The following is a 70,541-nucleotide window of genomic DNA, read 5'->3' as shown; positions in this document are numbered from 1 at the left end:
ACAAACCCAAACCCTTCCCTATGTATCATTTTTGGGGAGGGAGGAAGAATCAGAAATTAACAGCGCAATCCTGTGCATGTCTGACCGGAGGTTGGATTGAGTTCAGTGAGACTGACTCCCAAGTAGATATCTTGAAGAATCAATAAAATAAACAAGTGGAACAAAGTTGCATATTATGTAAGAAGGATGTACTGTATTGTTTAAATGAAATGGCCATTGTTGAAATGGCTAATGGAAATATGTGGAATTTGATATTCTATTCTTTTTTCTTTTGCCAGGACCCCGTCAGAATCAAAGCTCTACATCTTGATATATAGTATCATTCCACTATTTATTCTTGTCTTACTTGCAACTGTGGTGCTGCTTGTGGCGTCAAGGAAGAAGAAAACAGGTCAGAGCGCTGCTGTATTCTTTGTGTGTTGCTGAGCACGCTTCCTTCCTACCTGAATTTTATTCCGCATAAACCTAACACACGAGCTCTGTTAAACAATTCATCTCTGAATATCACCTGTTTGCAAAACTAAGAGGCAACAATCCTCTGCACACATACTGTAGTTTTCTGTGGGTTTTTTCCCTAAAAAACAATGTCCAAAATTTGGGGGTGTCTTATACACGGATAGATCCCCCCATTTTCTTAAATCGGAGTCCCCCAAAATAGGGGGCGTCTTATACATGGAAGCGTCTTATACATGGAAAAATATGGTACTTAGGAGTAAGCTTCATTGGCATAGGAGAACTTGCTTCCAAGTAAACATGCAAAGCCTCCAACTGGGGAAAAAACAACACATGGCAGAGGGAGGTATTCAACTAATTTTCATGCTGGGGACATGGGACTCCTCTTCCACCGCTGGTCCCCTTGCACGTGCCCAAGCTGCCCCAAAATCTGTTCTGGAAGAATAGGGGGAAGCCCCAGAGCAGATTTAGGACATGTGCAGGGAGAGAATGTTCTGTTGCACAAAGATAAATACTTTTACTGACGGAGCATTCTCCTTATAGCTAGCTTAGATACAACCCATTGAGAGGGTGCAATATGGAGAAAGGAGAGACTAAAACAAATATTAAGCCCCAAGCTTATTGGAATCTTAAGAGGGGCCTGAGAAGCCGCAAGGCTGGCAGTATTGATTAGCAATATATCAGGCTCTGTGGTCTTAGGGCTGCAAATCTATGCACACTTACCTTGGAATAAGCCCACTGAACTCAATGGGAATTGCTTCTGAGTAAATAGGCCTAGGGTTATTTGTTTGTTTGTTTATTATTTATATACCACCCTTCATCCAAATATCTCAGGGAGGTTCATAAAATAAAAAAACACAAGATAAAAGCACAGAATAAATATTCAGTATTATCTCCAGTAGGAGTAATTCCAGTGTGGAATTTCAGTCAAGCAGATCTTTCTTACCACCTAACCTGTTGTTGGAGTTGCTTAGTTTGACCTACCTGATTTCCAATTGATGCATCCATTTCAGAATCACATTTTCAGAGAAATGAGGAGCTAAATCTACCAGAAAGGGTAAGGCAAAATCTCACATCACTCCATGATAAGATTTTTATTAATATTATTTATAAAATAAATATTTATATACCACTATGTAATGGGGAAATACATGAAAGTGGTTTGCCGCAAAATACAAGGCACATTAGTGCAATCACAATAAGTAGCACCAGAACAGTCTAAAATGATCATTTCTGAGAAGTGGAATAGTAGTACTGAGGAGCAATGAGGAAGATCTTCAGATGTGGTGAAAGTCAGTCTTAAAATACCACAATGTGATATCACAGCTGTGGGTTAACCAGCCTCATATACCAAACATGCTTAAGTCTACTTAATGCATGAAGGGGTTAATAGCATAGAGCAGAGCTTTCCAACCTGTGTGTCGCGTAGGCAGCAGTGTATCATGTGAATACTCCCCATGCTCCTCCCAGGGCTGGAAAGGGGTGAGTCTAACCTCCGGTTTGCTAGTGAAACTGAATTACTGTGTTGCAAAATGATGCATGTCTAAAAAGTGTGTCACCCACATGAAAAGTTTTGAAAGCTCTGTTATAGAACAAGAAAGCTGTCCTGCCAGCCTTAGCCAAGTCCCCCTCACCTTGGGAGGAACTGGAAGTCTTTGTTCCCTCCCCGGTCTACCTGAGAACCTCAATATGTGAAGAGGTTCTAAGCTGGTTGCTCCAGCTCCAACCGCATGGCTCTCACCAGCCATTCCTGATAACTTTCACCACTTTGGAACTAAACTAAATGTAGCCGGCACAACTTTTTCTGAACGCTGTATGGGTAAGCACATGAATCAGATCTTTGAACAGTTTGTAAGTAAGCAAATGTTTTAACTTACCAAACATGTGGTCTTTTCCTATGCTGGGGGAAGAGGGAACGCACAAGGGCATATTTTAAAGGTCTAACCATTTATATTTCCATGCTGCACATTTTGTGATATAAACTCTCTGCTGGCACTCAGGAATTCTCCGTTATATACCTCTTTTTCCTTGACCACCAGCAACAGTGCATCTGCTAATACAGCCAAGATTTCAGCATACATTAGGCCTCAGTCTTTAAAAGTTTGTTCTTTGTGGCATGTTTGCAATCTGGCTGGCCGGCAGAAATCTTATTGAGTACCAAGTTAGGGCCATTTCAGATGAGTACAAAGCTCCCTTTCTGTGACTTGTTTTCAAAACTGCATTTACTTGCCCTCTCACAGACGCCTACCCACAATACTGAAGATACTCATGAGAACACTATTTCTGACCAGTCCCCAGATCATAATGGAGCAGGACTCTACAGGATTGTTAAGGTCCTTCCTGAAAATGACTATGAAGAGATTCACTCCCAGGAAAAGGTAGGAAGAAAATGAATGCTGTAACCAGCATCCTTATTAGCCACTGCCATCTGTTTGCGCCAGTATGGGTCTTCGGTCTCATTCAGCAGGGCACTTATGCCATCTTACCTACAGGCTGCCTGAGGCTTGTTCTATGCTTGTTAGCATTTCAAATCTAATTCTCTTTCAGACTTCAGAGGAGCAAGATGAGGTGTCTTATGCCAGACTGGATATTTCAGATCATCATCATCATCATCACATCTACGACAACATAAATCTCTCCAGGCCAGCCCACCCAGAGACACCTGCTCAGGAGGTCTTTTATACAGAGGTGAAGCCTGACCATTAAATATATATATACTGTATATATATATCACTGCTCTGCTTCAACAAAACCAGCTGCTGGGGAACTGCAAAGTGACAGCCGATCCTACTTCTACAGTAAAAGGAAAATGATGGATCTGCATTAGCTGCAACCCACATACAGTGAAAAAGCATATCCCAGAGAGGTAAATATAATTTGAGCACGGAGGGATGTTTTAATGTACCTTAATGCATGGCTATCTGCTTTTTATTTGTAGAATACCTTCCCCAGAAAGATTTGCCTGCTGCAGCAATTTGGGCACCAGGTGCCTTTTATCCCAGGCCTTTTAATTTCAATTATATGCTTTAGTAGTGTATTTAGATCTGGCCCCAATTTGATTACTCTTTGCTGGGTGTGGTGTTGTTTTCCAGCTAGTGTTTATATTTATTCTATACTGTTTTTGGTAGTTTTATGTCAGTTTCTGAGTCATTTAACTGACCCAAATGTGTTTGTGTATTTGATTGCTTTCTGTACGCCACCCAGAGGACATGGATAGATCAGCTGTTCAGAAAACTGAGAATAAAACAATTATAATCTGTATCCTAGAACTTGAATCTGCAGCATTAATTATAGGCTCTCCCATTTAAAAAGAAACGCATTTCTGCTTCTTGTGGCTACACAGCAAAGTCTGATACGGAGAAGCTTGGAAATCAACAAAGGACCCTGGGCAGGAGTTCTGGTAGTCAAAAGGAAAATATTATAGGAAGTCCAGTTGGGTGATAGGTAACCAGATGGTCTGAAAATCTGCCATCAACTTAACTTGTGAGATGCCCGCGACTGCTGAAGAACTGCGCTCTTGTGAATAGGCCTGCTCAGATATATTCTCACACACTTTGCCACTGGAAAACCAAAGGCGATGTTTTATTCCATCTGCCTCGCCTTGATTCTGCTCCCGCAATCCGAAAAGAAAGAAGTCATCTCAGTAGATTTTGAAGGAGTGGAGCATATACTCTTTCTGGGTACTAGAGACCTTATCAAATGACTCCAAGGCTCTGGAACATTCTCTGCGGAGGAGGAGGGAGAGCCAGGGAGAAAGCAAAAGAAAAGGAAGGTGAACCAAGACTCTCTTTTGGGGGGGGACACATATTTTTGAATCCGTTAATAGGATTATCCTGCCAGTTGGTAAATTACCTACCCCCAGAGAACACTCCCCCCCCCTGCAATGTTCACTTGCCGTTGTAGCATTTTGCATGGGAAACCTGATGCTGAACTAGGAATCCCCATGTCAGAAATTCAAGTGCCCAGTTCCAGGACCCCAAGAGACATATTTTCAGCACACTCCATTTGCACCTGTGACTCCTTGTTATGTCCGCCACATCCACACATACAAATTCTCTATAAGCTAAGTCGCTTTCAAACCAGCTGTGACTCCAGCTTGCAATGGGCATTGAACTGGCAGCCTGAGGTCTACCACCAGTCAGCTCAAGCCAAAGGAGGAAACTGCAGGAAGGACCAGACAAGGAAATCTCCGTTCAGCGAGATGTACAGACAGCTAAGGATGCTTCCTGGCTTATAAGAAGCTCCCTGATCAAGCTTGCCGAAGGTTCTGAGCAACTAAGAAACCTACTCTAGCTGGTCACAGACTGCCTCTGCTTCAACTTCAGCTTTACAGGGCTGCTTCTGGGATTTTTACCCCTCACCACTTATTCCCTTGTCCCTGCCTCTTAGGAGATTGCTGCTCTGATACAGCCTTCCAACAGACCTTCTGCTCCCAGGGAGATTCATCAGACATGGCTTTACCTTATTGTGCATCCCTTAATGCGCATCGTACCTGGCGAGAATCCCTTTTGTCTGTGCTTTCTTCAGAAGGCTCTTCCGTACATACGCGTTGTCCATCCCCAGAGTGGAAAATGTCCTGACAACCTGCGAGGAGGTTGTGGGGAGACACCCAATTTACTGATCAGCGAAAGAGACACAGGCAAGCAGCACAGAAGGTTCCATCCTACACTGAAGTGCTCTGGTACCAACCTGGATGCGGACATCCTCACAGGTGTCTAGCTCCAGCATTTCCAACAGGGCAAAGAACAAATTCTTATTGCGAATGCCAAGGGCACCCTAGTAAGAGGCAGAGGAGCGAAGTGTCACTTATATAAAGCAAAACAAGATGCAGAAAGGTTCCCATTTTCAAATTGGCATTTTATTCTTTTTTAAAAAAATATTTATACTTTTCACATATATACATTTCACTGATTTTACAATCATCTTGACATTTTAAAACTTGACTTCCTTCCCCCTCTTTCTGCGGTTCCTTTAATTTATTTTTAATATGTTCTGCATATCCAAATTAACTTAACTTACTCATTTATTTATCTTCTTTAAATATATATTTTATTCTTAATGGTGTGCCACAATATTTAATCTGGCCATCATTTCATGATCAGAGAGCACTTTTCTTCTCACAATAATAGATGGACATGTATTTTTTTTTAAAAAAAAAATTATATACAGTGGTACCTCAGGTTAAGAACTTAATTCGTTCTGGAGGTCCGCTCTTAACCTGAAACTGTTCTTAACCTGAGGTACCACTTTAGCTAATGGGGCCTCCCGCCGCCACACGGTTTCTGTTCTCATCCTGAAGCAAAGTTCTTAACCCGAGGTACTATTTCTGGGTTAGCAGAGTCTGTAACCTGAAGCGTCTGTAACCTGATGCGTCTGTAACCTGAAGCATCTGTAACCCGAGGTACCACTGTACTGCCCCATACCCAGAGGTCTCAGTGCCACATGTATCTGAGGAGCTTCGTTTCCCTAAGCGAATCTACACACAAATGTAGTGTAGTGTTAAGGGTACAGGAAGTGTTAAGGGTAAACAAACAGAATTAAATATGGACAAGACAGAACTGCTATTGGTCAGGAAGCCTACCATTCCATTGGATAGGATGTCGACCTAAAAGCTTGGGAGTATTCCTGGACCAGGCCCTATTATAAGATACTTTGGCCCAATAGTGTTTTGTCCACCTTCAGCCGGTGCTCCAGTGATGCTCATTCCTAGTACAGTCAGACTGGCTGATTCTAATTGTGCAGCCTGAATTTGTTGCTATGTGACTGAATACCAAAAAGAGTGACAGTCTGGAAGTGCCTATGTGCCTTGTAAGTATTTCTGAAGGTTCTCCAGAGCTTTAGGCCCAATAATTTATTGGGAAAGGCAGAACCAGCCACATCCACTCATGCCTTGGTCATACAGCTCACTTCCAAATTAGACAACTTCAAAATGCTCTGAGTTCCTGCCCATGAAAAGTGTTCGGAAACCTCAGCTGGTGCAAAATGTAGCTGTCAAGAAGGTTGGCTGGCATCAGTTTTGCGGAGTATATCACACTCTGGTGTTATGTGAGTTGCTCCAGCTTCTCATTCGAAGTTCTGGTTATTAACAACAAAGCCCCAAATAGCTTGGGACCAGGAATCTCTGAGTTTGCACATGTTCGCCACTGGAGACCATGTTCTGCGCCCCTTTGCCTTCGGAGCAGCCTTCCCCAGCCTGGCACCTTCCAGGTTTCTGGGCTACATACGACTCCCATCAGCTCCAGCCAATAGTCAGGAGTGGTGAGAATTGCAGTGCAAACCAGTTGGATGGCACCAGGTTGGCGAAAGGTGATCCAGAGACTTGGCTGTCTGGGGCATGTGGGGCTTAGGAATGTGATGGTTATAGGCTTCCCTCCCTTGGGAAGTCCAGCCAGTTTCTTTTCCCTTGACCTTCAGGTGAAGACATTCTGGGGCTCTGGGATTATCATAACAGTTTAATCCCAAGGGCAAGCATGCAGCTTGTTTAGTGGTTTAGTCGTGTCCGACTCTTTGTGACCCTATGGACCAGAGCACGCCAGGCTCTCCCGTCTTCCACTGCCTCCTGCAGTTTGGTCAGTCTCATGTTGGTAGCTTCGAGAACACTATCCAACCATCTCGTCCTCTGTCGTCCCCTTCTCCTTGTGTCCTCCATCTTTCCCAACATCAGGGTCTTTTCCAGGGAGTCTTCTCTTCTCATGAGGTGGCCAAAGTATTGGAGCCTCAGCTTCAGGATCTGTCCTTCCAGTGAGTACTCAGGGCTGATTTCCTTAAGAATGGATAGGTTTGATCTTCTTGCAGTCCATGGGACTCTCAAGAGTCTCCTCCAGCACCATAATTCAAAAGCATCAATTCTTTGACAATCAGCCTTCTTTATGGTCCAGCTCTCACTTCCATACATCACTAGTAAGCATGCAACTTACTATGGGCAATATCTGATTTGTGTCTCTTTGCTGAAGGACGTCAGCAGAGTGGGGAGGGGGAGGTGATTTTTGGCAATTCCCCTGGAAGGTTCCAAATCCTCTGCTGCACATGGGGGATGCAATGGGGGAGAGGAGAAATTGCTGGAAACAGCCTTCCTTCTTATTCAGCTGATGGATATCTTCCATCAGCCGAGTTTCTCCAGTTGAGCACCAATCTGTGTATCCTTGCATACAGTGCTTTCCACCCTAGAAAAATAGGTGCCAGTGCTCACCATGAAGTTGTTACAATAAGTGACACACTTTTTAACAACAAAAAGAGGCGCCAGTATTGCGTACCCTTGAGTGCCCCCTGAAAAAAGCACTGCTTGCATCATCATCATCATCATCATCATCATGTCCATTTGGTGATTGCAAGCTGACAGCTCCAAGGCTATGTGATTAAACATGAAGTGCGACTTACTAATGCAATCACAGCCTTCTTTCGGATCTCATCTTTGTCATCCCTTAGCTGCCTATGGACAAAAAGGAAGCATTTACTGACATTTCAGAGGAGGAGAAGAAAAATGTTCATATCCATGAGATTCCCCCCTCCCCCTAAAAAGAGATATTGGTTCCACTGTGATATTATTTCTCAACAATCTGAAAGAACCCTTTTCAAATATGCCCTTCTCAGTTCAACCAAAGTGATATCCCCCTGATGCATATTTACAAACTGCCCATACCTGAATGAGAGATGCCAGAGAATAAGACTTATTTGGGAATGAATTAGTGAGGTTTAGTTCTCAGTAAACATGCATAGGATCAGGTTACAAGGCTGTGTACAGATGGATGTTTTTTGGGGGGTTGGGGGGGGACAACAGCAACAAGTGTCCTATTTCATGGTTTCCTTTGCACTAGCCTTGAATCAACTTAATCTCAGGGTCTTGGGTTCAAGTCCCATGTTGGGCAAAAAGATTCCCGCATTGTAGGGTGTTGGACTAGATGACCCTCATGGTCCCTTCCAGCTCTATGATTCTGATCTTGTGAACAGCAGTAGTTTACAGTGCAATGCTCGCCAAGGGCTTGTTCACACTTCTGCTTGTGTCATGCCTAGAAAGCATGGGTTCCAAGCAGTTTCCCCCTTGCCCTGCTCCTTTCCCAGGAAAACCCCACTCTTTAGCAGTAGGTGGGAACAAATGGGAATCTGGGGGAAACCCAAATTGCTGCCTGCTCCAGTTGAGTGCTAAAAAGCAGCTTCCCCTGGGGGAGGAGCAGCTGAGACACAAGAGGCAGTGTGGATAACCCACGTGCCTTCTCAGATGTAAATCCTATTGAATTCAATGTGGCTTAGTCCTAAATATGTGGGGTTAAGACTGGAACCCCAGTAACTCTCCAAATATAATGGATGGGGGCAGAGCCTTGTTGCTGGCCTAAAGAGTCCTGTTTGATCTGTTTTGTTTTTCCCCCTAATTCCTCTGGCCTAGTATATTTCAACCCCTTACAGAAAAATTGGTACTTCCCCTCCTCTATTTTTATTTTGCTTCAGGAGCACATATGTGGCAAACCACCCATCCTTTCACATAGCTTGACTATATGGCAAAATCACCCATTGCAATAAACATATTTTCTTTAAAGCATGTTTGAGCTGATAAAGCGGCCATGGGACTCCAATCCGGAATATAACTAGAGTGCGGGTTCACACCAATGTCTTGCCAAATTTCATGTGTCATGGGTTGAAAGGAAGTTGAATGTAGCCGTCAGGTTCCCCTCCATCACTTCAGTTCTGTGCAAGCAAGCCTCAGGACCAGTCCTACTTGTTTTCTGTTTAATAAATGTGCTCTAGGAGTCTGCTGTGGCGCATGGTTAACACAAGAGGTTTTCAGTCATATGAAAAGATGTATACCTGAAGGAGCGTCTCCACCCCCCTTGTTCAGCCCAGACACTGAGGTACCTTATGGTGGTTCCCTTACTGCAAGAAGCGAAGTTACATGGAACCAGGCAGGTGGCCTTCTCAGTAGTGGCACCTGCCCTGTGATACGCTCTCCCATCAGATGTCAAGAGAATAAACAACTACCTGACATTTAGAAGGCATCTGAAGGCAGCCCTGTTTAGGGAAGTTTTTAATGTTTGAAGTTTTATTCTGTTTTTAATATTCTGTTGGGAGCTGCCCAGAGTGGCTGGGGAAACCCAGCTGGATGGGCATGGTATTATTATTATTATTATTATTATTATTATTACAGAATTTTTATTATTACCACCACCAATATTCAGATCATGCTTCAGTAGGGTAGCTTTGGCTCCCCCCCCCCTAGATTAAAGCACTACAAAAAGCTGCTAAACTAGTTTGAGCAGAGACCACAGTGAGTCAAGATTATTTTTAAAATAAATAAATAAATAAGTGTGTGTGTGTGTGTGTGTGTGTGTGTGTGTGTGTGTGTGTACTGAAGAAACGATAGCTCTACAACAGGGGTCAGCAAACCTTTTCAGCAGGGGGCCGGTCCACTGTCCCTCAGACCTTGTAGGGGGCCGGACTAGAGATGCATTTTAAATAAAAGGACACATTCTACTCATGTAAAAACATGCTGATTGCCGGAACGTCCGCAGGACGGATTAAGGAGGTGATTGGGCTGCATCCGGCCCCCGGGCCTTAGTTTGGGACCCCTGTTTAAGCCACTTTGTGGCCTATTCCAGCAGCTATTCCAGCCAAGGATTTTTGTTTTCCAGAAAAGCCCAGTGGTCCTCACAACCCATGCCTCTCCTCCTCCAGGGAGATTCCTCCTCTGACTCTGAATGAGACTCAGCGTCTACCTTTCCTTCCCAAGGGCAGAGGAAGGAGGGGGTGGGGGGGCGGTCCACCCCGGGTGTCACCACTGAGGGGGGTGACAAAATGCCAGGCGGCACTCACCGCGGGGCCTGCAGCGCGCCCGAGCCACACTTCTCTCCTGGGAGTAACGCGGTGGCTTAGGTGCCCGCAGGCTCCACGCTGCCCCAAACAGTCCGCTCACCGCCTCCCCCTCAGTAGTAGGGCGGCTGAGTGGGAGGAGGCAGGCAGACTCCTCAGAGGCCCTGCAGACTGTCCTGCCCCGGCTCGGCTGGCCCCACAGCTGGCCCCTGGGCACCCCACGCACCCGTTCGGCTTGCTCCACTGCTGCTCCTTCCCACTAGGAATTGCCTTTAAAGGTGTATAAGTCCTGCAGTAACTTTCTTATAATATTTTTTTTAAAACTCTCTAATAATTATCTGTATGCAGCTTAAGACAATTTGAGATTTCATGACCCTTAAGAATGTGGATTCTAGTCCATGAAATTACGGTTCAAATGCTGGGTTCTGTAACATGTGTGGGCAGGTGAAGCCCCATAGCTCCTTTTGCACCCAGACTGCATACACATTATGCAATTAAAGCATCCACTTCCAGAATCCTGGGACTGTAGATTAGCACACGGAGAGCTACAATTTCCAGAACCCTTAACAAAAATCCAGTTCCCAGGTTTTTGGGGAGGGGGGAAATGTGCTTCTACAGGGTGTACACAGCCTCACACCAGGTGGCACTTTCTGTGGTTTGACCCCTGCAGTTGAGAAGTATGAAATTTGCACCTTTGAAGGAAAAAATGGAATATACATTGAATTGTTGCCTTATCTTGCAGCTTACTTCTCCACTATTTCCCAGACTCGCTTCTTTATGTTCAGTTCTTCAACAGTTGTGGCAACAGCCTGCCTCACAACCTGGGTGAAGGATGAGACACAAACCTGATATTGGCATCTAGGAATTCTGCTTTTATACCTATTGTTTCCTTGAACCAACACCATTAACCATAGTTTCTCAGTTTGAATTCTGTGGATAACTCAGGCTGTGTACACATTGCTGTTTACTTCTACCCCAGTGTGCTCCTGCTCCCACCACTGGCATTTGAAGCAGAGTGCACATTGTATTAGCCAAGATCCATATGTATCCTGTAGTTTCTTGAGAAATACTTGTGCGTGATGCACTTGCCCTCAAACTAGCTTCCATATGATTAAAAAACATAAGCTGCGGCTAAGCTGAGGTGTGTACATTTTTGACATCCGTTGCTTAGGCGCAGATGGCATCTGAGCTGAATAGGACATGATGGAGAACTAGAGAATTTGGGCATTTTAAAAGGCAAGGCAGAACTGTATTATAAAGCCTAGTTCGCAAAACTGAAAAACCAAAGGAACAGCTTTGAAAAGTTCAACATCACCAGAAAAGGTTCCTCGGACAACTTCTCCAGAAGCACATTGAACACCTCCTCCTCCAAGCCTTCCTCTTGGATGATTTCGAGCCCTATGGTGGCCAGCAGATTTGCAGCATCAACGCGATGCTGAGGGTAAAGAGGCAAAAAAGAGAACATGAGCTATCCATTTAACAAACATCATGTGCTTGTGGTATTTCAACAAGCTGTCCCTTCAACCTGCTCTTCATCCTGCCCCAGTAGGACTGCCACTCTTTCTTCCACTATTCACCACTCCCCATCACTTCTTTTCTAATTATGTTTTACTGATTTTCAAAGCTTACAAAAGCTGTTACAACACAAAGAAGCAGAAACTTAAAGAGGTAAACAAAAGAAACTTCATAGGATACAGGAAAAGCTAAAAGCTTTTGTCCAGAATACTGCTCCAAAGGCACGCATCGTCAAAGGCAGGCAAGATCCATGTTATTTTGTGCTCATATAAGAAATAAAAATCTGCTTTCTTATTTATTTTTTCCTTCCAACTCCAAAGACAGTTTCCCCACACCATCTCATCTTCTCAAGCTGCATCCACAACACGGACAAAACTTTTAAACTGCTGAGAACATGAACGAATGGAACAATGGAAGACGGGAAATCCAGTGGCAGGAAGTCCTTGAAAAAATAATAATACAATACTTGTATCTCAATCCCATGCATATTGTTCTAAGAAACAAACCTGATTGTTCTCAGAAACAAATCTCTAATTGAGGGTGCATAAAGATGGTGGTCTTAGCTCTTTCTGCACTTTGCATAGATCACAATTCTTGCGGAATCAAATGCAAACCCTTGATTCAGTAATGTATCTTGGGCTGTTCCCACAACATTCTAAGAAGGTGATTTCAAGTTCAGCAGGGATTCTATTAGACTAAATATGCCCCGTTGTTGTTGTTTAAAAAGGAAATCATGTTCAAGGAGTTCTTGGAGAAGCACTAGCCTAAAGATCTGGAGAATGCAAAGATGCTTGGTGCCCTGGAAAAATCCTCATGTACTAACAGCAAGTGAAGTTGCACAGATCCAATTATAACACCAGCACCAAGACTTCTAGATGTAGAACTGAACTGAGCAGTTTCTGGAAAAATAGAAGCATGGCGTTTCAGCCTAAAGCAGGGTTGAGAAATCTGTGGGGTCCCTCCAGATGTTGTTAGACTACAGCTGCCATAATCCTTGACCATTGGCCATGCTGTTGAGGTTGATGCGAGCTGAACATCTGGAGGGCCAACCGTTTCCCATCCCTGGTTTAAATCTGCCTCAGACTGACATTCTAACAGCATTGCCACTAGCGATGTTAGTATGTTGTAGCAAAAACCATAAGGTCTTGTAACTTAACTTAAAAACTAACACATGTGTTATGGATGAAGTAGACTCTAGCCCAGAAAAGCTTGTGCCATGATATATTTGTTAGCTTTGAGGGGCTACAAGTCTCCTTGTTGCTTTTGTGATAGCAGCAGCATTGCCCCTATCTCCTGACATTTCAGTAGAGATAACACACACATTTCTGAGGCCATTCCATTGAGATTATTATTTCAAATGATCCAGAACTGAGCAGGAAAAACAATCCCTGAAGCACAGACCCTTGGGAAGGGGTGCCATTGAACCCACAGGAACTTATTTCTGAGTAGATATAGATAAATAAAATCATTCTGTAAAATAGCTAAACAGAGAGAGAGAGAAGCTCAGACAAAACTATATCCTAGCAAAGGACCTATTCAGCCAAATTCATCCATGAAAAAGCATGTAGAGAGAAAATAGTAAGCAAACTTTTGGATCCATGGACGAGCAAGATAGTGGGAGAGAAATTCAGCCAAAATTGAGATACTGGCTCAATACACCACAGAAAGGGTTCTAAAGAACAAAATTTGCTCACCTTGTACAAAGGAGAACGCTGAAGCTGGTCAATAACAGTTTTGATAACTACAGGGTCCACTATGGCCATTTGCTTTACCAGCATGACCAAAGCCTAGAAGAGGAAGACATGGATGGAGAGAGTGCATGTGTTCAAAGTGGGGTAAGGTGTGGGGAGACGAAGACAATTTGGGCTTCATGCCAAGAAGTCTCGTTTAACTAGATAATATTAAAGGTAGCATTGAAATAATACAACAGTTCCTGAACCACTCCTGACAAACTGTAGGAAAGGAGATCCCAAAACGACTTTATGCAATTGCCCAACTCATCTCCCAACAGCGTATTAGGAATCTGATCTTCTTCAGTTTCAACTGAATCCTAAAGTTGTGTCTTTTTCTTCTTGCCTTTTCTTTAGAAAACAAACAAACCAGGTTTTTAAAAAATGAGCTTCTAGCCTCCATGGAGAATATGCAAATGTACAAAAAATGATAAATGGTCAATGAGGTATTAGAAAAAGCTAAGCACCCCATCGCCATAGCTCTATAGCAGTGTTTTCCAAACTTGGGTCTCCAGCTGTTTTCAGTCTACAATTCCCATCATCCCTGACCACTGGTCTTGCTTGGTAGGGATGGTGGATGGTAGTCCACAAACAATTGGAGACCCAAGTCTAGGAAACACTGCTCTACAGCCTAAATCTGATTCCCTCCTCTCGCACTGACTCCTGTGCCACAGCTGCTTTTATCTCTGTTGTTGTAGTTTAAGGAAGATCGAGCCCCGCGTCTCCCAATGCCTTGACTCGTTCAGTTTACGCAAAGGTCTTCGTCCACTATTGGGTGCAGCCACAGTACAGACCTGAGCTAAATGTTCTTGATTATGGCTATTCCTGTGCATGGCAGATTCCTCCCATCTTAGGGCCATGACTAGCTAAGGAAAAGGGAAGCAAACTGGGGAAGGTGGCTGATAAATGTGCATTTTTATATTCTCTTAAATAGGGGGAATGAGCAACAACTGCAACTTTGCCCTTTGCCCTGTGAGAAGGCAGAAAGCATAACAAGTTTTGTTTCTCCTTTCCCCTGTGAGACCTGGGGCAAATATTTCTCGGGGACTCACTTCACAGAGATATTCGGACCACAAAGCACAACTCAGATCTCTCGGTCCATTTATGTAACAGCCCCACCTGAATTTTTCTCTTACAGTCGTCCTGGGACAAGCACATAAACATAGCCTCTTGTGCGATTTGATTGTACTTGTCCAGGTACCCTAAGCAAAGGGCTGCATCAAATGATACGCTGTCCAAGGGATCTTGTAGGTTCACCAACCGTCGCAGATTTCGGATTAAACTGGACCGGGCACCTATCCAATACCACTAGGGAAAGAGAGCAGCTACATTAGGTGCAACAGTGACCTGAAAGCTGTTTAAATAGGCCCAGAAAGAGAAGAAACTGGTAGAGCACATGTCTATCAGTAATACAGCCCCCCCCCCATATTACCTCAAGTTCAGGTGTCATTGACCAAGCCTGCAGGGCTACCTTCAACGCACTCAGTGTATCTTCTCTCCGATTCAGACTCGCATCCTTTAGGTGTCTAATTAGCATTTTCACTACAGAGGTATCTAGGCAACCTGCTCCAGAGAATCAAGAGGCAGTGATCAAAGGGGAAAGCAAAACTCCTAGGAATTTTTATTTAATTACCGGCAGTATTTGCCACCCCTTAACTGAAGTTCTCTGCGGGCATACATAAACATATTCAAAATAAAATGCAAAGCAATAAAAATACAATTAGAGCAAAGATAAACAAATAAATTCAAGCACAAGAGTTCAGTGACAATGGAGGGTAAGCACATTACAAGGCAAAACAATTCTGAGGATATATTATAGACAGAATATCCCCCCCCCCTTTAAAAGCAGAAATACCAAACCGACACCTGCTTGCCAGCTTGAGAGGATGGATGTTGATCTCTTTAGCAAACAAAAAGTGAAAGTAAGCTGCTTATTATTATTACAGTATTATTATTATTGGTTATTAATACTTCAGATATTCCAGGCTGAGCTGCGGTATCCAAAAGAAGTTTGTAAGGCTGAGCCTTGGCTCAAATCTTGCTTACAGATGTGATTTCAGTCTTCAAAGGCATTCTAAAAAAGATCACTGGGCAATTTGCAGCCTGTGTGTTTATCTGAAAACAAATTCTACTAATTTCAGTTGGACTTGCTTCCAGTCCAAAGATTCTTTCCGTAATTTCACTCTGAAGTCCATCAGGAAATAGAAGTCTCCAATTCAATCAAAGTCCACGTGTGTCTAAAAAATTGGCCTGGCATTCTAAGCTATCAAAACATTCAAATTCAACAGAAAGTCATCTGAAACATCAGCTCACACAGGAATCTCAAATGGCTATACCCCTGTAACAGAGTGGACCGGAAGTCACCTTTTACAATTCTGCCACAAGCGTGATACACGAGGATTGCTATAAATGCACCAAAGAACATTCCTCTGTGAGTAATAACAGAAGATTAGCCACACCAGAAGGAAGAAGGAAGAAAAGAGCTCACTCTGGTTTGTTTTTCTGTCCAAACCGGGGCACGGTCAACGCTAACCATGGCTGTCCAAACAAGTTGGCTTCAAGCTGTGCTGAACGATCTTGTGTTGTGTAGATAATGATCAGAGGCGAAATGTCACTCACCTAGCAAAGCCAGCGACCGTGCTGCTTCATACTGCATAGGCAGGCTGTTGCATTCCTGCAACTGAGAGAATAAGTACTAATGGCAGGCCAGCTGGAAACCACTTATACATGCATGGACATCTAACCATATCACAGGTGCACAGAACCTTGGAAAGGTTCGAAAGACCAAAGCCAAGCACCCTGCCTGTCGACTCACCAGGCCACCGCTCAATCCAAGATTGTATATATACCATAAGCACAGAGGAGGCACGTGAAAAGCAAATACCTATAAATTAATTGTGAAAAGTCATATGCTGCAAATTCCCTCCAGCTCCAACAAGTTCTTAATATGGTAGGAAAATTTTCCCTAGTAATAACTATGGTGAGTCTTGCTCCAGTCTACAGTTACAAGGGGCTCTATATTTAACCTCAGAAGAGTCACACACATACCCATTTCCTTTGTGGGCTATGTCATTGCCAATGGTTAGATATGATGAATTAGCAGGGCCTAACTAGATGTTAGGGTGTAACAGGAGATGTAGGGCTGCCACTGACCCACATCTCCCCATGTGTATCCCCAGAAACAGATGCCCACATTCAAGAGTTCCCTGCTCCTACCTACATGTAGCAGTTTGTGAACTGGCATGGTGTGTGTGTGTGTCACACAATTACATTCCCATCACACCTCTCCCTCCCAGATGCTACTGAGTATGAGGGAGATTCACACCAGCACTAGCCAAATGCCCCATTTAGTATCTATGTATGTATATTCCTGTGTATAAGACTACTTTTTAACCCAGGAAAATCTTCTCAAAAGTCGGGGGTCGTCTTATATGCCGGGTCGCATTTCTTATACGGCGAGTATATCCCAAACTCTATATTTTAACTGGAAAAGTTGGGGGTCATCTTATACGCCCAGTCGTCTTATACGCCGGAATATACAGCAGTTAGAAACTGAAAAATCTGCAAATGCCCATCACAAGATGGCAACAGTCCATGGGGATTCTACTTACAGTATTAAAAAGTGCAGATTTGACAGATTCCTCAGCAATCCCAAGGTGTCCAAGGGCCTAGAAAGACAGGCAGAGAAATCAGAATAATCACTAGGGCGGCCTCTCCCAATTTCTGCCGGAAACTGCAGAGAGATTTGTTTCTGTCTTGAAAAATATAAATGCACTACAAACTACAAGACTGCTTTCTGAAGAGGCTTTGAAAAGGCACACAGCTGACCCGCACTCAATTGCTTTCTTTGGTCCACCACATCTTTGAACAAGTTGAGCTGTTCCCATCCACCTGGAACAAGTACAAGGTAAGACAAGTTGCCACTTCGACGTTTCCTGCTTTAGCTGAAAGGACTTCTGGGGAAGCACAACATGGGCAGCGAGTTGAGAGGCCAGCAAAACCTTTTCTCTGTTTCTGCTGCCTCACTTCTATAACTTAACAGAGTTTAAAGAAGCAAACACACAATTAACAGTGGCTTTACCAGATGTTACCACGCCCACATCGACGGTTGAGTGTAACACGCAAAACATGGCCAATAGATGAAGGTCCTTGCTTCCCCAATAATGGTCTTTGCCACTTCTGTATTCCTCCAAATCGGTTTTCCGAACATGGCCCAGAATTTAAAAAATAAATAAGCATCCCTAAGGTACGCAAACCTCTATATAGCAGGAAAAAGGTTAATAGGAATCTGCGTTATACTAAGTTGGACCATTGGTCCATCTAGCTCAGTATTTTCTATACTGATCAGTAGCAGTTTTCTGGGGTTTCAAAGAGGCATAGCTGCCAAGTTATCCCTTTTTTAAAGGGATTTTCCCTTATGCTGAATAGGCTTCCTCGCGAGAAAAGGGAAAACTTGGCAGCTATGCAAAGAGGAGACATTCTGAGTCTTTCCTGGAGATGAGAAGGACTGAACTTGGGAGCTTCTGCAGATTCGTTGTCAATGAGCAATGGCCCTTCCCTAGAAGGTCTATGCATTTGATAGGCACATGGATCTGAATCCTTATATGGGACCGTAGCGTCTTTCCATGGGAAATACAGTGGTACCTTGGTTTTCGAGCGTCTCAGAAGCCGAACGTTTCGGTTTTCGAATGCCGAAAACCCAGAAGTAATTGCTTCCGTTTCCAAACGAGCCTCGGAAGTCGAATAGCTTCCGCTGTGTGTTTTCCAATTTTTTCCAACTGAACTTACAACCAGCCCTTTGCACCTCGGTTTTCGAACGTTTCGGAAGTCGAACGGTCTTCCGGAATGGATTACGTTCGAGAACCGAGGTACCACTGTAATTCCTTACCTCTAATGTAAAAAGGAAGAGTCTGCTGGATCAGGCCAATAACCCATCTTGTCCAGCATCCTGTTCTCAAAGAGGCCATACACATCCTCATGATTGAGCACATGAGCAATCTCCCAGCAACTGATACTCAGAAGCATACTGTGTCTGACTGGGGAGACAAAGCACAGCCATGATAGCTAGCAGCCCTTGGTTGCCTTATCCTGCACAAATTTATCTAATTCTCTTTTAAAGTCATCCAAGCTGGTGGCCATCATCAGTGAGTTTAACCAGTAAAAGGACTTAATCTGCAATATAGTCTCTGACCTGGAATCTTGGCATGCTTTTAAAATTCTGATAATCATAGCTTTTTCCTTTTTGTTGTGCTTCTTTTAAAAGCAGATATATCTCATATATTAAAGGAAATCTGGAAGGGGAGAACAACAACAACCACAAGCCTTTTGAAAGGCTTTGCCGAGTTCAAAAGAAACAGATAAGAAGTCTTAACTTTACCTGAGCTGCATAGAGTTGCTGAAGTTCCAAAGGAGAATCTAAATAGTTTATGAGAGCCTGCAAGCACACAAAATAAAAATAATACACAAACACACACAGCTGTATTAAAAGCGTTAAAATTCCTATGATGTATTACAGCTCTCTTGTAAATGGTGCTGAAAAGCTTTTGCCAGCTTGCTTTGCCTGGCTAGCCACACTGTTAAGTCCCACTAAGGGCAGTGAGTTTAAATTTATTATCTTCTAGTGCCAATTAGGGAGATAAAGAGTGAGTGAGTACACCTCTGTCATGGATTGTGTGACATTAACCATTGCCTCTTTGCCTCAGTCCCGCACCTGTAAAATGGAAATAATAGTGACAATTCATAATGCATAGGATTGTTGCGATGGTAGAAAATAAATAAAAGGGCTGTCTTAGTGATAGGTAGTAAAGTCCCACTGACAGTAGTGAGCTCAGCTGGGGTGCCCCTGAGAGGCCGGCACCCTGACGCAACACACCACTAAGCCCTGTGGGAAAGACGGCTCTGCATGCAACAATTAATCTAAAATAATTCTTAAATCTGTTCATGGCAGATGCCATGTTGCAAATCATAACCTTTGGCTTCTGACCTTGAGCCTTTCTGGATTCAAATTTTCCTTCTCAGTGAAGCTCTCTTTCTCTTTAATCCTCGCAAACTTGATATACTTCGAGAGGGAAAAGTCAGACCTGAGCAAGAGAAAAGACACCACTGTTTAAATTTTGGTTAATGCAATTGCTGAGAGCGTTAGCACTGCAGGCATAAAAACAAGCAAAGGAATCTAGTGCAATACAAATCCACACTGTACAAGAAAGTCCTTTAATTAAGCTGGGGAGATGCAGTTTTTTCATTACTTCGATTGTACTACGAAGGCAGAAGATTCTCAAAATGTGGGATAACTCTGATGTTCTTGTCATGCAAACTGTACATGGGAAAGACATATATCCCTGGAAGAGGAAAGAGGCTGTATTAACCAGCCAGAGGGCCTTCTTGGCAGTGGCACCCTCCATGTGGAACACCCTCCCATGAGATGTCAAGGAGATAAATATCTGCACAACTTTTAGAAAACATCTGAAGGCAGCCCTGTGTTGGGGTGTTTTCAATGTTCAACATTTTATTATGTTTTTACAGTGCTTTTTCTGGGGGGTATGCAGTGTTACACATATACCCCTAAACATGTTGTGACTCTAAGTTTGGCCTCATTGAGGGGCAGTATTTCAATATGAGTAAGAAAAAGAGAGTACACCTAAACATTTCTTTTTTAAAAAAAGCACTGTGTTTTTATATGTGCTGGAAGCCACCCAGAGTGGCTAGGGAAACCCAACCAGATGGGCGGGGTATAAATAATAAAAATTATTATTATTATTTCAAAATGTAGTGAATAAATTAACAACTAAGCAAGCCCTGTTGCATTTGGTGGCAACCACTGCATGCCAGCACATGCAAACCACCACGCCAATTAGCCCTAAAGGCAAGTAGGTGCTGTAATAACTGCAGACCCTCCAAGTGTCCCTATTTTCCATTTCACCAATGAAAATAGGGACATCCTAAGTAAAAGTGGGACATTCCAGGATGAAATCAGAAACGGGGATGGCTTCTCTAAATCAGGGACGTCCCTGGAAAATAGGGACACTTGGAAGGTCTGGTATGTAGCTGTTGATTTCCCAAGCTGATGAGACATGAGAGATTGTAAAAACAAACAAAAACAAAAACACAAGTGGCTTGCAAACACCTGGGCAATACTGAACATAGGAAATTTAACTCTGAAAAACACATACAATATAGTTGTATGTGAATCACACACACACACACCGGTGTATTTGGTGCATTAAATAATAAAATTTTGGTGCATTAAATAATAAATTTTTGGTGCATTAAATAATAAAATTTTGGTGCATTAAATAATAAAATTTTGGTGCATTAAATAATAAAATTTTGGTGCATTAAATAATAAATTTTTGGTGCATTAAATAATAAAATTTTGTTCCATTGCTATTCATGTCTGAGAGGCCAGCTGAATCCAAAAGACAGATGAAATCAGTGAGGTGAGTCCCACACAGACAGTTCAATTTGCTCCGCTAAAGGGCAATATAAGCACCTAAAAAGTCTCTGATTGACTCGGTAGATCCAAAGATGAACAATCTGTGATATGCTATTACCACCTACTGGATACTGGAGGAAGCAGACAAACACGGGTGTATGTGAAACTCCCTGTCCAAAGAAGTTAAGATTATTTTCTTTTGTGGGCTTGTTCCTTTCATTATTCTATTAACTTATATTTATAAGACAAACAAGTTGGTCTAAGAGAGAACTTCCATTTTGTTTTGCCAATATATTGCAAATATATTTACTGGATATCTTTACTCAAGTATCTTTCCTGAAGACTACAAAAGGGCCAGAAAATGTGGTGGTGGTACTTTATATTGTGTATTTTGCATTGTTTCCGCATTTGCGCTCTTGCTTGAATTTGCAGTATTGTTTGATCTGCTTTGTGTTCGTTTGGACCAGGCAACCCTATATAGTCCTTGCAAGCCAGCAGGCAGTTTAACACCAGTGTTAGCACCAGCATAGAATAGCCTGAATCCTTTGCGCTCCAATCAGCAAAGCTTGGAGATTTAGCTTAAAGGAGTATTCATTTATTACTTAGAAACTCAGTGTCCTATATTTTACCTTTTCTTCAAGGCCTTTTTCTTCTGCTTTTCCAGCTTCTTCCGATACGGGCATTGCTTCTTCAAGCTAGGTGCATCAGGCTGCTCAACTATTCTGGGCTGGACAAAGGTGACCACAGGCATGAACGTTCTCCACTCTGAAGGAGAACACGGGTAAGTTACACGAGGAATCTGGGGACGAAAAATATTAAAACACTTAAGACTACCACAGGAAAGAAGCAAAGCGATTTTATTGTCAGAAACAGATTTCCCTTAATTAGACACATGTCTGGGAAACACACTTATGGGAAGAATTCAGTGTAGCCCTAAGTGGTGTATGCATGCACACATTGAGACTTCCGTCCCCCCTTCTGTTCTGGAGGTTCCCCCATCCTTTCAGAGAAGATCGAGGGGGTGTGGATGGCTTCAGTCCCATCGCACAAGCAGATCGTGTTCCCCACACACAACCACATTGGAAGCGCCTTCTTTCCCTCAAAGAATTCTGGGGTCTCTGGTCTGTTAAGGGTTGCTGAGTTTAACTCTTTGAAGGGCAAACTACAGTGCCCAGAATTCTTTGAGGGAAAGAAGGTGTTCTTTAATGTGCTTTAAAGTTATAGTGTGTACACAGCCTTAGCCTTTGCTATGGCCACACGCCTCAGAATCCTTATACCAAAGTACAAGACCACTCATTGGCATTTCCCCCCTTCTAACAAATATACAAGGGCGGACTTTGGTAATATGGCGCCCTGAGAAAAGACAAAATTTGGTGCCCCCCTAACTTTGAGTAGGTACCCGTATAAATATAGGCTTTTATTACTATTATTTTTTGTGGTCCCTTGGTTTGGCACTCTGTTCAAGGGAACTGCCTGCATGGCCCTAACTCCAGCGCTGTAAATATTTCAGAATGGTAAGCTTTTCCTTACTCGCCCTGCTTGAATCTGTGGTTCCGTAAGCTCCAAACTGGGCATTCTTCAACAGCAACACACAAATTCTTCACTGAGACCCGAGTCATTCAGTAGAGCCAGCCATACTTAAAAAATGAAAATATGCCTCTGCTATCCTTGTGCGATGTTTTGCCGCATGTTGCAGAACTCACTTCTGTTTATTTTTTTTTAGAAAGCGGCATTCATTATTTGGATGGGGAGGGTATGTGTGGAGGAAAACTGTAAATATTGCCGGTGAGTATGTCTTCCTATGTGGCACATGATTTCTGAAGAACAGCAGCGCCCAGAGTTCCTTCAAGGTTCTGGGATGGGACAAGGTGCAGCAGCAGAAAAGAGGGACAATGTATAAAGAGCATTTGTCATTTGTGTATAATTAATACGCATTCATGCGGTGACTACCATGCCTGGATATAAATACAAATCAAGCTGGTAGAAGCCAAAGAAGCTTAAAACAAAGCAGGCTGGAAACGGTACAGAATACCAACCAGTCCTCTGGTTTCTTAAAACAGGCAAGGCTTGATGCAAGCGGGGAGGCAGTAGATGGGTTAGCAAGCGTGTGCCTATCGCAGGAAAATAATTCTTGGACATGATTGCAGGCACAGCTAGAATTACTATGTATTCCATACATGCACATAGGAAGGTAGGGTATTCAGAACCAGGATTGGAACCAGGTTGCTTCCAAGTGCAATGCTTTATTCCCCGCCTCCCTCCCCAGGAGAAATTGATAGCCATCTGCTTTCATGGAGGGAAGTAAAAAGCTGCTGTGATTGTTCCAAAGCAGTCAAAATCCCTGGTGTCTAGGCTGAGGGTAAGATTTTCAGCCTGTCTACTTTGTTCAGCGCAGAACACAAGAGCCACTGAGAACAGAAGGGGGGGCTGTCTGTCTTATTTACATAGCCCCACCCCTTCATCAGCATAGCTCCACCCTTGGAGCCACTTCATGCCAAGGGTTGGAAAGGATATAACAAAATGGCTTTTACTTATAAGGATCATTGGGCTCCAGCTATGACCTGGTGGACGGAGCTTCTTGGCACCGTGGACCGGACAGGCTTCCCAGTTCCTAAAAGGAGGAAAGCAGAGGAAAGCCCGTCACTAGGCAGAGAAGGATGCTATTTTGTTGGTAGTCAACTTTTTATCTGTTTAACACCAACTTTTTATCTGTTTAACATGTTACAGGACAAAGCAAAACAAAATGAACATTAAATGGTGTTAAAAGTTACAGGACATGCACTGTTGTGTGGGCTCTGCAAAAACAATGTACCTAGAGAAGCAGATATCCTACAATAAACACCCTTCTGGCTAAGGCAGAAATCCTATGTCCACTTAGGGCCAAACTTGAATCATGTGCTTATGAAACATGTTTTTGCCAGTTCTGCTATAAGGGCAAGAGTGGGAGAGAAACTTGTACAGAGGGTGAGAGAAAATTCCATGGGGCTGGGGGGGTAACAAAACTTTCAAGCCCATGTCGATTCCATTCAGGAACTTTACAAATCTGAAAAGTTTGTGGATAACTGTTGCTTGGTATGAGTTGTGGGCAAAAATGAGCCTTACTGAACTACAGTGGCACCTCGAGCTACAAACGCCCCAGGTTGCAAACTCCGCTAACCTGGAAGAGTTACCTCGAGTTGAGAACTTTGCCCCAGGATGAGAACAGAATGCATGTGCCAGCGGCACAGCGGCAGCAGGAGGCTCCATTAGCGAAGGGACACTTCTAGTTAAGAACAGTTTCAGGTTAAGAACGGACCTCTGGAACGAATTAAGTTCGTAACTAGAGGTACCACTGTATTTACACTTCCCAGGCCATATAATTTGTAAACTCAAAGTGTTTTTTTTTAAGAATAACATCACAACTTCATTTTCCTAAAAAAATAATGCTTGTTCCACAAAAGGTTTACAAAGTTCAGCTATTGCAAAAGTTTTTCAGTGTTAATTTTATGCATTTTTTAGAATCACCATGGTATTTAACAATAACATATGTCCTTTAGAGGAGAAATATTGAATTGCAAAATTTTAAATCCCCGTCATCATCCTTGGCTTCACTCAATTTTGTTTATAACACTCTTCCATTTTCTTCTAGTCGTGAGGGTGGGTGTGGGTGGGGAGGGGCCTCACAAGTGGAGTAGCCTAGGGCCTCTCTTCATCTAAATCCAGCCCTGGAGTGCTGGCGAGGAGGAAAGGGACCCACACTTGAAGGGAAGAATCTGTCCTGAAGCCTGGATCTAGCAGCTACCAGTTCACACAATAATAAAGGATATCATCAACATCACATTATTTCCTGAAGTTCTAACTCACCGTTGTCCTGTATTATCTCAATCATGGAGCTCCATGATAACTTTCGAGGCACTTTGATGCCGCAAGTGTTCTCTGGGAGCATTTTTGTCCCACCCATTTTTGTGCCTTTTTACTGCAAGCCTGGCTTTGATCACTTCAGAAATTGATGGAAGACAGATATTTCAGCCAACACCTGGTGGTCCATGAGGACTCATTGTTCCTGAGCTCGGAGTGAGTGATGTCATAAACCACTACTATGATTAGGCCTTTGTTTTACATACCCCAAAGCATACCTCAGAAGTGAGAGTGATTCAATTCCAGGTATTTCTTCAGCCTGATACTGATCATCTCGATCTGTTTCAATATGGTTTCTGACTGGTTTGGGGATCTAAGACTGTCCTTATGGATAGTCTACCCCAGACCCTCCAAGTGTCCCTATTTTCCAAGGACAGTCCTGGATTTACAGAAGCCATATCAATTTCAGATTTGATCCTGGAATATCCCGCTTTTCCTCAGGACGTCCCTATTTTCATGGGAGAAATGTTGGCGGGTATGGAGTTATGTGATGCCCGAGCCAAAGAGATAAGTAACTATACAACCTTTAGAAGACATTAAACATTGATATTTAATGTTTTGTTGTATTTTTTATATATATGTTGGAAGCCACCCAGAGTGGCTGGAGCAACCCAGTCAGATGGGTGGTGTATAAATAATAAAATTTTGTTGTTGAATAGGATGTCCCTATTTCCATTGGAAAAATGTTGGAGGGTATCCCAGAAGCTGGACAGGAGTAGGAGCATCACTGTTGCTTCTGCTGACTCTCTTACCAACTTTCAATACCATTGGCCACTGCATGCTATGAACCTGCAGAGACAGGATTTGAAGGCATTGTTTTATAGTGGTTCCAATCCACCTCAGAGAGTAGGTTTCAGTTGGTGATGGCGGCTTACTGTTTGACACCATGGCCTTTGGCTTGGTGAGTTCCACAGAGTTTCATCTTGTCCCTCATCTTGTTTAACATCTTCATGAAACCATTGGGATGGTGTCATTGGAAGGGAAAGCCCTGCCAGCCTTCTCATGTCTTCAGGAGCTCTAGTCCTTTCCTGAGACAACATATTCATTAGCCCTTAAGGCCCACTGGAAGCTACCCAAAGTCCTCCTTTGCCTTGCCTTCCTTCAACCTGCCTTGCTTTTCTGGTTATCACTGCTGCCTCAGCAGAATGGCCGTGTCCAGACCTCTCCCCCTGGCTTCTCACAAGGGCAACCACTATTGCTTAGGCACCACTGCTGGAATTATCCAGCCTTGTCCCTCACGTCTGAACCATTCTGCATACTGCTTCAGAAGCTGGTGAAGCTAAAGAGGGGATATACATATTTCTAATAAGTGAATGATAAATTAACGTACTAGCCATCCCAGTGAAATCCCAGCAAGAACCATGATACTAGTGTAAGTGATTTAAGGAACTGGGACACCGAATCTTTCAGAGCCATTTTGTATGTGCTACAGTGGTTTGGTTGGAGGTTGTTATTTGGAGTTCTGAAAACAGTAATGTCATATTAGATTTATTTATGCCGGAACAGAATCCCCAAGTTGCTTTTGAAACATAAAGTGTGTGGCAGAAAGTACAGGGAAGGGTCTTGGAGTGAGTTATTAAAAAATAAATAGCAGTACACGAGCAAGGTAAAATAAAACTCTGACTGGACATGAGGGTGGGTGGGGGCAGAAAGTTTCTATAGAACTAGCAAAATACCAGAATGAGCAGGTAGAAAAGCTAATAGCTCTAGCTGTTATTAGAAGAACGAATAACTATATTCATTCTTAAACTTTATGAAGGGTTTTATTTAATTGATGGGGAAAACAAGAAGGCCATTTATTGGGAATGCTGTAGCTCTAGCTGAACTAGATCCTTACCAGGCCACCTTCAACTGTGTGGTTTTCTGGTTCCAGAAGAATGTGCAAGAATTGTGTGGCAAGAGTTAATAACATCCAACATCCTCTGTCACATTGCAAGGGTTCTTTGGCGTCCGCCACTCAGGTCATCCAGCCCAGCCTCATGGGATGCCACAAAAGTGTTGAGCAGCAGCCATTTTTTGTCTGCAACAAACAGAAAAACCATTGCAATCTTGCAACGCATTATAGCAATTGGTACCTTGTTAGACATTTCCCCCTGAGCACCTGGCCCTGGTTTTATTTGATTCACTGCATGGGACTCTTGAACATTCAGGTGAACCCAAAGAGGAATTTGTTCATATTAATTCCAACAAGGGAGTTCTGCAAACAAAACTGTATCTTGAATCTATATATATATACTCCTGTTTTGCTGTTTACAGGCCATTAAACTGCAAAGGGAACAATGCCAGAGGCCTTGTTGCTTTATGTAATCTTGATTATAACAGAATGGAAACCCGGTGTAAACAAACCTGAAAACCTATATAATTTTTTTGTACATTAAACCTCTGGAGGATATTCTGCTTAATGTAAGAAGCTGCCTTAGACCAAGTGATCTATCCAGCTCAGTATCTTCTTCACTGACTGGCAGTGGCTCTCCAGACTTTCAGAGACGGGGCAGCCCTATCCCTACACGGAGCTGGAGGTTGAAACCAGGACATTTTTCATGCAATGCAGGGGCTCTAACACTGAGCTACAGTGCCTCCTTTTGTGACTAGTTTGCGCAAATTGTGGAACTTGAATTAAAATGCTTTTTAAGCCCAGAACTGAAAGAGTACCTTTAAACTAACCTATACATAGGTTATATTAATGGTGAGTGAGTGTGGTAGAGGAAGCCAAAGTGGCATATTCAGCTTTGACACTGTGAGATATCACACTGCTCGGAGCCAGCTGGCATCCCTGCAGTATGATCAGACACAAGAAAAGCTGGATATAATGTATAGGTGTCTACATGGTGGGGCTGGGCAGAGCAATCCTAAGAACAACTTCTAATCTAGGGTTAAAGTCAGAGAGGCAGCGGAAAGGATGGTGGATATTGTGACCCTAGACCAGGATAGGAATTCAGAGAGTCTCCATACCTGACCTGCCAGTAAGTATATGGAAGTTCCATGTCCTACTGTCTTCCAGACCTGCTTTACCTGCTGGCCTGCAGCCAAGGTTGGTGGGCTGGTGTTAATTCCATCCTCACAAACCATCTCTAACCATTACTTGCCTATGGAGACAAGCTGCCTGGCAGAATCTGATAGCATTGGGCGCCGAGGGACCCGAGCATTAGAGCCATGCTGTGCTGCCAGTGTCACACGGAGTTTGGTACTCCTTGTGAGTCCTGACAGCCTCATGAATGGAGACATGATAGCACTCTTCAAATACCTGAAGCGACCTTACATGTTAGAGAACCAAGAGTTGTCCTCTGCTGCCCCAATGGGAAAAACTAGGGGCGCCTCCAGACTGGTGTTTTATTGTGGGTAGACTCTGCAACTTTCTCTTGACGCAACAGTGTGATAGGTAAAGGTAAAGGGACCCCTGACCATTAGGTCCAGTCGTGACCGACTCTGGGGTTGTGGCACTCATCTCGCATTATTGGCCGAGGGAGCTGGCGTACAGCTCCCAGGTCATGTGACCAGTATGACAAAGCCGCTTCCGGCGAACCATAGCAGCACACGGAAACGCCATTTACCTTCCCGCTGTAGTGTTACCTATTTATCTAATTGCACTTTGATGTGCTTTCAAACTGCTAGGTTGGCAGGAGCTGGGACCAAGCAACGGGAGCTTACCCCATCGCGGGGATTCGAACCGCCGACCTTCTGATCAGCAAGCCCTAGGCTCTGTGGTTTAACAGCGCAACCCACGTCAGAAGTGTTAGAAGTGGATTTTTTGCTGCTCTTGTTTGTTCCGCAATGCTTCCCCTTGCTCTTATTTAACAAAAACAAAACCAGAACATTTGTGGTATCTAAAAGAGTTGTGGGTTTTCAGCAGGAAGTTATGGGATATGCATCGATTGGAAACGAATCCGTATGACAGGCTCAAAGCTTCTGAAGGTGCAAATTGTACTGGAAGTAGAATCACCTTGATAGCACAGATAAGTGCAAATCATCAGGAATGCATAATACATAGGTTGTTTGGAGGGGCCCTAGGTCTAATAGGTTTTAGTTAGAGGGGGTAGATTTTGGTTGGGCCTTAAGAGAAACCTCATAATGCAAAGGGCAATTTGACAATGGAACCAATTACCGAGATAGATTGTTGTGTGCTCTTCCTTGCAAAAGAGGCCTTTTGCAAAGGCAGGGCTATACTGTACAGTACTATCTCATGGGAGTGCTCCAGACCTGGGTTTCCAGCAGGGGGCTTGGAATAGATGACCTACAAGACTTCTTCCAACTCAAGAAGAGATTAAAAATGAAAACAACACTGTGCAAAACCAGTGTTGCTGAAAGGCTGTTTTAACACAAAGCTTCAGGCAAACAAAAGTACTTGCAACCAGTGATTCATCATTATATAAAGCACTTAGTCTGAAGACAGACTGTAGATTTTAAGAGAGTGGTATGAAAGAAGAATTGCTTCCTAAGGAGTATACATAAATATTTCTTACACCTCCAGCTGCAATTCCTCTTTCATGACCCCTTCAACTCCCTGGCAATACCCCCCCCCCCAATATCTGTCCATCTCCTCCAGCCTGACTGCTGACCCTCTTAGTACATTACCTCTAATAATAGCCTTGCTACCCACTGTTCATGTGCATCTGATGCTGGGGCAGGGTGCTAGGTCAGCACTTGACAAAGAAATAATGGTCAAAAAACTCATTAACCCGCATAGGGATTTAGTGAGAGTTGCGAACAGGCCTATCAGAAATGACGGTGAGGTTGTGGGGTGGGTTTAAGCTAATTGGGAGAACCTGATTGGAGGGGCTGGCTGTCTCTGGGGAGAATGGCATGTATCCAATTTTGATTGACAAGGGAATCTTTTAGTAGTCAGCGTCCCAGGGGTCTCAGCTCCATTCCTGCTAGTGAATTTGGGGCTCCGGGGCTCTAGTCTTTACACCCCCGCACGGTGCGGGGCTGGGGGCTATACAGAGCACGAGCCTTGGGGAACATTTCTGGAGGGGGAGATTGCCTGTTGCACAGTTATCTCCTCCTCCATGCAGTGTTTACTTGACTTTCCTATTGCAGGAAGTCAGAGCTGGTCCTGTCCCACCGTGGGGCAGAAGATTAACCAAAGCCTAAGGCCAACACTCAAAAAATTAATTGTAATTTTAAATAAAGTTGTGGCCAAAATTATGCCAAAAACAAAACCTAAAATAATGTGTCCGTCTGAGTTATTGGTTGGGAATTTCTGGGGGTCTTGGCTCGCAAGTCTGCCTCTGTAAGGAATGCGGAAAAGTTGGCTTCTAAAGATATAGCAGCCAAAGGATGCGGGCCTTGCTCAAAGAGTTCTGCCTGTTTTTTCCTTGCAGGCTAAAATGACATAAACGATAACGATACAGTAATGACATTTTGCATTTGCATTGTGCTTTGGAGAGTGCTCAAACACTTCACATATATTATCTTGCAACCTTGTAAAGTAGATTCTGTGTTTTTATTCCCATATTGCAGATGGGAGACTGAGGCACCGTGCATTAAAGCAGTTTATGCTGCAATCATAATATACCTGAGAGGAATCCCTGCTGAACTCAGTGCAACTTACACCTGAGCAGAAATGCATAGGATTGCACTGAGTTCCATGCAGAGTAGATCTCTGATATCGAAGTCAGCCTGTGTCTTAGGCCACAATCCTCACTGCATCTTCTCAGAAGTAAGACATGCTTAATGGGGTTTAGTCCCAGGTATGGGTATAGGGCTGCAGCCTTAGCCCCAATGCTACACCAGCTCTCTGAACAGTGGTACCTTGGTTTAAGAACAGTCCTCTTTACGAACAATTTGGTTTACGAACTCCGCAAAACTGGAAGTAGTGTCCTGGTTTGCGAACTTTACCTCAGTCTAAGAACAGAATCCGAATGGTGGAAGGGCACCAGCGGCAGGAGGGTTCATTAGGGAAAGCACGCCTCGGTTTAAGAACAGTTTCGGATTAAGAATGGACTTCCAGAACGGATTAAGTTCATAAACCAAGGTACGACTGTAGTCTGGTTTAGTTCATTTGGAGCTCATTGCCGTAGATGTCTCACTGTCTTACCATACCTGGGTATCTTCTGTACACTAGCCTATGATTTGAAGATTTTGGTTAAGCTGTGTAGAGCCTTGGCAAACAGAACCAACACAATAGCAAGCCCAGGCTCATGGCCTGAAGTGCCATAAAAACACAGAAGCCAACACAGCATTTTTAATCTGTCGGTCAGATCTGAGCATTCATTTCCTTTGAGAGCTCTTTGGAAGGCTCCAAATCATAGCCTCTGAAAACTTCAATGAACTGTGACTGACACTGAATAATTTACTTAATTCATAATTCACAGTTCATTAATTCATAATGTGTAATCAATTAATTTTTGACTTCTCAATTCATAATGTGTCATTTGTAGGGAGCTCTCCCAGTATCCACTGTTTGATCGAACAAGTACAGTTCGAGATGTGGTTCTTTGTCTTCTGTCTACAAAAAAAAAGGAACACCCACTCCTCAGAGCTGGCCTCCTACTTTATGATCCAAGCTGTGCCATACCTGCAGCACGATCAAAATATGTTTGAGATTCTTGGCTTCATTTTTCAGTGAGGTTGTAACCCTGTGTCTGTACAGACTGCAAAGCAAGGCTTCACGTGACAGAATGTTCCTCCAGACAAAATAACCCACAACTCTTCTCATAGAAAACTATGTCGGGGGAAACATTTCTAGCTTAGTCTTCTCCCTGGCTTTCTTTATGCAGAATATATATATATACTGTGTGTGTGTGTGTGTGTGTATGTTTATTATTATTATTATTATTATTATTATGCAAGGAAAGTGACTTAAAGAAAATGCGTCATTGGGCTAACATCATCCTCAACAAAAATACACACCCGACAGGTACAATAAAAATAGAAGGCTGAGTATACTTTTAAACATAGAATAAAATAAAACCCATTACTGTGTCATGTGTGGGATGAATCTTAAAGGGGAATAATATACATTTTTGAATCAACCGAACCCACTGATAAGCAGAGAGAGGTGCAGGGTATCTTTATTATCATTATTTTGTATTGTGAGTCTTAAATCATGTGAGCCCTTGGCTGAAGCCTAACGGTCCAGATATAATTTTACAGCCTCACTGAGAATTCATTCAACTTCAGTTGCCCAACGTATATCAGGATTCCTTACTGCAGCTCAAACATAAGGTAACTTATGAGGCCTGTTCAGCAACTATTGTGCTATCACAACAATTTAGAAACCAAGAAGGAATCCAGTTCAGCCTGCTTCAGGTACAGATATACTTTTGGATTTATCCTCAGGAAAAATGGGTGAGGGATAAAAAGGTTCAGAGAGACTTCCAGATATAACTCTCCTTGATCAAGGACGGGGCAATTCTGCCTCAGCAAGGATTATTTAAATAAGCTCAAGGATAAACACAGTAAAATTGTTCACAGGAAAAGAGGAAGTGCCAGGGACATAAAACAAGAGAGCCTTAGAGATCCTGTAGCCCAGGGATCCTGTAGCCCAGGGACATAAAACAAGAGAGCTTTAGAGATCCTGTAGCCCAGGGATAGTCAACATGGTGCCCTCTAGGTGTTGTGGGGCAACACAACATTTCCCATCAGCTCCAGCCAGTACAGTCCATGGCCAGATGTCTTAAGACCTAGGAATCTAGAAGTCCCTTCTTTCCTACCATGCCTTTACTTGGTATCACAGGGGCAGCCAATGTGGTGTCCTCCAGAAATTGTTGGACAACCACTTCCATCACCCCTGACTGTTGAAAATGCTGGAGGGGGCTGAAGGGAAGTCAACAACATCGTGCATTGGCGGTCTCTGTTTTATCAGAACCTGGTTTTCATTCACAACTGAAGTACTGGTGTTAGGTTAACTGGTCCCAAGGCCTAAAAGTCTTTATACTGTATAACAAAAGGAGAATCTTGAACTTGACCCAGTAACAAATCAGGACTTGCCGCCCCCCAAGGCAGCAAAGAATCAAGACGACAGTAGAATGCTAATTGTTTACATGAAGGCTGCAATCTGAAGCAGACGTAGAAAACTTATTTCTATGAGGTGATTTTAATGGGTCTATTCTGACTTCACCAACCCATAGATCTTAATGAAGTGAAGTGCACCCTAACTGTTGGATCGTGGCCCCAAACTATAAGCTGAATAAAATGCCAAGGGAGGAAATGAGCAGAAAGGAGGGATGTGGAGGTAACCTTCCAACAAACACCATTTGAGACTGGAAATGATTAAATTGTGTGTGTATCAATCTAACCAACAGGAAATAAAACTGCTGGAAGAGGGCTGACAAACACACTTTGCACTTTTGCAACATGGAAATGGGCAACTGAAGAGGGACCCCACTCCTGCCTGCAGTATCTCTCTGGGCTGGAAAAACATATCAACACCCCACTGGTCCTTTCCATAAGCAGCACACCATTTTCATACCACATGGAAATGGCTATATCAGACTATCACCCTTGTACATATATCAGGAAGCCCATCCAGTAGTAGGCCCAACCAACCCCAACCTTTGGATGAAACTGAAAACCCCTGAGTGACCAAAACACTGAATCGATGTCTTATTTCCTGGTATCTCCCTGGAAAACCAGTGCCCTTATTCGGTCCGCCTGTTTCCACTGCTTTCCAACAACCTTCTATCCCAGGGATGGAGAATTCTGTGGCCTGCCTTTGTTGTGTTCTCCATGGGCCATGCTTCCTGAGCTGATGGGAGTTGGGAGTCCCAACAACCTCTAGGAAGCTGAGGTAATTTTAATCTGCAATTATATCTTTTGTATGTGATTTTCACCCCTTGATTCTACCTTTTATCTTTCGGAAACCCCTTTGAACTGTTTTGCTTTGTTTGTTTGTTTTACAACCAAGCAGTGTATAAATAAAAACTAATAAATAAAGGACCACACATTTCTCATCCGGGTCGTCGGTGTCGCTGAATGTGGTTTGAACTGCAGCTCCCCCCCCCCATCCTCTTAGCACAGCCAGAATGTAGGTTTTCTTCAATGCTGCGCGCGTGTTTTAAAAGTGCAAAGGGCTAGTTTGCTAAATATTGTGCCCGGAGGCGAAGAGGAGCGTTGAAAACAGGCTCTCACTTCAAAGGCAAAAGAAAGAAAGAAAAAGAAAGATTGATTCTACAACCTGAAAAAAGAGACAAGGCATGTACTTTTTGGCAAACCAAGAAAATCTTTAATTAAAATAAATAAACACACACACACAGAAACTGTGGGAGGAGAAAGAGAGAGGATCCTTTCTTAAGCTGCTCACTTGCAGCGTCCTCTGCGAGACAGGCGAGGCCCCCAGCCGGCCCGCAGCAGGCAGCCACCCCTCTTTCCCGCCCCAGACTTCTGCAACGACGCCTTAAAAAGCTCCCGGGCGCTTGTGCAGCTTCTCGCTTCTCTCCCTCTCCCCTCCTGTGCGGGTGCTCGACGCCTACCACGCCGTACGTGCTCGCTCCCGCGGTCTGCAGGGCTCTCTCGACTCGGCCGCCCTCTTTCTTTCTTTCCCTCCCTCCTCCCTCCTTCCTTCCTCCCTTCTCTCTGTCTCTCTCTGTCTCTTTCCTTCCCCTCCCCTCCCTCCCTCTCCCTCTCCCTCGGCCGCCTTGGAATGAAGATGGTGGCCAGCGTCCGGGTGCAGAAGCTGGTCCGCCGCTACAAGCTGGCGATCGCCACGGCACTGGCCATCCTGCTTATCCAGGGCCTGGTGGTGTGGAGCTTCAGCAACCTGGAGGAAGAGGACCAGGGAGAGGTAAAGGCAGGGCAGGGCAGGGCAAGGGGCCGGCCGGCGCCTGCCTCCCGCGACGGAGGGCGAGCCAAAAGGTTTGGGCAGAGCCCCCGGGGCCACGGAGAAGCCGGCTTCGGGCGGCCAGGGGGCGCCGAGGGCGGAGCGGTGCCCAGAGCCCGTCCAGGGTGGCTTCTGCTCCGGGGATGGCGGGTCGGGTCAGTCAGCCACCCGAGGGCGCGCGAGGGATTTAAGGGTGGCGGTGATGGTGCTCTTTAGAACATCAGGGTGACACGGAAGGCATGCACAGAAAGAGAGAAAGATTTATGCCGATCTATACGTTTTAAAAAATACGTACATATATATACACATATATATAATGATGGTTTCGGGAGCAAGGCGAGTAGCCCCGGGCCCGAGGTTGGTACCTCGCCATGGACGGGCTGTGCCATGGGGGGCTACGTGAAACTACTACAAAGTGGCGGCAAGGTCGGGACGGCTGCGCGCGTTTGTGGCGGTGGGTAACTCGGGTGGGGTGCGACGGCAGGGCCTGTGTACAGGTCATGTTTCGATTGGAAACCTGTCTTCGGCAGAGAGGGTGCCTCAGGAGGTAGTGGGGTGATGCATCAGGGTTTTTTGGGGTCCGCCCAGTTTGTGTGAACGTTTGCCCCGAAGTTTAGTGACTGGGTTCAGCGGCGCTCACTTCCCCAAGTTAGTTGCGGCTTCCTCTGGAAGGCATGTTGCTCGAAGCTGATACTGGGCATGAGGGGGGGTTGGGGACCTGCATGTGTAAGGGGTGTTTGCTATGGAGACATACCATATATTGTATGCCTTCAGTGTGCTCATTACTTGGTATTACTTGGCATTGCAATTTAGACTTGACGGAGTTTGGCACCTACTTTTTGCTGGGGGGGGGGGAGGACGGAGGAAGAGCCCTGCTGGATCAGATCAAGTGTCTGTCAAGTCCAGCACTTCCTATCAAAGGCCATGCATCTGCTTTCAGGGGAGACTTTATGCCACCTGAGCATCCCATTCTTTGCCATTAAGAAGTGCCCATTCCACTGTATTTGGGAGGTGTACCACAGCAGAAAATGGAGATGGTGGAATGAGAAATACCTGGGGAAGTTTGCAGACTGCTGTATCTTACTCTGTATTGGCTTACTTCACTTTGAATCGCTCAGTGAAGCAGATGCTACCACTCAGTGAGCGGTTTATGTGTAGTAGAAAATCACCATGTGAATCTGATTGTTTTCACCATGGGATGGTAAAAGCAGTTTCAACTTTAAGTCTTCACTGTTTGAATGGGCTGAGCTGCTGCATGCAAAGCGGCTCAGCACATGGTAACAGGCACTGCATGGAGCTACCGTACTTAAGATCAGCCCCTGCATAGCAGCTGTAGGATCCTGACCTTTAGAAGTGGGGATGGACAACTTAGTTTGCACCATTTCCACTTTGGAAATGGGAGGGGCAGAAATCAGTTCTCTCTTGTCTGTACAAACCTGGAGGAATGGGGAAGATGCCAGGCTTTGGTCGATAGCAAAACAAAAAGAGTGTGACACACCTATTTGTGTGACCATGCTTTCACAGTTTGAGTCAGTTGGGGTTTTCCCCTTCTCTGTCAAATCAGGTGAGAAATGTACCCATTCTCTTACTTCTCTGCTTGGTTTTATTTTTTTACCCTCTGATCTGGACACACATTGAACTGTTTCCAGAGTAGGTCTGCATTTCCACCTCAAGTTTACTGAAGAAGTAAATTTGAATGTTATAGAAATGACCACTTGGTTACGTTACAGGTAGGTAGCCGTGTTGGTCTGACGTAGTCGAAACAAAATAAAAAAAAAATCCTTCCAGTAGCACCTTAAAGACCACCTAAGTTTTTATTTTGGTATGAGCTTTTGTGTGCATGCACACTTCTTCAGATACCTGAGGTATCTGAAGGTATGAGGGAACTGAAACACCGCAAAGCTGAACCATTCTGCTGTTCCTGTGGTGTCTGACTTTAGCATAAATTCAGGGGGGAGGAGAAGGATGTGTTTTCATTTATTGCAGGGCTAGGCAATCAGTGGTCTTGTATTTGTTGTAGGATTCCGATTTCAATTTTCATCAGCCCCAACCAGCATGGCCAGTGGTCAGGGATGATGGGAATGAGAAGGCTCACAGTTTCCTCACACACACACACACACACACACACACACACACACACACACACACCGGTCTAATGCTTGTAAATACTTTTGAACACCTAAAGAAGTTGAGTTGCTTCAGGCTAAGATAGTGAACCTTTTAGTTACTCATACAAATTTGCATAGTTTGAAGTGCTTTTTCTGACGTTCTTGATCATCTTTAGGGAGGCTTTTCAAAGTCCCACTGGAATTTTCAGCTCCCTAAGTCTGTTGGCGCAGAACATCTGCTTTATATCTTGAGCTAGATTTGCTGCTTTTATGTAAGAAACAGCTTACTGTGGCAGACGCGGTCTGTCTGGATTAGATAGACTAGATCCCTCCTGTCTCTACCACACACATCTGGCATAGTGCATGCAATGGGAGATCTATTTTCACTCCCTGGTTTGGGAAATCGGATGTTATAGGCATCTTAATAATATGTTCTCTAAAAACAGAAAGAGAAAGATCTTTGGAAACTCTCCACCCTTGTCCATATATAGTCTGTAGTTGGCTGCCTGATCTCATGCTGTTTCCCTCCAATTCTGCGAAAAAGGGGGAAAATATAATTGACATTTTTGTACAGAGGACAGGGCATCCACCCAATGCATTGTGTGAGAACATGAGCCCATTAACAAGTTTAGTGAAGCTGAGTGCAGCATCTTTTAAAATATGTGCATGCTGCTTCCTGGCTGATTGCAACTGGACAAGCCATAATGCCGAGACATAAATAAATGGTGGAAGACTTTGCACAAGAATCTCCTGTTACGATGTCTGCCTGATTCTTCAAGTCCTTGGTCTTCTACAGTGAGAGATCAGGTGTTGAGTAAGGTAGACTCACACTTTATGGCCACTGAATTGTTACCTTGAGGAGATGGAGGTGGGTGGCTTTTGCTTGACCATGTAGGCAGCAGTGTAGCTTTGGGACCAGTTTACATGTTCAAGAAGAATCACATAGTAGAGCTTTCTTGGGGGTGCCGCTTCAGAAAGGTAGCCAATAAGTTTTCTCCATGCCACATTTTTTGTGGCTGGGGAGTTCTTGACATAGAGGAGCTTTCGGTCACATCATGATCCCCACCTCCAAGCCCCGGCCGCCAGCTGCATTCTGAAGTGGTACAAACTCGGTGATAAATTTGCAAGAAGATTTTATCAAATGACAACTTGTCAGCATTCATTTACTGCTGTTTGTGTAAAATAGCCATAAAATGAATTCTACCCTGACATGTAACTTTAATCAATTACAAGCAAAATATTTGAATAGCCTATTGACAAGCTTCTGTAAAATTAACTGTCCAATTTGCCTCTAATAGGCAGTGTAGTCTTTTATGCAAGCCTGCACAGAAGCACGTCCCATCCACCCTGGTAAATGAGTATAGGATCACAGCCTGAATTAACTCTAAAAATAAAATAAAAATTTCATGAGCAGACCTGCATTTAAAGCCCAGTTATGACACCTGGTTTGAGTTTATAATTCACTGGTCTTTTTTCTCCAAAGTGCCACAGACTTTATTATGAAGTTGTAGCAATGATGTGCTCTGATTTTAAATGCCGCAAAATCAGTCCCTCTCCTAAGACCTTTTTGATCTGGGGTTTCTTTCCATGGTGTGCAGAAGCGCTATTTCAGCCTGCAGCTCTATTTTGTCTTCCCAGAAGAGATGGTTAAATTTACCCATTGGACTGTCTAGCTTCTGCTTAAAGCAGCTGCTTCTGGCTCTGGTTCTGTTTTTAGAAATCTCCCCTTTGATCGCTGCTTCCTTTTTGCCTGCCTTCCTAACTTTTTGAGGTTCAGGTTATTTCAGAGCACACATTATCACAAGATGATAGGTTGCTGCTAAGTATATAGTGGAAGCTGGGCAGTGGGGAGATCCAAAAGATTCCTACTAAAGAATCGATTCAAAATCTAAGTAGGGTCAACTGGTCTTACTGTGGGCCATGTTTTTCACTGAAAGAGATCTAGATGTTGCAGCAATGGACATTGGGACAAGAAGCGGAGACTGTTCTTTTCAAAGAACAATTTAAAGGAGGTTTCTCTCTATATTATATAAAACCCAGGCTTCAGCACGATGGGGTGAATTGAAAAAGAAACATCTTTTGTCAGTGTTAGAAGGGTGACATTTTCTTACTTTCATCTTAGCAGTTCATAACAATAAAAATGGCTGTCTCCAAAGCACAGGCGAAGTACAGGTAGATGCAGCTATTTATTGTCAGGGCTGAATATGTTGTTCTTCTTGTTGTCTGGGCATGTTTTTTGTGCATGCTTTGGGGGATAAATAGAAGCCTGTCTATTGTTTGTATGAAAGCTAAACAAAAATGTCCAAATGACCCGAGACTGCAATCCTGTGCACACAGAAGTCCCATTCTTGAAATAAATGGAATGTTTTTTAGAGGGGGGCCCATATATTGGATCAGGCTCCACTCCTCCTAAGCATAAAACAAGGCTTGAAAGTAAGCCCTATCTGTGCAGCACTCTTCAGTAAACATGGTTGTGATGTGGCTATGGGAGCATCAGGTACCTGAAGCATGTCCATACAGTATCATGTTGTTAGTCTCATCTAAAACATCTGCCCCGTGTTCAAATTTAGAGAAATAAGAAGCATCTCCATGAATACTTTATGCTGATCTTATTTATATCAGAGGGCATTCTCAAAGGAAATGGGCAGAATTCCCTTTCAATATTGCATCCTGGCACATACTTGGGTGAGGAAAAGAAAACATTCTGAAACAAAAAGAATGAATTGCAATGCTTTTTCTATCCATCAAGATTCTTGGACCCTTATTTTGAAAGTATCTCAAAGCGTCCATATTGGCTGTCAGCATTTAGCTCAGGCATCCCCAAACTTCGGCCCTCCAGATGTTTTGGACTACAATTCCCATCTTCCCCGACCACTGGTCCTGTTAGCTAGGGATCATGGGAGTTGTAGGCCAAAACATCTGGAGGGCCACAGTTTGGGGATGCCTGATTTAGCTTAATGCTGAGCCTATCATGTACATTAGTTCATGTGTATCTGAAGAAGTGTGCATGCACACGAAAGCTCATACCAAAATATAAACTTAGTTGGTCTTTAAGGTGCTACTGAAGGAATTTTTTTTATCAGTTCACATCGTTATACTCTGAATTGATTGATCTGGTGGTTGAACTAGCTGTTGGTCCCTTTGAGTTCTAGCCCCTTCCCTACACGTACATAAGACCCAGAGAACGAGTCTAGTATTTGTTGGCTACAGAAATGCAACTCCAAGTGCACCAATGCTGTAACGGCAGATGGTTTGAACATCAATTCTCTTACCGTTGTGGGAGGTATATTTGTCTGTAAGCCTGGGGAGGCCACAGCTTCAGCAGAAGAACAAGGAAGGAGGAAAATAATGTGTATTTTCTTTAATTCTTTATTCTGGTAGCTAGATTGGGCAAGCCCTCGTTCTTACGTAATGTGTGCCCCCGGCACAATAATTGAGGCATCTCATCGGGAGGAAGGAGGGGCTGCAGTTCTGTGGCGGAGAGTACATGCTTTGCATGCTTTGAAAGTCGCAGGTTCAGTATTTCCAACTAAGAAGAATAGATAGCAGGTGATGGGGAAGACCTTTCTTTGCCTGAGTCCCCATGGGAACTGCTGCCGAGCAGAGTAGGCAATGCTGGGCTTAATGGACAAATGGTCTGGACTGGTATATGTCAGCTTCCTATACTGTACAGTGGTACCTCTAGTTAAGAACTTAATTTGTTCTGGAGGTCAGTTCTTAACCTGAAACTGTTCTTTACCTGAAGCACCACTTTAGCTAATGGGGCCTCCTGCTGCTGCTGCGCCGCCGAAGCACGATTTCTGTTCTCATCCTGAAGCAAAGTTCTTAACCTGGGGTACTATTTCTGGGTTAGCGGAGTTTGTAACCTGAAGCATTTGTAACCTGAAGCGTTTGTAACCCGAGGTACCACTGTTTTCACAAATCAGCAGGTGACAGACAAAAGAAAGTACTTTTAAACACAAAAGAACACGGTTAGCCTGTGGAACTCGGGGGCCACTTCACACATTTCACAATATCTATGTGTGGAAAGCCACATTCATATGTGATTACAGCTTATGTGCAGTGAGAAGCTGTAGCCTGTTACATGCATGTGTGATTATCATAAGTAGTGGGCTATACATTTTGTACATGGTGTGACGTGGCTCATATGATGCCAAAAAATAGGAGTGCTGGTAAAAACGGATGTAATTAGACACAGAATAAGCACTGTGCTGGGGTCTGTTAGTCACAAAATAAGGAAGTCCAGAAACCACAGTCATGCTGAAAGTATGGAATCAAACACTTTGGTTGCATGCAGCAGTGCTAGGAGGCAGAATTCTGAACCCAAGCTTCAATTTGTAACAGCTGTGTGGCAGGGTTTTGGTTTTAAATGCCAGTAGCACAGTGGTACAAGATTTCCAGTTCCTAGTGGCCAGCAATTTTGAGCAGCTAGCTACCTATGATTTCCCCCAGCCCTGCAATTGGAAGGAAAACCCTCTGCTTACCTTGTCTCTCGTCCTTCTTGTGTACTCCCATTGCTAAGTCAGGGTGCTTATTCCTATTTCCTGACTGCTAAAACCCTCCTAGGAGCCGTTGCACAAAAGGGGCAAGAGAGGCCCCTTTATAAGAGGAAGAAGTGCTGCCGATTTTGCCATGGGGCTTGCAGGCCACTTCAAGCAGCTTGTGGGCCTGGTCTGTAAGGTAAAAAGGTAAAGGACCTCTCAACAGTTAAGTCAGTCAAAGATGACTATGGGGTGCGGCGCTCACCTCGCTTCAGGCTGAGGGAGCCGGTGTTTGTCCACAGACAGCTTTCTGGATCATGTGGCCAGCATGACTAAACCGCTTCTGATGCAACGGAACAAAGTGATGGAAGCGGGAGTGCACGGAAACGCCGTTTACCTTCCCGCCGCAGCAGTACCTATTTATCTACTTGCACCAGCGTGCTTTCAAACTACTAGGTTGGCAGGAGCTGGGACAGAGCAACGGGAGCTCACCCTGTCATGTGGATTTGAACCGCTGGCCTTCTGATCGGGAAGCGCAAGAGGCTCAGTGGTTTAGACCACAGCGCCACCTATGTTCCTTGCCTGGTCTGTGCCGTGGGTTCGCCATCCCAGCTCCTAACTCATGTCCCCTGTCGGAGACCTCAGGGGCCCTGCTCCAGAACCAGCCTGGCTTATTTCCACCACCACCCCTTTGCCTATCCCCAGTCTCTACTAATTTATTTCTGTTCTGGGTACCACTTGCATCTTTTATTTGCTTCCACAGGCTGCATCATTTTTTAAAAAAATCCCAGTTTTGTTTTGTTTTTAAAAAAAAAAATCATAGTGGATCTTAATCTCCTGCTGTTTTGGTTGTATTTGGGTATGTTACACTTTCACCCCAAAACTCATGAAGAGTATCTCTGGCTTTCTCCACTGTCTCTGGATGGGAGCTGTAGTCAGTCAAACATCCAAAGGGCACCATATTGGTTACCGCTTTGTTAGAACAGGGGTCTCCAAACTTACCCCGCTTTGGGCTGGTGCCTGCAGCGCCGATTGTGAGGCAGGCCGGAGGGCGAGGGAGCGTGCGCCCATACGCGCGCGCGCACACACTATATCCGGTGCACTTCCGGGTTGCAGGAGCACCGGAAATAGCTTGTGCGCATGCACACGGGCCTCCTCCAACCCAGAGGTGCGCCGGAAATGATGTTTGCAATGTGCGCAAGCTATTTCTGGTACTCCTGGGACCTGGAAGTGGGCAGCCGCGCCGGTAAGAGTGGGTGGGCGGCGGGGGTCTTTGCGGGCCGGATAACTGTGTCCTTCGGGCCGTATCCGGCCCGTGGGCCGTAGTCTGGGGATGCCTGTGTTAGAAGGTAGCTGTCCAGTTAAGCCTGGCATGCATGTTTGGTACTCTATAACAAACCTATTTTGATGGTGAGTGGTCAAATCCACACTAAAGTAATTCCAAAGACCTGTGAAAATTTGGGCTGTGACTTGCAGCAACGCAGGCAATGTGGCAGAGTACCACCTGGACGCAGATGATAACCTGTTTTGTATATCTCCTGGAAGTATGGGATGTCTTGAGAGTTCCCGTGAGAATCTGTTGGTCTTACCAGCAAGTTGAAATGGCGAAGATGAAGCAACATGGCGACAAGGGTCTGGAAATATAAGAGCGCCTGTCCCGATGAGCAGCGGGGAATCCATGCAAGCAGAGACTTTGCCAAAAAGTTCTGTCGAAGTGTTAAACTGAAGTTGGGAGTAATTTGTTTTCCTTCCTCTGTGGGTCGAACAGAAGGGATTGCTCTGGCACCGTGCAGCAATTAGGCGCCACTGAGTTCATTAACTGGCAGCTGAAGGAAGGAGAGGGAGATGAGGGATGCCTTCTCACCTGTCACAGGCTAGATTAAGAGCTGCTTCTGGGAGAGATGGATCTGCCAGCAACAGCCACCAGTTAGGAGTCCCATTCTTAATGCTCAGCTGTGCAGATTGCAGAAGGGGGGAGCAGCGGACAGGTGTTCTGGCAGCCTGTCTCGCCTTCCTTGTCTCGTCACTCTTTCTCTTCCAGGATGCGCGAGGTGGGGAGAACATATTTGTCTCTAGGGGTGTCTTCATTTGGAAGTACGATGCAGTGGGCTTGACTGTGAGAGGGCAACATGCTGGAAAGGAGTAGAGACACTTGCCTCAGTGCTGCCGGGAGTTCAGCTCTCCGAGTAAACAAAAACCCTTTGCTCCAGAGAGGGCAGGCAGGCAGGGAGAAAATATCCTGTGCTGCAGGCTCCTGAAGCATGTGTTCCTCCTTGCTTCCTGAGCCAAAGATTGAAGGCAAGCGCCATCCTTTCCAAAAGGATGGAAGCATTTCCTTCCTAACGGAGGTGCCTGGCTGCCCCTGGCAGGATGTTTGTATTTGAGTAGAGAGCAAAACCTCAGGTGTTTGCCAGCCTCCCTCCTCAGCTCTCACCTTCATTGTGGAGAAAACAGATTTATAAGTCCCTGAACAGATGGCTTTGCCTGGTGACTAATGAGCTGTTATCTCTGCCCAGTTCTGGCCTCTCTCTCTCTCTCTCTCTCTCTCTCTCTCTCTCTCTCTCTCTCTCTCTCTCTCTCTCTCTCTCTCTCTCTCTCTCTCTCTCTCTGATGCATGCTTGAAGAGGAAACCAGGGGAAGTTGTGGATTTTTTTTCTTTTTCTAAAAGGACTTTGCTTGTGTTTAGTCTGTTCCAAACAAAAAACCAGAACTGCTGGTAAAAAAGCATGGCAGATGTTGGCTGATTGGGTTGATTGCTAACCAGCAAGGCATATGTGAAAATCAGAAAAAGCTAGTTATTGTGAAAGCCAGAGTCCAGGTTGGTCACCATGCCATTATTATTATTTCTTAATAGACCAACATTACTGCTTCTGCAGTACATTCATCTAGGGGTGATTCCAGAATTACAGTTGCTGTGGAGGTCCCCGAAAAGGTCAGAGTTTCTGTAATAAGTAAAGGATGGAAATCCACTGGAAAGTGTGGGGTACTGCTTGCTTTGACACAAATGTCAAAATGAAAATGAATTTCAATAGGGACAGATGTAATGTTCTGCACTTAGGAAGGAAGAATCAGCTGCACAAAGATAGGATGGGGGACACCTGGCTTACTAGCAGTACATGCGAAAAGGATCTAGGGGTCTTAGTGGACCTCAAGCTTAACATGAGTCAACAGTGTGATGCAGCAGCAAAAAAGGAAAGAAAAGCTAATGCTGTTTTAGGCTGCATCAACAGAAGTATGGTGTCCAGATCAAGGAAATATAAAAAGGTAAAGGACCCTGATAGTTAAGTCCAGTCGCAGACGACTCTGGGGTTGCGGTGCTCATCTTGCTTTACAGGCCAAGGGAACCGGTGTTTGTCCACTTCCGCAGACAGTTTTTCCGGGTCTTGTGGCCAGCATGATTAAGCCGCTTCTGGTGCAACGGAACACCGAAACCAGAGCAGCACATGGAAACGGCGTTTACCTTCCCGCCGGAGCAGTACCTATTTATCTACTTGCACTTTTGGCGTGCTTTCAAACTGCTAAGTTGGCAGGAGCTGGGACAGAGCAACAGGAGCTCACCCAGTCATGGGGATTCGAACCCCTGACCTTCTGATCGGCAAGCCCAAGATGCTCAGTGGTTTAGACCACAACGCCACCCACGTCCCTCAGGGAAGTAATACTACCACTCAATTTTGCCTTGGTCAGACCACACTAGGAATACTGTGCCCAATTCTGGGCACTACAATTTAAGAAGGATGTTGACAAGTTGGAATGTGTGCAGAGGAAGGCAAACAAGATGATCAAGGGTCTGGAAACTAAGCCTTACGAGGAGTGCTTGAAGGAGCTGGATAGGTTTAGCCTGGAAAAGAGGTGTCTGAGAGGAGATATGATAGCCATCTTCCAATATCTTAAGGCCTGTCACATGGAAGAGGGATGCTTGTCACATGCTTGTTTTCTCCTGCTCTTGAGGGTAGAACTTGAGGCAATGACTTCAAGTTAGAAGAAAGGAGATTCTGACTAATCATTTGAAAAAACTTTCTGAGAGTAAGAGCTGTTTGGCAATGGAATAGACTCCCACAAGAGGTGGTGGACTCTCCTTCCTGGGTGGTTTTTAAGCAGAGGTTGGATGGTCATCAGTCATGGATGCTTTAGCTGAGATTCCTGCATTGCAGGGGGTTGGACTAGATCAGGCTGAATTCTCAATAAGCATGTCACCCTAAATTGGTTTATTTTCTCTCAGCCTTTCACTCCCTGGTCTCCATGGAGGGGGTGCATTCCAGGATCCGTGAGTTTTAAGACCACCTCTGTTTCCTTAGGGGTCCCATTTCCTTGCCCTACAATATAGATTGGCCACCTGCGGAACCAAAAACCCCAGCTGGACCTTACCAGTAGGACTCCCTCCCTTATAAAAGCTCTCCCTGTTAGCAGTTACAGAGAAATTGAGTTACAGGTAGGTAGCCGTGTTGGTCTGAGTCGAAGCAAAATAAAAAAAATCTTTCAGTAGCACCTTAAAGACCAACTAAGTTTTTATTTTGGTATGAGCTTTCATGTGCATGCACACTTCTTCAGAAATTGAGGGTTGTGTAGCAAAATAAAGAGTCCTGACCCTTGGTCCACTGTGCCTCCCTTGGCTACAGGATTACAGTGTGTACTACACAAACAGGGAAGTGTAACCAGCTCAATATCTTACCACCTTTGACTTCAAGTAGTCGTTTAGAGGTAAGCGGGTTGAATTCAGTCATCCCACACACATCCAAAGTGCAGTCTTTAAGAGCATTGTTGGCTCTCCTAACCAGTTACTCTGTGTAACATTAACTAAGGTTATGGGAAATAATTGTATTCATTCCATGGTCCTGCTGATGATTCACATATAAAATGACACTGCTTCTGAAGCTGCGTTCATGTGAACCGACTTGCCTGAGGGTTTATTCCAGTTTAGCATCCTTGCTTTTGCAAGTGTTTGCATTGGTTCAGAGTGGGGAGGGTGTATTTCATGCGAAAGCAGTTGCTGGAGAAGTCATGTTTGGTTTTAAAGAGACTTGACACGTTCAAGTAATGCGCTATGATTTTTACACATGAATGTCACGTACGTAGCTCTTGAAGTACTTCAGAGTTGACCCTTTGATGATAGTCATAGAGATTGCCACCACCAGATTCACTTTAAGCATTTTGTCTTGGTATGGTCGTGGAACACCTCCAAGCAGAGCACAAAAATGTGTGGGTCACTGCAGTAAGAAACCATGGGGAATTAACACATGGGGCACTTGAGTTAAACTGGAGCATTGGGGTGGCAGATGAGCAGAAGAAATTCGGTGAAGGAAATCAGCATGCATAAAAGGAGCAACCTCTTTAGATATGCATTTGGGAGAGTTAAAAAAAAATACGAGATGAGTCAGAAATCCATTGTCAATTGAAATCAAAGCAGACATAGGCAGTGTGTGTGTGTGTGTGTGATCCATACATGGCAATTAGTTGATAACTGTAAAGAGATACAGCACCACACTAGACCTGGTGGTTTGGGAAAGGAGGCATTTGATCACACCTCCTTGCTTGTTCTGATCTGTGTTTTTTTCAGTACTGTACTGAAACAGCCAGCCCTGGGCAATGCAGAGAGACAGGAAGTTGGCCCAAATGGCAGAGACGTTTTTTACATTCTAATGTAGGGATGGGGACCTTGACCCTCCAGATGTTTCTGGGCTGCAACTCCCATCATTCCTGAGGATTGGCCACCTGGCTGGGAGTTGGAAGTCCATCCAAGAACATCTGACAAGCAACAGGTTCCCCATCCTTAGTCTAACCTAAAGGATCATGTGCAGCCATGCTGCTTTGCCATATACATGAAGATTGACAAATAGTCTCTTTCCCTCTCTCATCCTTTGTTTCTGCAAGGATGATTACTTAATAGAAGCTATTTAGTTTCAATCAGGTTCAACTGACTTATTGTGATGAGGAAATCCCCCCCCCCTTTAGGGATACCGTAATTCTGCAACCCAAGTTATAAATTCAGAACTGATCGCAAGGTCACTTCAAAGGCATGCTAAATTAATAATCTCTTAGGAGAGAGCGAATTGTGTGTGAGAGGGAGGGAGAGAGTCACACTCATTGTCCCTGCAGTCACAATACACTTCCTTCCAGTGTGTGGAAAAGTGACAGTTTTAAAAAACATTCACCATCTTCATGGCTGGTAGGTCCCCTTTCATACTTCTGTGTGCCACTAGCAGTTAAATGCCAACTGGAAAGCAGAGCTTCAAAGCTCCCACCCTCCTTCCTTACTCTCTTGTTGTCCCCTGACCACCTGCTTTGTATAACATCTTGCCTGATGGAAGACTTTGCCACTACTTTGTGACATTTTGGTTGGTCCTCACAAAGACACTCCTCTAAAACGAACGTTGGGAGTTCTTTCTTAGGAGCTAGCATGACCATCCCTGCTCTGTCTAGAAAGTGAGGAACTTTTCCTGAAGAAGGTGGGCATCAGAAAGGATGGCCCATCTGGGGTAAATGCTGTCTGCTGTGACTGATCTGGCTGTTAATTATTTAGGGCAGGAGTGGGGAAACTGTGGTCCTCTAGATTAGGGGTGAGGAACCTGTGGCTCTCCGGATGCTGCTGAATTACAACTCCCATCATCCCAGGCCATTGGCTGTGCTTCCTGGGGCTGATGAGAGTCGTAGTTCTTCAACATCTGATGTGTCAAAGGTTCCTACTGCTGCTCTAGATAGTGTTGGACATATTGTGGTGTCCTCCAGAAGTTGCCCATCCTCTCTGACCGTCAGCCCATCCTCTCTGACCGTCAGCCATGCTGGCTGAGAGCATATGAGTCCAACAGCAATTGAAGAGTACTACACATACCAGTACTACTTCCCCTGGACCACGTCAACACCTGGAGGACCACAGGTTCCTCACCCCTACAGAGCCAGTGTGGTGTAGTCATAATCTGGGGAGCCGGGTTCGTGTCTCCGCTCCTCCACATGCAGCTGCAGGGTGACCTTGGGCTAGTCACACTTCTCTGAAGTCTCTCAGCCCCACTCACCTCACAGAGTGTTGTGGAGGAGGAAGGGGAAGGAGAATGTTAGCAGCTTTGAGACTCCTTGGGGTAGTGGGATATCAAATCCAGACTCCTCTTCTTCTCAGGGCCAGCTCCATAAAGTACTCTTGAGTCTAGAGCCAGAATCGGGAAGTTCAGAATTTACAATCCTCTTGTTTTTCTTGGTGCTGTACTGATGATGTTCCCTCTCTTAGTGCTTCACCAATTAAAACACTTTGAGGGGCGGTTAATGGATTTGGAGTGGCAAGCTCAAGTGTGCCCCTATGTGCGCTGGGATAGCTCAATTGGTTTGAGCTTGGTGGTGATAACACCAGGGTCTCAGGTTCAATCCCCATATGGGACAGCTACGGTATATATTCCTGAATTGCAGGAGTTTGGACTAGATATTGCAGGAGTTTGGACTAGATTAGTGGTTTTCAACCAATGTGCTTTGGCACCCTGGGGTGCCTTGAATGATGGTCAGGGGTGCCGCTGGCAATACCTCTTTCCTTCCCTCCGCCTTCTCATGCCCTCTCACGTCTCTCCCTCCCAAAGGCTTGCACAGCTGTTAGTTGCAGCAGCCCTGGCTACAAGGTCCGCAGGCAAATGGTGCCTCTGGGGCTGGTCAGGGAGTGCTGGATGCCAGGAGCTGAGGCGGCCTTGGAGTAAGCAAGCAAGTGGGTGAGGGAGCCCAGTCAGCAAGTCCACCAGCCCTTGCTGTTGGGAATGGACAAACAAGTCCCAGGCCCCTGTGGAGCAGTGTGAGGAGGCACCTCTTTTGGGGGCAGGGGGGCAGCTCAGAGACTAGGGGTAGTGGCAGCGCCTGTCCAGAGTGCTACGAGGGAGAGGGGAGAGGAGGCTGAGGAAACACTGCACAAGGGAGGGTGTTTGAAAAGGGGTGAGAGGCTGCCAGCTCTGCAGGAAAGGGGTGATGTAACTGGGCTCCTGAGCCCCACAGGGGTGCCGCAGAAAGAATGTAGTTGGTCAAGGGAGCCATGGACTCAAAAAGGTTGAAAACTTCTGGATTAGATGATCCTTCCAACTCGGCAGTTCTGTTCTTCTATCTAGCTGCTCAGCTTGAAAAGAAGAGGGTTCTGGTTGAACGTAGTGCGTGGTCATAATAGAGTAGACCTTTCACGCAGGGTCATCTCCCTTTAGTGATTTTTCCGATGGAAATTCTCTCATCCTTTCGGGAGAAACACCTAGCAACTAATGCCTGCGGGAGGAAATTTCAGTCAAAGGTCCCTGTGTGAAGGAGGATGCTCATACTCCTTCAGGTGAGGAGGGGTTTTGTTTTGTTTTTGTCAGAGATACCTCAGCTTGGCATGTTAGAATCTACCAAGGTATTGCTAAACCAGTCAGACAGCTCTGCTGTCTCTTAGATTACTTTTACAAGCCTGCTCCTGCGAACCAACATGGGCAGCTGGGGGGGGGGGGAGAACAGCACAGCTTCTCAGTGCCTCGCCGTGTCTGGAAGCTGGATGATGTGGGTGAGCCAATTAAACCGTTGAGTTCAGACATGAGGAAGACGGCATACTGAGCATTCTTTCTTTAAAGCGAAAGAAGCGGCCATGACTAGCGCCATCCAGCTTGGGTGCTTTGCTAGCTGTGCAAACATAATGTGTGGGATGGGGGGAGGAACCTTGTGGGGAGGGCAAGTGACCTTTGTCCCTCTGCCTTGAATCCATTTGTTTCTCCGTGTCTCGTAAGCTGAATGGAGAAGGGTGCCTTTCTGCAGATCCACCCACATGTTGTGCTGGGTCCAGTCCATTTCACTTCTAAGATGTTTGCCTTGTTGTGGAAGAGAACGCAGTTTGGTCTTGTTTAGGAAAAAAGGAAAAGAAAAGAAACACAACTAAAGAAAGAAGACATTTGCTCTCATAATGGAAAGGGAGAAATGCATACTGGCCAGAGAACAAATGGTTTTGTGGATAAGCACCCGTATTTTAACCCACAACAAAAGCAGATTAAAAAAACCAACAACCATAGGGAAGGAGAACTGGGGTGGAGGGGATTGTTTTTGCCTGCTAATAGTTATCTAAAATCAGCTAGGCTTAATCATTCTGACTGAACTCAGCTGCTGAGTGCCAATAGGACTGTAGCCAGAATTATGGGGCCAAGAAGAAACAAGCGGGGAGTGTTGGCATGCTCTGGGGCACTCCCAAGGTTTGCAGATGTAGGAAAATGTTTAGGAAGAGAGAGAGAGAGCTCATGGGGTCAAAAAATGGGGGGGGGGCAGTGTGGACTGAGCATGCTCAGTGGCCACAGAATGCTGAGTGCTTGCTGGGGAGGGGAGGAAAACTGAGGGAGGCAGAATGGAATGGAGTGAAGAATCCCAATCAATGAAAAGCTGTAGAGCAGGGATGGGGGACTTGTGCCCTCCCAAGTTGAACTCCCAAGTCCCATCAACTCAACCAGCACAATCAATGGTCAGAAGCCATTGGTCAGAACAATGGGAGTAGTAGTCCCAACAACATCTGGAGGGTCACGGGTTCCTATGCAGTCCTGTGTCCATTTACATGGGTTTAAGTCCTATTAAACTCAGTCGGTCTTCCTTTGGAGTAAAACATGTGTAGGATGGCAGAGGAGGCAGATTTTTCTCTCTTTGGAATTGTAAATGCATGCCTCTTGCAAAATTCTGTGAATCTAATAATATGTATCTGGTATGGATCTGATTTACATTAAATATAGATGAACATGCCATTAATAGAGAAATACGTATTTATTTATTTATTGCTCTTACACCTTGCCTTTCTTTCAAGGACCACAAAGGGTGGTGTATATGGTTCTCTCCCCCCCCCCATCCCTGGTCTTTTTATCCTTGCAGTACCCCTGTGAGGTAGATTCAGCTGGGGGAAAGAGTAATGGGCAAATCCATCTAGCTTCATAGCCAAGTGGTGATCTGAATCCAGGTTTCCCTAGCTCTACTCTGACATTCCACTGCACCGGCTATCTTTGTTACTATCTGTGTAACTATCGCCCCCATCTGCACTGTACATTTAAAGCAGTATTCTACCTCTTTGAAACAGTCATGGCTTCTCCCAAAGAATCCCAGGAACTGGGAATTCGCCTTACCCATGGCTACAATTCCCAGAGTTTCCTGGGAAGATGAATTGATGTATGTATGTGCTCTTGTACATTAATTAAAAAGCTCATCTCCTTTAGAAAATGGAAAGGGTGTTGATAACTTTCATTTTAATGCTGCAAAGTAGCCTGGAGATGGACCCTGAAGTTAATTCTTCTTTCCCTCTTTTATTTCTATTCTGCTTGTGTGTGTGTGTGATTGAAACTGGAGAAGGGACGGCAGAAGAAGGCCCAGCTGCTTCAGAACGGTGAAGGGTCCAAGGATTTGGACAGCTCAGCAGGCCGCAGGGGCAGCTTGAGCCGGAAGCACGGGCGATGGAAGAGCCGTCCGGACAACCCTGGAGTCCTGGTGGCCAAAGTGGTGAGAGCAGTTACGGGGAAGCACAAACCCGGGCGCCGGTTCCCCGTCTACTTGGACTCCTCAAGCCAAAGGAACCTGACGGAGCTCAGAGGCGACGCCCAGCTAGCCGTCTTCCAGCACGGGGACACGGGCAGCGTGGAAGGGGCGCCCCAGCCCACAGAGAACAACTTCACTCCCAAGTGTGAGATCGCCGGCAAGGACGCCTTGTCTGCGTTAGCCAGAGCCAGCAGCAAACAGTGCCAGCAAGAGATAGCCAACGTGGTGTGCCTGCACCAAGCCGGGAACCTGATGCCGCGCTCCGTACCCCGGCAGTGCCAACTTTCAGGTGAGACCTGAATTCCCCTTTGCAGCACAGTTTCCGGTTTGCAAAGAGGATGCTTCTTTGGTGCTATGTGGTTCTCTTGTCTCAGGATAGAGACATTTACCCTCTGCAGGTACAAATGGGGTCGCTGAGCAGACCACTGCCCCTTGGATACGTTGGAAGCAGCCTCCCACTGAGTAAGAGCATGGGTCTGTACACTCTGACTAGCAGCGGAACAAACCACAGGTCTTTCCCAACCTAGCTGCTTGGGCTCCTTTTTAGCTGGAGACAACTTGAGGCCTCCTGTGTGCAAATCAGCTGTCTTGCCACTGCATTATGGCCAAAGAGAGAAGTTGACAACCCCCTTAATTAAATGGGGCATGGGGCATCTAATTTGGGAAGGGCTTTACTAGCTCAGGAGTGTAGTCATATGCTTTGCATGCAGAAGGTCCCAGGTTCGATCCCTGGCTGGTTTTTACCCAGGCGTAGGTCTGATTTGCACACAGAAAAAGATGGCTGTGCCCTTTTTTGCCTTCTTCTGTGCTGGTTTGCATATTTATTTCTGATATGTTGCAGCTGCTAGTTGGATGACAGTATAAATGTGCTACTTTAGGTTATTCTTCCAGCCTGTATTTCTGAGATCAGGGGAGGAATGCAGCTTTTCTTCTGACCTCAAGGTCATTTGGCCTCAGGAGCTTGTGCACTAGCTCCTCTTCCCTCCCCCTTCCTGCTCAGATAACCTTGAGTCCATCTGCAACCCCTTCTGATCTCTGCAGGGAAAGTCAGCCCCATTATCCAGTGGGATGAAAGCCGAATGCTCCACGCCTCTGTGAGCAAGCCAGTTCGGATTGCCTACATGCTGGTCGTTCACGGGCGAGCCATCCGTCAGCTGAAGCGCTTCATCAAGGCTGTATATCACCAGCAACATTTCTTCTACATCCATGTGGATAAGGTAAAGCAGGTGGCCTCCTGGCCTGTGCTAATACAGCTCGGCACTAAGAGGAGAGAGGGAGACGGGAGGAATGGGAGGAATCAAGAGTCCACAGGTCTCCTTGCTAGGTCACCTGGAGCAGTTGTGTCTTTCCCTTTGCACAACACCCCCTGCTGTACAGCCCAGAGAATGCCACCCCTTCCCCTGAGTTCTCTCCGGGCACTGTGAAAGACTCTCTGTCCTCCTTCCCTTGTCTTATATCTGGATTTACTGATAGGGAGATGTGTCACTCCTGCCTTCATTGAAGCCTGTTGCAAAAAAAGGGGGGGTATTTATGTATGCCACTACTGCGGCCTCTGTGAAGTCCCAACTAAAGAAGAATGGCAACTTAAGCTGACGGAATATGCGCAGCTTGCAGACGTAACATATAGAATAAGAGAACAAGAAGAACATACGTTTAGAGAAGATTGGGAAATGTTCATTGAATATATTGGGGGGGAGATTGTGTACACTTGAAAACGTGGGCAGCATTGAGATAAATTCAACAGTGTAAATAAGTTTTGATGGATGTAATAATGGAATTCTAAATGGTTTAGTTTATGTAAAATATGCAGGGATTTATTATACGCAAAATGAACCATGGAAAGAGAGGAAGGGAAGTCATTGATATTTTAAGGATGTTTAAATGAGTATTCTAAATTGTAAAACAGAATATATATATATATATATATATATATATATATATATATATATGGCCCGTTGCAAGATCCCTTCCCTTAGGTCCCCTGACACAAACAAAGGGAAATATTAGAGGTGTGTATAATCATGAAGGCCAGAAATCTTGCAAATGAAAGCAGACACCATCGCATTTCTTCCAAAGTCTCCTCCCCCTGGGACTCAAACTTGGTTCTGTCCCCCTTCAGCGCTCCACCTACCTGCACCGTGAAGTGGTGGAGTTGGCCCAGCACTATCCCAACATCCGGGTCACCCCTTGGCGCATGGTCACTATCTGGGGTGGCGCCAGCTTGCTGAAGATGTACCTGCGCAGCATGAAGGACCTGCTGGAGATGGCAGACTGGGCCTGGGACTACTTCATCAACTTGAGCGCCACGGACTACCCTACTAGGTTAGTTGTGAGGAGAGCGGAGGGGAAGCAGAGCAGGGAATTAGCCGCAAGGTCAGTCGAGGCTTTGACTACTCACACACCATGGCTTAGAGTTGGAGGCTCCTCACATAGGAGGAGCCTTCTATAGCCTCACCTGAGCAGTAGGGAGCTGGAGGTCCTCTTTTCTCCTCCACCCCATCTGGTGGGAGAGAGTTTGCAGGTTGGAAAATGGGAGAGAAGGCAAGCAGGATGGCCCACCTTGCGGGAGGCAAGCGCAAGGCAAATACTGTACCCTTTGAATAAATCGGGGAGACTGAGCAAAGGAGACCCAGTAACGGGAATAGAGTAGGGTTTGGCTAGGATGCAGGGCAATTAACCCAGATTTTCAGATCTTGGCTGCTTCTGAAGGTTTCTGAAACAGAATCACTTCTCTGAGTGCTGGAGGCGTGAATTGTTGTGTTTGTGCAGAACAACTGTTGACTTTCAATGAGACACTGAGAAGAGTGGAACTGCCATACTATGCAGGGCCAGGAATATAGGGAGCTGCCTTGTACTGACTATTGGTCCATTTAGTTCAAGTATTATCTGCGTCTACTGGCAAGGGCTCTCCAGGATTTCAGGTGGGATCTCTACCTGCCTTACCTGGATATTCCAGGGATTGAACCTGAGACCTTCTGGTCCAGGGTCCATCAACTGCAGCGACTTGCCTGTCTGAAAACAGTCTGTACCAGATGTTTAAGGGGGAATATACATGGTGCAAAAAATAAAATAAAAAATGGTGTAGCATCCCTTGCTGTCATTTTTATGCCAAGCGTTTGTTACTTGGCACATCTGGGTCTCTTGGGTTCGAGGCAGCAGCCCTTGCAAACTTGCCATGATCAACTTCTACAACAAACTTGCGGGAAAGTGATCCCCTTTACAACTCTCTTTATGATGGGGGAGAGGGAGAGTCCACTAGTCTTTTAACAATTCTGAATGTTATTTCCCCTATACTTGGTTTAGGCAATGGCTGACCACAAATAATAACTCGGTTTTTTACTTTTGCATTGGGCCATGTTGGAGTTTCTGCACTTCAAAGAATACTTTGAGAGCTTAAAAGCTGCCACTTTTTAAAAATCAATTATCAAAGAGCCTGACAAGACTCAAACTGCCTTTATCCTTTACTCTTAATCATTGCACCACTGAAGTGTGTGGGCTTCACCAGTTAGTTCTTTCCTCTTTTGCACAGGCAGATTCATATTACTAGACAAAGGCTTTCCAAAATACACTGGATGGCTTCATCACTAAAACATAAGCATTGCATTCTCTGTTCCTGCAGAAGCTGCGTCGTATTTCCTGCCCTGCTGTTCTCTTTTGAAAATTCATGTACATCATAGAATTATAGAGTTGAAAGGGATCCCAAGGGGGGTGGGATGAGTGCAGGGCTTTCTCCACGAGGGAAACTTGGAAAAAGCAGGGATTCCGATAATGTGGGGAGAAGCTGAACCTATGCTGTTGCGTGCAGGCTCTCTTCAGACCTTCAGATGGATACAGATAGGTTGGGGCAGCGCTTGTCTCCATGATTTCCCCTCCCCACTTCATCATACCGTAATTGACTTACCTGAAAATCCCTCCACTGAACCCCCGCTTTGTTTGTTTTAATTCCTCCTTTGAATTGCTGCCACCTGCAGGACCAACGAGGAGCTGGTGACGTTCCTGTCGAAACACCGAGACAAGAATTTCCTGAAGTCTCATGGCCGAGATAATGCCAGGTAATTACCTCGATGGAGAGACAGCATGGGGAGGAGGAGGTTAAAAATGAACCATGAGCAGGGTAGAGGTGGTGGTGAGAATGAGGGTTTGCCCAAAGGTCTGATAAAGTTAAAGGAATCTATATTGGGCCTTCTGCTGGAACAAAAACAGTGTGTTCACCATGTTCCCGATCGCTGTCCTCCCACTGCTCCTATCACAACTCTAGTTGCAACCTAAAACAATGGAAATCCATTGCAGTGCAAAGGTTGTAGATGAGATGTTTCTGCTGCAAGTGAATGATCTGAAAACTACTCTGCTGTCAGTTTCATTTGCTGCTGCCTGACTGCTGCCTAAGAGGCTCCTCCTATAACTTGAAGGGAAAGTGTTGGCAGAATCATGGTAGCTGTGGAAGCCTCTTTTCAGAACTGGAGTGACTGTCCTGCAACTTTCCAGCTGTTGAACTCCAGCTCCCATCAGCCCCAGACAGCATTATTATTATTGTTATTCGTTTAATTTCTATAAAGTCATACCTTGGGTTACAGCTGCTTCAGGTTGCGTCTTTTCAGGTTGTGCTCCGCGCCGAAACCGGAAGTACCGGAACGGGTTAAATCACACTTTGTGCATGCTCAGAAGCACCAAATTGCGACGTGCGCAGACGCGGGTTGTGAACTCTGCGGGTTACTAGCGTGCCTCCCGCACGTATCACGTTCGCAACCCGAGCGTCCACTGTACTGCTATATATTTTTTAAAGAAAATGCCTCAAAGTGGCTTGCAACACATTAAAACAGTAAATAAAACAATCCAGAAAAAACATTGCTGAAGAAAGTCAAATACAGTCGTTCCTCGGAAGTTGAACAGAATCCATTCCGGAAGTCCGTTCGACTTCCAAAACGTTCAGAAACCAAAGCGTGTTTTCGGATTGGCTACATGAAGCTCCTGCAGCCAACTGGAAGCTGTGGAAGCCCCATCGGACGTTCGGCTTCCAAAAATAGTTTGCAAACCGGAACACTCACTTCCGGGTTTGCGGCATTCGGGTGCCAAAATGTTCAAGAACTAAGCTGTTCGAAAACCAAGGTACGACTGTATAAAGTATACATTCCAAGCAATGTATATTAACAGGAAACTAAATTACTGTCGTAAAAGATTTCAAAATAAAACATTGCAAAGAGTGTCAACTACAGAATGCACATTTAATGCAGCAAAGTAACCCAAAAATATTACCTTAAACATTTCAAAAGAAAACACTACTAAAAGAAGTCAAATAATAAAATGTGCATTTAAAACAGCATAATTGAGAATGGAATAAAATATAAGCACAGGACATATCTGCTGCACTTGCTGCCAATCCTGCCAATGATGGTTCATGGTGGATGGCAGCTGTGGAAGCTCAGGCTCGATGGCTTGCATTTGCACTAAGAGGTAGCCCAGAGCTTGAGCAACGGTCAAGGGAGGCTGGAGTTGTAGTCCCAGTAACCAGATTCTCCACCAATGAACTAGTACAGTGGTTTTCAACCAATGTGCCGTGGCACCCTGGGGTGCCTTGAAAGGTGGTCAGGGGTGCCACAGGCAACCCCGGCTTCTGTCCCTCATTCATTCTGTCCCTTTCTCTGATGCCCTCTCACGTCTCTGCCTCCCAAAGGCTAGCATAGCTGTTTGTTGCAGCAGCCCTGGCTACAAGCTCTCCAAGCGAATGGTGACCAGATGTCAAAGAGAAAAACAACTACCAGATTTTTAGAGGGCATCTGAAGGCAGCCCTGTTTAGGGAAGCTTTTAATGTTTAATAAATTATTGTATTTTAATATTTCTGTTGGAAGCCACCCAGAGTGGCTGGGGAAACCCAGCCAGATGGGCGGGATATAAATAAATTATTATTATTATTATTACTATTATTATTACTATTATTATTATTATATTTATTTATTATGGTGCCTCTGGGGCTGGCCATGGGGTGCTTCCCAGACCCCTGTGGGCAGTGTGAGGAGGCACCTCTCTTTGGGGCAGGGGGGGCAGCTCAGAGACCAGGGGCGGCTGCCCAGAGGACTCCCAAGGAGAGGGGAGAAGAGAAGAACACTCCACAAGGGAGGGTGTTCGAAAAAGGGTGAGGGCTGCTGGTTCTGCAGGCAAGGGGTTACGTAACTGGGCTCCTGAGCCCCACAGGGGTCAAGGGAGCTGTGAATCCCAAAACCTCTGATATAGTAGATGACCAGAGCCAGGCTGATGTCTCTCCAGAAACTCAAAGTGGCTGCTAACTTGGTGAAAAGCAATGCTAGTGATGAATTAAGCAAAGCAAATGTAATTATGCAGAATGTTTGGAGTTTCCTGGCTGTGCAACCCAGAGTTAAGAATATAGCATTCTCTAGAACCCTTCTTGCTCTGATCTTAATGCAGAAAACTCCACGTTGCTTTCTAGTGAATCTGAGGCATTCATCCCTGCACAGGTTCATCAAGAAGCAAGGCCTAGACAGACTTTTCCACGAATGCGACTCTCACATGTGGCGGCTGGGCGAACGGCAGATCCCAGAGGGCATCGTGGTGGACGGTGGCTCGGATTGGTTTGCCCTCACTCGAAGCTTTGTGGAATACGTGGTCTATACCAGTGACCGGCTGGTCTCCCAGCTACGGCAGTTCTACACCTACACACTTCTCCCAGCAGAGGTGCGTTGGCTGGCATCTCCGATTGTGTTCCTCCCCAGTTAGTTTGGTGTTGGGGTTGCCATGTTGCTCACTGTGGTTCTTCTTCCTCCTTCCTTCCCTCCTTTCTCTCTCTCTGTTTACAGTCCTTCTTCCACACTGTCCTGGAGAACAGCCATGCCTGTGAGACCCTTGTAGACAACAACCTCCGGGTGACAAACTGGAACCGCAAGCTGGGCTGCAAATGCCAGTATAAACACATAGTGGACTGGTGCGGCTGCTCCCCGAATGACTTCAAGCCACAGGACTTCCTGAGGCTACAGGTGCCCCAAGCGTTCCCCTTCTCTCTTCCTCCCTCTCTCTCTTTCTCTCTCCCATGGTTAGGTTTCACTCCTGCTCTCGAGTTGATTTGTCTCCCCTATTCCTCTTCTGCAGTAATCAAGGTTAACTCAGCTTCTCTCCCATCCATGGGCTTCCTTGTACTGGTAGCTCTGAATTAGTACAGTGGTACCTCTACTTACGAATGAAGCTCCGTCCGCCATCTTGGATGCAGTTTAGATAGGATTTTTTCTACTTACGAATTTTTAGATAGGGTTGCTTCGACTTACGAATTTTTTCTCCCAATGCATTCCTATGGGATAATACTTACATTTTTTTTCAACTTACGAATGTGCGTTCGGAACGCATTAAATTCGTAAGTAGAGGTACCACTGTACTTCTAAAGTGGTGCTACTTCCTGGCACTGTTTTATCAGGTGCTGTAGAGAACACAACTCTCATCTAGAGTGCTTCAATATGACTTTTTAGTTCCTAAAATTCGTTCTGACTCTGCAGATAAAATATAATGGATAAAATTCTACAGGATCTGTTGCTAATGTGTGAAAACAATCCAAGATGCAAGGAACCTAAGGTATGCTCCTCCAGATGATGGAGACCTCAGCCGCTATCCTGACACCCGGGCATCTTCACTTGGTCACCTGGGGTGCGGGTGGCGCTGTAGTCTAAACCACACAGCCTAGGGCTTGCCGATCAGAAGGTCGGTGGTTCGAATCCCTGCAACGGGGTGAGCTCCCGTTGTTCGGGCCCAGCTCCTGCCAACCTAGCAGTTCGAAAGCACGTCAAAGTGCAAGTAGATAAATAGGTACCGCTACAGCGGGAAGGTAAATGGCGTTTCCATGCGCTGTTCTGGCTCGCCAGAAGCAGCTTTGTAATGCTGGCTACATGACCTGGAAGCTGGACGCCGGCTCCCTCGGCCTATAGAGCGAGATGAGCGCCGCAACCCCAGAGTCGGTTACGACTGGACCTAATAGTCAGGGGTCCCTTTACCTTTACCTAATTTTGAATGCTGTACACAAGCCCCACCCCTTTTTGCCTCTGGCCCTGCCTACCATTGGAATGCAGTCTCTGGAGCCAAGACTGACAATGAGTGGTGAAGGGAGCATCTAATTGCGATGGGAAGGTGAAACTTTGGGTGGCTTGGGGCTAAATTGTGGAGGGTTGCTGCAAGCACAGGGAGCGGCATGGCAGATGGGCATTTAGAGAGAGAGGGGGTGGGGAAGGAGTGACAGAAAGTGAGCTTGAGGGGAATGAAGGGCATGTGTGGGCAAGGTGGAGAGCTTTCATGCTGAGGACTTGAACCTTGTAATTGGCATGAAGTATGAGAGGAAGCTAGTGCAGGGGCACAAAGAGAAGGGTGGCACAGAATTTAAATGAGAGAGTGGATTACACAAGTTTAGAGGCCTTGACCAGCATCCAACATCAGAGGCAGAATTAATCTCTGATGACCTTACCGTAACATGATGCTCCTGTTGAGTGTCTCAAAAACTGACCCTGCAAGTTTGGCTCCCTTCTAATGGGTCTCTTCAGAGCCTACAAGAGAAACGGATACAGCAACAACTTGAATAAGCAAAGTGAAAGGTGAGGTCGTGGGGTTAACAATGGCTTCAGAGTTGTGCCTCCTGGCTAAAAATGTTATTTTTGAAGTCAGTTTCTATAGCTGTTTTACAAGGACTGCTTTCTAGTAGGACCCTGGCACCTGTGGTCTTTGCGGTTAGCAGGTTCAAGCGGGTTAGGACCTCGTGAGTGCACCTTACCTAAATCTCTGAAGGCTCAGATCCAGATGCAGTCTTGGGTTGTGCAGCGACAGCGGCACGTTGAGAACTGACTCCCCACCCCCTCTTTAAAAGGACTTCTTCCACTCTTAAGCATTTTGCCCAATCACCCCCTCTTAAAAAAAGAAGACTGGATTCTACAACCAGGCAGGGTTCCTAGAAACCCAAATCGTAACAGCGATGGGGTACAGATATATGCATTTTGAATTCATCACCACCTTTCACACGGAATCTGTGTGTGGGTCAAGTAAAGGAGATTTATTCAGTTAGATTTCCTCCGCCTCTCTCCCTCTCCCTCTCTCTCTCTCCCTCTCTCCCCCCAATGTCCTCTCCTGGTAGTCTTATTTCTAGCATGTTTCTTTTCTGCGTGTTGCAGATCTGAGCCTGAATCATGTTGTAAAACACACACCCTCCTCCTCCCAACGTCTGTGTGTCTTTTCAGCAAATCTCCAGACCCACCTTCTTTGCCAGGAAGTTCGAATCCACTATCAACCAGGAGGTGCTGGAGATCTTGGACTCTCATCTCTACGGTAACTACCCACCTAACACACCAGCCCTCAAGGCCTATTGGGAGAGTGTCTATGACCGTGTGGATGGGCTGAGTGGGCTCAGCGACGTCACCCTGACTGTGTACACCTCCTTCTCCAGGCTGGGGCTGCGGAAAGTGACATCTGCGGAGGCACAGAAAGAGGAGAAGCTTTGCAGGTAATTCGGGTCGATCGACTGATGCTAATAGTAGGGAGTTACATTCTGTGGCGAGTTAGGGGAGCTTTTGTCTGCAGATTCCTGGGCCACCTTCTTCTTGACTTCACTTGACTCTTCTCCCACAGCAGCGTGTGGCACTCTGTACCTTTGGAGATGGGCTAAACATCAACGGCAGTATGCCTCTGAAGGCCAGTTGTTGGGAATTGCAAGTGGCTAGAGCCACTGTGACTACAGGTTGCTGGACTAGATAGCAGGAGCAAGCGGGAAACCCGAAGGTTCAAGCCCTGGTATCTCCTTTCAAAAGGTGTTCAGGGTAGTACAGTATTGTCAGTTTGCATTTCTTAGTACAGAACGTATTGATCTGATGTGCAGAGATATTTCCTATTCTGCTTAATTCAAGAGGGTTCTGGAAGCTTCTCTGTGTGAAAGAAGCAAGCAGAAGGGTCCTGGTGTTTGGGTTATACCTTCTGAGAAGCTGAGTACAGCTGGCTTAAACTGGTTCTCTTATCTCTTCTGCCAAAGTCATGCTGACTATAATAGGAGGCCAGAAGGAGCCTGACTTCCACCCTTCTTCTCTTTCTATCTCTTTTCCTTCTGTTGTGGTGTTCTGTGTGCTTAGTGTTAAGGTTTAGACTTGTTATAAGTTACTGTAAGTTTAATTTAAGTCTGCTGCAACTGGATTTCTTCTGGACAGTGCCAATCCTGAATGTATTGGCTCATTTGCCTTCAGTAGCAGTAAAGCGCTGCTGGATGAAATATAATTGTCTCTGGTCTATTTTTATGGGAATCCTGCAACGTGTTTTAAGTTTTACTCTGCTAACTATACATTGAAATCTACTCTGGATCAATATTGAGTAGAATTCCGTGACAAGTATGACTGGAGAAGGGCAATGAAAATAGACGGTACTGAGTTAGACAGATCATATGTTTGATATGGCAGTGGGTGTCCATGGAAAGAAGAGGCACAAGGGGCCAGGTAAGGTCTCATCAGCTGACGTCCTGCAGGAAAATGGAATCAGGCTGATAGATCTCCTGGATTAAAAGGTCTAGGACTAGAGCCTGTGTCTTCCAACTCTGAAAAGTTACTATGACTGTTTTGAGAGCCAGGGGAGCAGACTGGTTAAGAAACAGAACTACAGATTGGGAAGTGTGTACCAAATGGGGAAGCAGTGTGGTCCAAATTAGGCCTGCAGGCTTGGAGGTCCGCCACTTTACCTCGAAATGCAAATGTTAACTTGCTCTCCTTTGCTTTCTCTCTCTAGGTTTGAGCCACAGGGCTTCCCGTCCAGTGTGCACCTGTACTTCTACGATGACCATTTCCAGGGCTACTTGGTGACTCAGGAAGTACAAAACCCTGCGACGCAGCAGGTGGAGTCTCTGGAAATGTGGGTGATGCCCCGAGGGACTCTCAAGCTAGCAGGCCGCAGCAGGCAGACCAACCGTCTGCAGAACCTTGAGGTAGGATTCATGCTTCCTGCTTCCTGTTGGTGGTCCTTCCTGGCTCAAAACTGTCAACTTGAAGATTGGGAGATACAAAAAAGGAAGTTAGTTTCTGTCTCGGGAACATTCCAGCCTTAAAAAAGAAGGGTAGGCCGAGACCATGGGTGAGTTGATTCTGCTGAGTAAGCACTGTAGCCTCAGGGTTTGCAGCTGCTTCAGGTCTTTCATTACAGGGGAAGTCCTTTCTTCGAAACGTAGCAGCCTTGTCCGGTAATTTCCCAACAGTCAACTTCCATTGGATGCCCCTGAGTTCTAGCATTATGAGAGAGGGAGGAAAAACTTTCCTCTGTCTGCTTTCTCTACACCCTGTATAATTTTATACACCTTTAATATATACAGAGGTTCAATTGCAGCAGTCGAACTTCTAAAAAGACATAGATAGGAAAGGCGGCTTAATCTAATCAACACAAGAGGTGACAATAAGATGGGTTGCCCCTCCCATCCTCCAGGTCCCTCCCTCATCTTCCTTCCTCACAGGAAGCAACAGTCAAGTCTCGCTAATTTCTTCTGTGAGTGTCTTTCTGTTGCAGTTGTGCCAATGGATAAAAGTGGCATGCAGGAAATGCTTTGAAAAAATTAATGTTCTACACCCACACCCACACACCTTTTCTTAAAACAACAACAACAACAACAACAACAGACAGACAGACACAAATATTGTAAGCTTTCCTCAAAGGGAAGTTCTTGCACCCCTTTGATTGTTTTGGTTGCTCATTTTTGGAAAATATTCCAGTGTCTTTTGGTCTGTTGTAAACTTCTACTAAACTTCTTATTACAACCATTGTTGGCCCAAGCCCTCGCTTTGGGGCAGGTTCTAAGTGTTATATCTGGCTGTTGGAGAGTCTACCATAGCATGATGAAAAACAAGTTTATTAATTATCCCATAGTGTGTGTGTGTTCTTTCCCATTCTGAGTGTTCCCCTCCTTCCCGCCTGCAGGTAGGTACCGAGTGGGACCCAAAAGAGAGGATCTTCCGCAATTTTGGCGGCTTGATTGGACCTTTTGACGAGCCGGTGGCCATGCAGAAATGGGCCCGGGGTCCCAACCTCACAGCCACCGTCGTTTGGATTGACCCCACCTATGTCATTGCCACCTCCTACGACATTGCGGTGGACGCAGAGGCAGAATTCACGCAGTACAAGCCGCCCCTCAACCGGCCTCTTCGCCCAGGTGTGTGGACCATCCAACTCCTCCAGTTCTGGGAGCCCCTGGGTGAGAGCCAGTTCCTGGTTGTCCCACAGACCTTCAACCGCAAGCAGCCTCTCAGGAAAGGTGAGGGGGGGGGAGCTAAGGGGGAGGGATGGAACTGTTGCTTTGCAGTTCCCAAACGAAGCATACACTCAACAGGGAGCTCCAGATCGTGCTAGCTTTGTGCTGAGTGTCCCTGTGTGATACTCCTGTTTCTAAATCCACGCTTGTCTCATTCACGCATTGCATTTGTGGCGGTGCACAAAAAAACATAATATGCAAGTAGGCCGTCAGAAGTCGGTTTTGACTTCACAGTCCTTTTCTTCGGGCCCACCTGCAGTTGCGCTCTCCGTGCCCTGTTGAGATGGTTCTCAAGCAGATTTCTCACATTTATACTTGTATTTTTAAATCTCTGCGGCACGGGGTAATGTGCAGTGCACAAACCTGAACCTGGTCAAAGGGTTCTGCAGTGCAGTCCTAAAGCACATTTATTTGAAAGTCCTTTGAGGAAACTTACTCCCAAGTAAGCATGCAGGGGATTGCAGCCCTAGAATTTCAGTGAAGGGGTGACACATGACAGTGGCAAGAACAGCCAGGGGTACCTCCCACCACCCAAAAGTCATGGCGTGTGGTACCCCTGAGCGTGCACAGAGTTTAGTTTTAGGGGAACGTTAGTAGAGCCTGTGCTGGCTGCCTCCATTTCCTGTAGGATGGACAGCTTGGCCCCCTAAAACCCAATGAACTGAGGTGGTGGCCCAGACATGAGGTATACAGTGTAAAGAAAATTAGAATATCGTCAAAAAGTGCATTTATTTTGGTAATGCAACTTAAAAGGTGAAACCAACATATGAGATAGATGCATGACATGCAAAGCAAGATATGTCAAGCCTTTATTTGTTGTAATTGTAATTATTTGTCGTTAGGCAGATCAATTATAAATGGAGCGTAATTAATGAAATGTAATAGCGATGTTTATTTTTGTTTATTTTTGTATTATTGTGGAATTTCCAAAAGAAAGCATTTGCAAAAATTAAAAGAAAAATAAAAAATAATAAGTTGCATTACTGAAATAAATGCACTTTCCGACGATAGTATAATTTTCCAAGTTTCACCTGTATTTTAACAGCTTATGTACACTCTGGCTCCTCTCTCGTCCTTTTATTTTTGCTGCATGCACCTCAGTGGAATTACTTGCACAGCCTGAGCCTACCCATGCTGCATGCTTCTTTTTGAGTGAGCTTGCACAAGGTTTTATTGAAAAGTGTGTATGTGGAACAAAGGGAGAAGGAAGTCAGGGCCTTCTTTTGTATTTTAGGCAAGCAACTCAGCGCCCCGGGATTTCAGGAAATCAACTCCTGTTATCTACCACAATTGCTGACTAGGGGGTGGGGGAGGGAGTAAACAATTTGGGGGAAAGGAAGAGGCCATCATGCTGAGGTGAGTAGCAAAAACGTGGGAGGCTGGTGGAAGGGTAGAGTAGCAGGCACTGGAAGAAGGGAATTGTTGAAGCAAAAGGAGGGGAGAACCCGTGGATCCCTTTGAGCTCCTTGTCAAGAGGGGAAAGGAAGGCCCTTGAGTCAGGAGAGTGAGCAGTTAGATTGTGTGCAAGTGGCAGTGGCTCTAGAGGCATGGAAACATCCACACAAAACTTGGCTCAGCTGGAGGTGAGCCCTTCCTTCTCTCTCCACCAGCAGAGGGGGACTAGACAGGCAAGCTGGTTCTCTCACCACCTGACTGCTGGTGTGAGGTACCAGGCAAAGTGTAGGGCAGCTGCCGCCCAAGACACAGTGTGGCCCTGCCCACGGTGGTAGGCAGATGACCTGCTGTTTCCGCAACAAGTAGGCAGGCCAGCTTCCCGCAAGAAGTGATGGCGCTGCACCACTTCTGTCTACAGCTCCAAGGCAGCTTTGGTTGCTTCTGCCTCGTCACCGGCTTTGCCACCAGCCTTGCTGCTTTACCGTTCTTCCTGACTCCTTCCTGGCCAATTAGAAGATAGAAAGAAGGTGAAGCAGTTCAGTGGAGGCAAATGAGGGAGGGGCAATGCAACTTAATGCTGGTTTTCTTTCCTTGCTTTTCCTGGCCTTGGTGGCCTGCCCCACCCAGAGACAGGCTATATCATGCCAAGGGGTCAGAAGACAAGCCCCTCAGTGCCATAATCCAGTTCGGTTAGGGAGAAAGCAGTCAGCAGTCTGCCAGCTAAGGCAAGCAGCACAGTTTGCTTTTCCTCATTAAGGAGCCGGCAAGAGCAGTAACCGAACATTAGTGATGGCTTGTGCTGTGGTTCACTGGGTGGCTGCCAAGTTGTGGGGAGAGGCCTCCCCAACTTTACCTTTCATTTCCAGGAGGTAGCCAGGGGCGGCAGGCTCCCCACAGAGAGCACCATGCAGGTACCTAGCTGCTAAATGGGTGGCCCTTCTAGTTGCCGATGGCATGAGGGCTAAGCATCCGTTTTGCACCTGTGAGCAATGACCACCTCCCTCTGGCTGCTCCCACCTAAGGTCACGCTGTGAGCACCTGCAGCACTGCCTAGCTACCTGCCTCACTGCCCACCAGTATTGAGGATGTGGAATGGATCTGAAATATGGCAGGCTCCCTTTTTTATTGACTTTCTGCTGGCTTCTGAAGAGGCTCCAGTTTAGCATTACCTTGATCTCTTGATCCAAGACTCCTGTTTTTAAGCACTGTGCTGTTTCAACGGGATCGTCCTATTGTTGTGTTTTAATTTTGAGTGTTTGTAGTTTATTAACCGTGCAATTGTTTTTAAACTAGGAAACTGCTCAGAAACCTATTTGGGCGTTAGCACTGTATGTAAATCAATGCAGTAATAGTAATCAATAAGACCAGGTGGTATCCAGGGCTATTCCTAGTTTTGGGGGAGGGGATCAACTGAAGTTAATGGATGTGACTAACTTGGTTCATTAGTTTCAGTGTGCATCTACTCCTGAGTAGGACCAGCACTGGATTCCCCAAAAAATAAATTAAAAAAATGATAATAAATTAATGTATTTTTATGAGCCTAGAGCAGGTATGGGGAACCTTTGGCCCTTCAGATGTTGCTTGACTAAAAGTCCCATCATCGTTGGCCGTTGGTCATGCTGGTTCCCCACACCTGGCCTAGAGAAAAGGTTAGCCAAAGCCGCCTTCGTTGGAGGGGTTTGCAGCGCACTTGGGCCTGCGTGCGCCCCCAGCTAACTGCCTTTCCCTCTTGTGTTCCATCCCAGATGATGGCAAGTGGCTTCACGCTGGTCCTCCTCGAAATGAATACATGGAGCAGAATTTCCAGGGCCTGGCTGGGATCTTGAGCCTCCCCCGCTTGGACGAAACAGGAAGAGCCTCCCACCGGCACACACAACTCATTGGCAAGGGTCTCGAGAACTGGACGGACAGCAGCATCGGCAGCTTCTGGTCGGTGGCTGCCCTCTGCGTGGCGAGCCCCTCCAGCTGCTCCACCCTGGAGCTCTGTAGCAAAACCTCCTGGAGCTCGCTCTCCCCGGACCCCAAGTCAGAACTGGGAGCCATCAAGCCCGACGGGCGGCTGAGGTAGCAGGGGCCGCCGGCAGCACATTGCTGGGATCAAGGAAGCATCCCCTCGTGGCAGGGTGTGGGGTTGGGCACACAGGCCCCCTCCTCTCCGCAGGGCAAACGCTTGAGACTTCATCATCCTGTGAAAATGTACCATCCTCACGTGAACAGGATCTTCTCCAGCAGAGCAGGAAACTCTTATTAGCTGTCGGCAGCGCAAAGGTGGTGTGAAGGCCCACCTGTTCTCAGGATTGGCTGGAGAGACGATGAAGCGGATAGGGGAGGGGCTACATGTATTTACATTGGAAGCTCTCTCTAGTCTGGCAGGTGAGCTCTCAGCTTCCTGGCTGCAGCGCACCTGAGCCGGTGTGCCCTCCTCATCTATGGGTGATGCTCTGCAAGTTCAGGACTCTTTGTTCCCAAATGGTTGCTGGCAGAGGATTCTGGGAAATGGCCAGATGGGGGTAGATGGGGGAATGCAGGGAACCAGGCCATCACTTTAACCGGGTCTGTGTCCTCTGAGCAGCTGTGCCTGGCTTGGCAGACCTGTTTCTCATCTCCCAAACCCATCCTTTTAGTTCTTATTTTTTTACAAATGTGTTATGTATATATGAGACGAAAGTGCAATAGCGACGACGGTCATCCTGCCCCTCTGCCTCTAGAGGTGGGGTGGGGAGCATTTCAGTGTTCCCATTGTCTCCTCCTTACACTGTAACATGATTTTGTCCTCCTTGCTGATTCTGGTAGGGGTGGGGAGAGGGTGAAACACTTGCTTCCCTCCTAGCAGTGCTGGGAGCTTAGATCTTGCTGCTGACGTTGGAGAGAGCTTCTCTCTTTTTATTATTTTTATTTTGCAGCTCAGAGCTGCCTACCCTCCTGGTTGGAAGCAAGGAAGGGATTTGGCCCCTCTGGCAGCTGTGCCAAGGCTCCCCCTTAATGGAGCTGCCCACTGTGCCAAACCTCCACCACCTGCCAGTACCCCTTGTACAGTGCCTCATTCTCAAGCCTCGCCATCTACCTTCCCTATTCCCCTTCTCCCTTTGGCTTGAAATCTGGCTATGTTTTGTGTCTTGGTGGCACATTGCAGAGCTAGCTAAATGGCCCTACCTGTCCCATCCAACGGGCCTTATTAAGCCAGGTTGTCTTGACGTCTGATGCAAGGCAGGAAAACCCTTCATTTGTTTTCCGAATGAATTTTCTTGTCTCTGGATATTTAGTACCACTGCCAGAATGGATAGCCAACTCTGAGCTACTTCCTCCCCACAGTGTGTCAACTGTTTAATGTGGATTCCCCCCCCTTCATTTTTTTTTAACATTGTCAAATCGGGCAGCATCGTTTGTGACCTTACACACACACACACACACACACACACAACCTACACCTACTTTGAATGGATAATTTAGCCCTCTGAAGCTGTATACTGCCCAGCCAAAAGCAGTGTTCCCATGAACAGGGAGTGATCTTAATTCTGTACTGAATGTTGTCCGATGTCCAATCTTATTTCTTATCCTGATCTGATCTTTCGACAGTATCCCAGTTCCTGAGTAAACCACCCCCAGTTGAACTGGGGACACCAGTGTCTGGGACCCCTTAATGGTTGCTGTTGAAATAGAAGTGTTAAGACAAAATAGTCTGTTTTAGGGAGTATCTCTCTCTCACACACACACACACCGTCTCTCTCTTCTGTTTTGTTTTAAGTGTGCCATATCAGAAAGAACACACAGACGACTTGACATGATGAGGAGCTGTTGATGCTGCCTCTGGAAAACCTCTTTAGGAGGTGGTCGAAACAGACTTGAGGTTCAGAGTTTTGATATAGTCTCAGTAAGATGTTTGGAAAGTTCTGATCTCAGGGGTTATTTGGTCTGAGCCTTTCAAGGCAGTTAGTTCCCTGCATTTCTTCAAAACGTTCTGCTTCTTTCTTTTTTTAATCTTTGTTTGGAAGTGCAGATCACAAATGACCTCTGTTGTTGGGTTGTTTTTTGTTTTTTAAAAAAAGTTCTTTGATTTCAAGAGCTGTGCTGGTGCTAAAAAGAATCTTTGAAAATGGAAGATTTTGTGAGTGGGGTTTGCCAGACCCATAGCGCACTGATTCTTCTTTGGCCTGAGCTCCTAGTAGGGCTCGTTGCCCACCCCTACCCCCAGGGCACAACCCTCTCTGTTTCCAGCGATACAGTGTGATGCAGAGGAGGTCGTACCTTTGTCTGGAAAAGGGACTCAAAAAGCGTGTTGTGCATTCTGAGCCAAGGGGGCGAACTAGGCAGGGCTTGAATTGAAACTTGTTCCAAAGAATGAGTGCTGAAAGTTTTGTGTTGGAAGCATTATGTTAAAAGTTGTCTTAAATATGCAACACAAATATATCTATATCTCTACGGTGTGAAGAGTGTGAATTCTTGCAGCTGGCTGCCTTTTGTTTCGTTTCAAACTGGACGGATTGATTAATAGAATTTATACCCCCATCACTCATCACAAGTGATCTTGGAGCCAGGCACTTCTCCAGGTGCATTTGAGAAACGTAACATTGGTTCCTTGGGTGGCCTGATGTGTACCAAAAGAATCTGCTGGCACCAGACTGAGATGTTTGGAGAAGAGAGGCCACTGGCCAAAGTCAGCTGCCATAGTGCTTCAGCATCTTGCATCAGCTGGTGGTGCAGGAAACCCAGTGGCTGCCTCCAGCTTGATCCCTTTGAACTCCAGGCAAACACTGGGGCTGAGAATTGAGTTGGGGGGATGCAGTCTGTGCAAGATTTCCTCCCCTTTCTCCTGCTGCCTATGACCTCTCCCTAGCTGGAGTATTTGACTGCTCTTGTTGCCAATTCTTCACACAGGGCTTTATATGCCCAATATCATATTGACAACCATAAATAAACAAATTCTAGCCCTAACGTTCATATGAGGGGAGAAAGTGCATGCAAGAGATTTGCAAATTGTATTCATAACCACATCACTAATTCTGTGGGGTCTTTGGTGCGCTACATCATCACGGCGTTGCCAGGTACTGTACAAGTGAATGAATTAATCTTTGCAAAGCGTTCAGAGGCCCCTTTGCACAAAAATTGGTGTAGCACTGTCAGGCGTGATTAACCTTGCCATATTTCCCTTTATTACCAACCTGTGCACTGCTGCACTCCGGGGTGCGAAGTGAGGCTGCCTACGCTTGGATATTATAATCATCTTTTAATGAGTCTAATGAGAG

At 45.5% G+C, this 70,541-nt stretch overlaps 3 protein-coding genes across 5 annotated transcripts in view; 2 read left to right on the top strand and 1 right to left on the bottom strand.

The window, feature by feature from the left end:
• Window positions 1-3,717, top strand: part of LOC118081471 (CMRF35-like molecule 9) — a 6,873-nt gene extending 3,156 nt beyond the window's left edge. Inside the window, exons 4-7 of the mRNA XM_060270979.2 lie at window positions 279-391; window positions 1,467-1,510; window positions 2,694-2,831; window positions 3,001-3,717. Coding sequence (XP_060126962.1) covers window positions 279-391; window positions 1,467-1,510; window positions 2,694-2,831; window positions 3,001-3,159 — 454 coding nt within the window. The 3' untranslated portion in view covers window positions 3,160-3,717. The remainder of the gene's footprint in view (window positions 1-278; window positions 392-1,466; window positions 1,511-2,693; window positions 2,832-3,000) is intronic.
• A 190-nt stretch (window positions 3,718-3,907) lies between these two features.
• On the bottom strand, window positions 3,908-24,868 carry HEATR9 (HEAT repeat containing 9). The gene is made up of 16 exons (XM_035099030.3): window positions 24,772-24,868; window positions 23,490-23,539; window positions 21,558-21,727; window positions 19,480-19,576; window positions 18,874-18,930; window positions 17,108-17,164; window positions 16,116-16,176; window positions 14,929-15,059; window positions 14,616-14,804; window positions 13,461-13,553; window positions 11,567-11,686; window positions 10,999-11,072; window positions 7,831-7,882; window positions 5,143-5,229; window positions 4,946-5,037; window positions 3,908-4,178 (listed from the first exon to the last, which is right to left on the bottom strand). The coding sequence occupies exons 1-16, from the start codon at window positions 24,866-24,868 to the stop codon at window positions 4,094-4,096; spliced, it is 1,512 nt and encodes a 503-aa protein (XP_034954921.2). The 3' UTR covers window positions 3,908-4,093.
• A 9,396-nt stretch (window positions 24,869-34,264) lies between these two features.
• Window positions 34,265-69,717, top strand: XYLT2 (xylosyltransferase 2). Of its 3 annotated transcripts, none has more exons than XM_035104389.3 (11): window positions 34,265-34,549; window positions 51,471-51,945; window positions 52,698-52,873; window positions 53,776-53,978; window positions 55,628-55,708; window positions 58,127-58,343; window positions 58,466-58,642; window positions 60,872-61,134; window positions 62,397-62,592; window positions 63,573-63,804; window positions 67,044-69,717. In XM_035104389.3, the coding sequence occupies exons 1-11, from the start codon at window positions 34,409-34,411 to the stop codon at window positions 67,364-67,366; spliced, it is 2,484 nt and encodes an 827-aa protein (XP_034960280.2). In that variant the 5' UTR covers window positions 34,265-34,408; the 3' UTR covers window positions 67,367-69,717. The 3 variants fall into 3 exon arrangements, with proteins under 3 accessions (XP_034960280.2, XP_034960279.2, XP_034960278.2); XM_035104388.3 differs by having other exon boundaries at window positions 34,269-34,549; window positions 51,474-51,945; window positions 63,573-63,906; XM_035104387.3 differs by having other exon boundaries at window positions 34,321-34,549; window positions 63,573-63,906.
• Window positions 69,718-70,541: the final 824 nt, after the last annotated feature.

This window comes from Zootoca vivipara, chromosome 2 (genome assembly GCF_965207765.1).
Source record: "Zootoca vivipara chromosome 2, rZooViv2.hap1.1, whole genome shotgun sequence".
Lineage (NCBI taxonomy): Eukaryota > Metazoa > Chordata > Lepidosauria > Squamata > Lacertidae > Zootoca > Zootoca vivipara.
Note: the sequence above shows the minus strand (reverse complement) of the source record. Positions and strands in the feature narration are given on the sequence as shown.

Coding starts and splice junctions, on each gene's coding strand:
- XYLT2 (XM_035104387.3), top strand. CDS start 34,409: ATGAAGATGGTGGCCAGCGTCCGGGTGCAGAAGCTGGTCCGCCGCTAC. Junction 53,979..55,627: donor GCCACGGACTACCCTACTAG/GTTAGTTGTGAG, acceptor TGCCACCTGCAG/GACCAACGAGGAGCTGGTGA. Junction 58,643..60,871: donor AGGACTTCCTGAGGCTACAG/GTGCCCCAAGCG, acceptor GTGTCTTTTCAG/CAAATCTCCAGACCCACCTT.
- HEATR9 (XM_035099030.3), bottom strand. CDS start 24,868: ATGGGTGGGACAAAAATGCTCCCAGAGAACACTTGCGGCATCAAAGTG. Junction 15,060..16,115: donor ACGGTCGCTGGCTTTGCTAG/GTGAGTGACATT, acceptor TCTCTGGAGCAG/GTTGCCTAGATACCTCTGTA. Junction 13,554..14,615: donor ACTGTAAGAGAAAAATTCAG/GTGGGGCTGTTA, acceptor TTCCTCTTCTAG/GCTTTGGTCATGCTGGTAAA.